At 51.8% G+C, this 60,948-nt stretch overlaps 2 protein-coding genes across 2 annotated transcripts; both read left to right on the top strand.

Annotated features, from left to right (window-relative positions):
- Window positions 1-22,006: 22,006 nt before the first annotated feature.
- PRELP (proline and arginine rich end leucine rich repeat protein) lies at window positions 22,007-44,046 on the top strand. The gene is made up of 3 exons (XM_006261224.4): window positions 22,007-22,220; window positions 33,621-34,563; window positions 37,770-44,046. The coding sequence occupies exons 2-3, from the start codon at window positions 33,636-33,638 to the stop codon at window positions 37,946-37,948; spliced, it is 1,107 nt and encodes a 368-aa protein (XP_006261286.2). The 5' UTR covers window positions 22,007-22,220; window positions 33,621-33,635; the 3' UTR covers window positions 37,949-44,046.
- A 5,354-nt stretch (window positions 44,047-49,400) lies between these two features.
- OPTC (opticin) lies at window positions 49,401-58,854 on the top strand. The gene is made up of 7 exons (XM_019491492.2): window positions 49,401-49,453; window positions 51,839-52,070; window positions 52,925-53,078; window positions 55,057-55,215; window positions 56,013-56,215; window positions 56,618-56,713; window positions 57,218-58,854. Exons 1-7 carry the CDS (start codon window positions 49,401-49,403, stop codon window positions 57,386-57,388), a joined length of 1,068 nt encoding a protein of 355 aa, XP_019347037.1. The 3' UTR covers window positions 57,389-58,854.
- The last annotated feature ends 2,094 nt before the right edge of the window (window positions 58,855-60,948 follow it).

Below are 60,948 nucleotides of genomic sequence, written 5' to 3' on the forward strand. Positions count from 1 at the left end.
TACAATACCACTTGCTTCTGCCCGGCGCATGGAAGAGATGCTATTAGGAACCATAGTGAAGGCAACCAGGGAGGGGCCTGGTCTATAGGATCAGTGACTGAGGACCCCTGGTTGCATGTTCTCCGACCTGGCCCCAACCCGCTACAATCTCGGATAGATTTGTAGGTGGGAGGAAAGGCGTCGGAGTGACGCGCAGGCCAAGTAATGATTAAAAGCAGATTGATTGCACTGTAATAGCTCTGTAATAAATTCCTGCTGCAAACAAGTCTCAAAGGGGGCAATGAAATCCCAACTGCTTCCAGTGCTCTCTTGCTCATGAAATAACACAACGCAACGCATTTTATTAAAGCCAGGGAACTATTTTTGGCTGCCCCCGTGCTTCGCTGTTACTTTAGTAACAACCGAGGATTATTAAAAACATTATATGAGAGACAATGAGCCCACAGTAGGCGTTGCTAATTATGCGGTCGTTAAATTGTAATTATTATGATAATTTGCTATTTGTATTGAGGCAGTGCTAATGCACTGTCAGGCATAGACATCCCCACCGGGACAGTCCTCACCCCTGCAGCAGGTCCTGGGCACATCCACTGACATTCAGTGCTAACGAGACCTGGCTCAGGTTATGTGCTATGGGCTGGATAGATCCAGAATAAAAGCTGGTCCTTATACAAACCAGTGTAACAGTGTCCATGATTAGCGCTTAAATGACCTGGGAATCAACATCTAAATTATTTTCTCCATTAGGATATGGGATTTAAATGCTATTATTACAGAGTAACGTCATCCTCGCTAGTCAAGCCATGACAGAGGAAAGTGCTAGGTGCTATATATGTGTAAAGCAAGAGGCAGTCTCTGCACCAAAGAGCTTAAGTCTAAGTACAAGAGACAGAAATGGGGCACAGATTAATTAAATGACTTGCCTAAAGTCTGGAAGTGGATCTGTGGCAGAACCAAAAGTTGACCCCAGGTCTCCTGAGTTACAGTCTAATGGCTGGTCTCACCATTAGTTCAGCTTCTCACAAAGCCTGTGCTTCTGCAGACAGAAAAAGCCACATGCTTTGATTTCTCCAATTTTGCAGTACCAGCTGTATTGGAAATTGTTCCAAAAATCCCACTCAACCCCACCGTGGCCCTCATATAACCAAGAAGAAAATGATCTGAACAGGGCCTGGGCATTGAATGACACCCGTTGAAGATGAGGATGGCACCGGAAGAGTTAGGACGCTTGTACACGATGTGTATGGTTTAGATACATGTTATGAAATGTGTAGAAATTGTTTCTAATCGGATACCTTCTAAGGGCTCTGCTGAGACAGAGATTCATGGTGTCAGCCCTATCCAAAAGCACCACACCTGTGTCTAGCCTTGTAAATCTCCTCTGAGAGGAAGGCTGGTGGCAGCTGAGGACTGAAATGCTCTGGTAGTGACCAAAACAGCACAAGCAGTGTCCCAGGTCAGGCTGAAGTGGGCCTGCACTGTGTTGGCTGGGGGGCTCTGGACTGGACCAGCAGGGCCTGGTGCAGACCGGAGCTGAAGTGCATCCGAGCTCTCTCGCTGGGGGATGCAGGATTGGAGCAAGGGGGGATAGATTAGGACTGAGGAGCATTTGAGGAGTGCTGCTGGAAACTCCTTCTGCTGTTCTTTCACAGTTCACCACCTGGTTCATCCAGAAAGACGCCAAACTAACCTCTCTGCAGTGGTCACGTCTGTGGGTCCTGAGTGTGGGATGCTGCCGGTCCCTCTTTAAACACTGTAGGGCCCAGCAGGGATCAAAAGGGGCGAAGAGCAGCAAGCCCCTTGCGCTGCCAGCAGCTCTGATTCTTATTTGGAGACATTCTTAGGCCCAGTGATTAAAACCTAGGCAACACTTGTTGCGTGTTTGGCGGGGTGAGCGGGGTGGGGGGTTGGGGAACAAAGGCAGCCACGTTTACACAGCTCGTGGTCTCACGATGCACTTTCTCCAAACACAAAGCAATGCCAGCAAGATGCAAAGCACAGCCAGCGGATCGGTGATTAGCAGACTGCTGCCTGGCTAGTGCTGTGAAGGGATGGGTCACAAAAAGCTGTTCTTGTCCTGAACCCTTTTTTAGTGCCCCCGGACTCAACGAAGCCAGAAACCGGAGGCTTTGAAACACAGTAAATGCCGACACGCTAATAATCCCCTTTGCATTAAGTTCTGCCTCTTCCCCCAGTAACAAAAGCTGCTTTCCCCTGGTGTCTGGCAGGACTGGAGCAGCAGCAGTGCCTGTGCAATAGTTCCGCTTGCAAGCCTGGCACTCCTTCGCCCTTCCTCCAAGCTGTTTGGAGCTGATATGGCATCAGGACAAATACATACACAAGCCGAGGGGATCAAATAGCTAAAGACCACAGTGGCAGAACCCGCACAGACTCTGAACTCCAAGCCTTTGCTCAGGGAAAGGTCAAAAGGAGGGAGCGCTGTGCCTCGGGGAGAAATACAAGCAGTGTTTTGCCCTCCTGTCCAAAACACTGCGTGTATTGAGGCCGATTAGTTCCCTCTCGAGGCTGGAGCTCAGCACTGATTGTGGAAGTGGCTGTATAAATACCTGCAAAGATATGGGGGTAATAAGAATTCACCTAATTCAGAGGGTGGGGAAACTGAGGTGCAAAGGCAAAGATGTTCTTAAAAATAGAAGCTTAAGTTTCATTAGGTACCTAAGTGAGGGGGTGGGTTTTCTAAAGTACCCGCAGGAGCAGCTAAAAGTTTAGCTCCTTGGAAAACCCAGTGGCCTCCTTAGGGGCTTCGGTTTAAGCATCTTGGCTTGAGTGATTTGACAAAAGTCATGGCCAGAGTCTGTGGCGGAGCCAGGAATGGATCCTACCTCTATTTTTGTGGTTTTAGCTATAATCCTTATGAAGAGAGAGGGAGGAAGGAAGGGATGTATCTGAAGGAGCATAAAGTGTAGGTTATTTTAGATTGTAAGGTCTTTGAGTTAGAGACCTTTTTTGTTGTTGTTCTGTGTTTGTACAGCGGCTAGCACACTGGGGTCCTGGCTTGTGAACAGTGTTCCTACATGCTACAGAGATTCAAATTATGAGAATACAGAGAATGGGCAAATGAAAAGACGAGGCAGGAAAAAGGAAGTGGGGGGTGGATAGAAAGAACAAGCGATGTGGAAAGAGGAGGACAGCATGACCTCCATTGGTACACACATGACATTACGCAGCTGCTTCAGGCTGACTCAAGATGGCTGTGACTCACTCGCCTGGCCACGCTGCTGCCTTAACCCCCTGGAGCACTGGATCCAAGTCTGTGGTTTGAGGATCACAGATGGGTTGCAGGGAGCAGACTGGGAATGGGTACAGGCTCCTTGCCCTCGCTTCCAGCTGCTAACGTGCACTCAGAGATGCTCAGAAATGTCCACATGGTCCTTTCTGGCTCTGGCTTTCCATGAGTGCCATGGCTTTGATTGCTGCAGGGGCCTCATGGAGGTGCCACGGGCGTGTGGTGTGCCATCTGTGGGACGGTGTGTGCATATATAGGGTTCCTCACTCGGAAGAAGCTCAGAGACCCGTGAATGTGGCGAGTACTCTTGACCAGGCAGTGGGAAGTTTCTCCGTTCCAGCCACATCTGGACCTCTGACTCCCTTTAACCTCCACCTCCAGTTCTGTATCCCTCTCACATGCAGCACAACACCCTCTGGCCTGGCCTCATCTCCTGTGGTGACATGCCAGGGCAGTGTCCCCCCTAAACCACCCCTGCCTTGCTGCACCCTGCAAATACTGCCCCATTGCCATCCCCCAAGCTGAAGGAAGGGACCAAGAGCAGCAGGAGACACGGGAATGGCTGAGAGAGGTTGACCATACTCAATCTTGACAAGTTCCCCACTCCAAGGGCCAGAAGCCCTCCCATCCTATGCTGTTGCCTTTGTCCTAAAGCTGAGGTCCAGTAGCAATCTTCTCTCCCTCATCCTCCATTCTGCCTTGGAGGAGTGAAATAACAGCCACGCAGTGGGTGACCCCAGAAGACCGTCAGCCCAGACACTTCCTGGCTTCGCACCCATTAGAAACTGCCCCCACCTCCCTATTTTCTGTCTCCTTAGGTGTCGGCAGTATCCTAAGGGGTTAAGACTTTTACAACCGGGATGTTTTGCTCTTTCATATGCTGTACCAGTGAATAATTAGAACCAGCTTGTCGCTGAGGTTTGCTCGTTCTCTGGAGTGCATCTGAATTGCCTTCTCCTCATTAAACCTGATTTGGAAGAAAACCCGGCCGATTGGCAGGGGTTGGAAACATCCCCTGCCTTCTTCAGCAGGGAGAAGACCCTGCCCAAGGGAAGGAAGCATCTCTGAAGCTTGAGGCTAGATGGGCGCTCGTATACATGACGAGTGTCACTGAGATCACCTGGAAAAACAGGAAAAGAAAGAGAATGAGTATTTGAGCCGAGGAGAGAAAGCCGCTGTGGGAGACTGTGTAAAGGCCTTGGCTAAACAGGCTGTACAATGATGCCAGAAAAACAATTGGAAATGAATTGGCCTGGAAACAAGTATAGGAGGGATGAGATGGAGCTCGGGGGGGTGGGGGGGGTGATAAATATATGAGGAATTTGCCCAATTTTGCTCCCATTTTTTATTTGCTAACCTGAAAATGTCATCAACATTAAAAAAAAAAAAATCTTGAAATTTCCCCCCAAATTTCAGCCCCTTTTGCTTAGATATCTGAATACGGGCTGCAGAAAGAAACCTGCCACAAAGTCTAAGTGATGGCCTGAACTATGAAAACCTATAGCGTTTCACCAAAACATGTTCCTTTCCTATTGTGTCCAGAGAGTACACCTTTCTCTAAGTAAGCCGCTTCTTCCATTTATTGTTCTTTTTAGGGAAGAAAGACAAAGCTAGGGCTGAGTGAGAACTATCTATTCTGTTACGCTGGAAAGCCCCCACTTTCAAGATCTTTTTTTTCCATTCCAAAATAGAACCAAAAAAAAAAAAAAAGAAAGAAAAAAAGATGTTTTCTGATAGCCAAAAATTCATTCAGGGTCAACAGAAATGCGTTATATCAAAATGTTTCATTCCAGTTGTGACTGTTAATACTAAGCAGTTTTAAAAATAGAAACAAAAATGTTATTTCCAAACAGAAAATCCAAACTTTGCAGTATGTTGTATAGATAAGACTTCAGTAAAGCATTTTGCTTTTGACCAGTGTGTGTGTTTTGGGCAGAAAAATGTTCTGCTGGAAAAGTTGTGACCAATTCTTGAAGTGACAGAAGCAAATGCAATCAGCATTAGGCCAAAGGTTTTCAGTTCTCAGAGTTTCTGTTCATATTCAAGGCAAAGGTTTGGGATGAGGAGAGAGGAGATGCGGCATAATATACAGGGTGATTTCATCAGGCCTGTTTACTTACTGCCCTAATGGCTCGGCCCTCCATGGTCCTTCTGCCTCACTCCTGCATGGCCCTTCTTCTAGCTTTCCAATTACCCGCTCAGTCTTAATGAACTGGTGCTAACAAGTGCTTGTACACATGACGGGGGTTTAGTCCTCAGGGTTTTATTCTATGCCCCCTAAATTGAAATGTTGAGTTTTTAATTGAAATCCACCATTTCAGTTTTTCCATCACATTATGGCAAGGGGCTTGAACTTTATTTTTATTTACTTTTTGGAGCTGGAGTCCGCCTGTCTCCCACAGCCGGGGGATGAGCTGACAGCTGCAATGCATCCTTGCAAACTAAATTACATCCGGATGTAACTTAGTTTGCAACAATGCAAACTCATCTAAAACCAACAAAAGTGGCGCACAGGTAATGTGTGACACCAGTAAGCCACATAAATTACATTTTCATCACATGTACATCATGATGACCATCACGTGTACAAGTGTCCTTCCTGCCCTGCCTTTTTCTGTCTCTGGTCCCAGAGCAATTCTGGTCTCCAGGCATAGTTTGAGTCCCTTAGCCAAATCTTCTGTACTCCAAGTTTCCCACCTGCTTAACTGTATTATTGATTTCTCCCCGCTGGGCAGCATTTCTGGTATCCTGGAATGAGAGAGGATCTAGAGACTTCATGAAACCCACAGGCGACTTCACAGGTGCTATTTTATTTTTGTGAGAAAACTGCTTGGACTGTCTGGTGATGGGTGGCCCTATGAATCCCTGGGATACGCAGGTGGATGGGTGATGAGTCCAGTTTGTTGCTAACTCCCAGCCGGATTGATTTGGAGAAGATCCCCAGCCTTAATGACAGCCCTGAGCCTATTCAAGAATGGAAGGAGAGACTTTTTCAGAGGTGAGGGTGAAGATATAGGCCTCCAAGGACGTTCCTGGAATGTTTTGGAAACACGATGCGGCCTCCAACATTTCCCTTCTCAACATCTGGCCAGCATGCAGATGTCAGGAGAGAGAGGAGTTAACTCTTTCCTTCCAGCGCCCATGTGCTGCAAAACAACGAGCTGGTTGTTCAGTCAGAGTGGATCTCCATCAGGGTGCACAATGGTTCAAGAACAAAGTGACACATGCAGCTATGTGGAAAAGGAGGTCATTGAGGAGGGAAGAAATCAGCTCCTCCATGGAGCAGAAACACCGCACATGTTCCAGAGAGATTTCTAAGCTTTGAGGACAAAATGGAGCAGGAACAGCCAGCTGTAGAAGGGAAACACAGTGCAAATTGTAGTCCATAGAGAGGGAAGAGGGTGCTTAGATAATAGCTTACATCCAGGGCTGATTAAATTTGTGTCCAGTACAGGACCCAAGGGGTGTAAAAACAGACAAGACTGGTGCCTAGAGGAGCAGAGGCGAAAGCTTTGGCATAAAGAATAAAATCGCTGGATCAGAGCAAAATGGAGCTGGAAGGGACCTCATGAGGTCATCTAGTCCAACCCATGCTCCAGGCAAGCTCACGCCTGTCATTACAGATGAACTAGAACTATAGATGAACCCCGTCAAAGTCTAAGGAAGCTCTCAACATGTAGAAAAATGAACTGAAATGAAAGAAAAGTTCTAGCAGTCCTGGATGTAATATTTGGAGCTGAATCTGGATTTCTCTAGGACTTTGACTCAGGTCCGCTTTCTACTTAAAATAGTTGCCAGGCAGCACAGGTACATTGTCCAGTAGGGTGTGCAGGGGGGAAAAATAATCACATGCCATTCTCCATATCACATCTTCATAGTCCTCTCTTCAGGGTCTCCATTTATTTTCTGCTTTTCCACAAGTCCTGAGTCCTGACCTATCGGTTCCTAATAACTTCCATGTAGCCACATCACACCAGCTCAAAGAAAGAAATAGAATAAGGGACAGAACAGAAAACTCAACTCCTTCAAGCATGTGGTGCAGAAGTGTCATCTTGTTAAAGAAAGTCCCGTTCTGGGGACTAAGAGTGAAACACCAACACTCGGATAGGAAATCAGCACAACCCGAGCCATGCCTTTGGCTGGAAACATCACATTTTGACATGGACAGGTCAAGTGATGGTATCTGTGCTTGGCATAGCTGGATGGATTCGTGCTTTTTGGTGGACAACTGGGCAGGCAAAAATGTTAGCAGAAGGACTTTACTACTGGTGAAGGTGACAGATTGTAATGGTACTAGAGCAAATCACTCTCGATCAGGGTGCTGTGGTACCCCAGGTGCCATGAGATTCGTTTAAGGGTGCTGAAGAATGCATCTCAATGCTAGCTTTGCTAGGTATGCAGATGTCTACACGATTCACAAGATAAATCCAGATCTGTCAAATCTATAGTGTTAAAAACACTCTGCCCTGCTGTGGGCTTTCTGAGTTCTTTGCAACAGAAGAATTGCTCTATTATTTTTCTGTAGTTAAAACACGCCTCGGAAAATGCCCACTCTTTGCTTTCCCTGGTTTCTTGAGTCTAATGAGGGGGCCTTGAGTTTAAAAAATGTGAGGACCACTGTGTTAGAGTTGTTAGCATCATTTTGACCCTCAACCTAGACGTTCCTCTCTGCTGCTTCACTCCTGTATAAGAAGGGACCTGTCAGTAGCTGAACTCAGTCTCCAGGGGCTCCACTATCCAGTCCTTAGCTTCTCTTCTGGGCCTGTGAGCAAGAGGATCAGGAATGGAGTTGGCTCTGTGGCCCAGTCCTTTAGGGCCTTAGCTAAATAATTTCTCAGAGGCTACCAAGCAATGTTTCCAAGAGCGTGATTCTGGCTCCTCCTGAACCAGGCTGGATTTGAACTGGTACCTTGGAATCAAAAGTGTCTGTAGCTTATTATCATGTCCCAGGCTCCGTGGGGTACTGCATTCTTTCTGAGCCATGGAAAAGATGATGGCACAGCCCTACACGACATGCCAAGTGCTTGTGCAGCCAGACGTCCGGGTCTTCATCAACAAGGCTGTGTGGGATGTTAACATCTAGCACAGGAGGGGAAACAAGAAAAAGGAAATTATGAAATTCCAAAAGCAGCTGACACCAGGCAAAGAAAACAGCTGCCTGATTCCTTTGTGAAAGGAAAAATACCGGACAAGAGGGCAAAGGAGGCAAGCCGAGGCCAAAACCATGCCCAGGGTGGGAGGACTAGACAGTTCTCCCGTGTTTGCCCAGACCGAACGGCAAAAGAGAGGGGATATGGAGTCTGTTGGCTGGAGGCATCTCTCAGAATGACTCACAGAGCAAAGATGCACAAAAAGAAAGTCCTGACCCACTGCTGAAGGCTTGGTGACCTTCAGCTTCAATCTCAAATGGACTTGAAGGAGCCTGTTGTATTACCTAGCAGTTCTCCACCCTGTTTGCTGAGGATGACCGATGTGTGTCATGCAGGAAGAATGGCCTTCAAACCTATCCTTGCAATCTGGTCCTGTGGAAGTCACCGGTGAAAGGAGTGGGATTCTCCTGCGTTGTCTGTGAGCACCACGAACGTGCTGGGCAGTGCGGGGACACCTCTGAGCTGCTTGTCCCTTGTTCAAAGTCCAGCTCATGGCAGGAGTTGGTGACTGGAAGTCAGTACCATAGCGGATGCCCGCTCCTTAGGACAACCTGGAACAAATATGGTGGGTCTCAGTTGACTCCTCAGTGAACATATTTCCAAATCACAAAACCCTAAATCAGCAGTTCCCAAACTGCATTGGCTGACATACCCCCTCCTTAACATTTTTGGTGAGGTGACTTGAACAGAATATGGTGCTCACATACCAGCAGCGGTCCAGAACCACAGTTTGGGAAGGCCTGACCCAGATACTCTTGGGCTTGTTCTTTGAAGCACAAAGCCCTTTCAAATCTTCAGGGGGGTCCTTCATTTGTCAGTCCTCGCTGTTGTTGCTCAGAACGTCCTCATTATCCAGACAATAGTCCTTTCAAATTCCCGCTAATGGCTTGGCCTCCATGGTATCTTGTGGCGATGAGTTCCACAGGGTAATTGCAAGTTGGCTAACAGAGAGTTTGCTTTTATGGGTTTCCAAGTTGCTGTCTCTTGAATTTTTCTTCAATACCCACCCTTGTTCTTGTTTTGGTCGGTGCTGGCTGCTCTTCATACCACAGATCGGACACCAAGAACTCACCGTCCTTTCCCTCTGCTGTAGAAACTGCTGTCGTGGCCAGAGGAAGAATTTCCTGCAAGTGGTACCAGCTGTGCAATGAAGCCAATACAATCAGAGATGAACATATCCGGCAAGGCACCAAGCCTTTCTTAGAGGATTGGAGCCAGGAGACAAAGGCTAACTCTTTCTGTGTATGAATGAATATCAGGAGGAGTGGAAAAGCAGCGGGGAGGGACCTTTCCCCCACTTTTTTCAAAAGCCATATGAAATCTTTCTGCTGCATGGCAAGTAGCAGCTGGAGGGTGTGTGTCAGCTGGGAGTGTGCAAGTCTCTCTACCACACAAGCCAGGGCAATACAGAGGTATAAGAGTGGTGGGGGTGGCAGGCCGGTGGGAGAAGGGCACAGAGAGAGCTCCCTCACTGCAGAGGAGAGGAGAGGTGGAAGTGAAAGGCAGCTCCTTTCACAATGCAGGCTGGATGCAGGGTGGGAAGGATTGGGAGGATGGAAGAATTTGCTTCTAGGAAGAAAGAAGAAAGGCCCCTCTTACTGAGGGCTAGCAGGGAGCTGCACTGCCAGATATTTTCCCAGGGCGTGATGAGACCACATGAGCTGGACCCTTTCCAAGGTTGATGTTGGCTCCGAGAAACAAAGCTAATCCAACTTAGGCATCGGTCCTAGTGTCACACATGATGCAGCGGACATGCATCTGACACAGGAAAGAGGCGTTTCACCTGCCTCTTGCAGCGAAACATCCCATTCCCTGCACAGGGCTCTTCCTTGGGTGCCGGGCCATGTGGTATCCTGCACAGGCCTCTCTGAAGCAGTTCCCTAGTAGAGAGAAATACCAGCTCAGCCTAGCTCCAGCCAACTTGAGGGCCTTGCTGTATGGTCTGTGGCTCAATGGCCATGTGGTATTTAGCATCCCCGGTCTTTGAAGAACATGAGGTGCCAGGACATGAGCTTACGCTCTCCTGAGGGGTGTTAACCACGGCTTGGAGAAATGCCACGTTTCACCCACGGTGAGGGTACTTCATCGCTCCTACCAGTAAGCCCTGCATCACAATCAAGGGGCTTTGCAAGGCGCCTTCCTCCATTACCATGTGTCATGTGAAAGGGGGTGGGCTGGATACAGGGGGCTGGAGGAGATCAAGGCAGGATAGAGGGGGTTTTTGCTGCAGGGGACATGGACCTCTACTTACTTTAAACACAAGAGTGCCCACCACCCTCCCTCCCTGATCTCGAGGCCGGTGAGGCATCCAGGACCCTGGGATGAAGGCAAGAGAGAGAAAATACCCACACCACGGGAAGCAGCCTTGGCTGCTGGCTGGCTCGAAGATTGCTGGGATTCCAGACGTGGCTATAAAGGATACAAGGGGCCGAACGCTCGGTGTGATCCATGCCAGATGCCTTTACGGGAGGCGCTGAGCTGAGGGTTGCTCTTCTTTTGCTACATTTTTATTCCATGTTTACCCATCCCATGGTGACGGCTTTCATTAGGGAAGTCAAATGGACTTGGTGTGCTGTGTGAGGAAGCATGCCGGCCAAATAACAGGTGGAAAATACACCTCAGCGTGAAAAAGCTACTGCCCAGAGGGAGCAAATTAATGCATGTGTGCTGTGAATGAATACGCGGACCCTGTGAGCTGGCTCTGCTCAGTTGGCCCAAGCTTGGAGGCCTACCGTAGCAGCCCTGTGGTTCAGACCCTGTTTGGCCTGGGTCATTTGTAAAGCTTGATAGGCAAAAGAGATGGTGGCTTGGGGGTGATCTCAATGTGGTGCTGCCTTCTGGACACAAACGCATCAGCCTTTGGCTGCCAGGGCCGTGTGTGTGAGATAATGGGGGAAATGAGGCCATGGACAATCTCCAAGCTTGTTCCCCTCGTGTGGGATCGCATGGAGAGCAGCCTGCAGCATCGGGAACGCTTTGTACCAACTCCCTGGGAGATTAACTTTTGGGGTCTGTCCACCGCCCTGCATGCTTCCTACCCCCAGGAGGCAAAGCCTCTCCAGTGCTCGCCTACATCCACTCTCTATATCTAGGTCTGTGAGCTGGAAGGAAGAGCTGCTGTCAGTGGAAATCAGCCTAGTGGTTAATGAGGGCCCAGGAGCCAGGGCTCTTGGGTTGTTATCCAGGTTCTGCTACTTCACATCCCAATATCCCCATTCCACGTAAGGGAAAACGGGTCTTGAAGGCAGCAGGTCATAGAAAATGGCCACCTGGCTCCACACCTTGTGGCTAGATACGGGCCAGAACTGGAAGCCTCTCAGCAAGATTAAATACATTGGGGTTTGCATCTTGGCCTTAACTCTTGACTCAAAGCCAAGCCATGAGCACCAGAGGCTCTGTAGGACCAAATCCACGTGGGCTACGCCCATCCTTCTCCACAAGCATTTTTTCCAAAGAGCCGTAGTCACTGCCTCTGCCGCTCCCATCCCTTGCACTGTAGCAGCCTTCAAAGAGACCCTCATGCTATGCAGTTTGGTTCATGATAATGCTATTGATCCCTTCCAGCTGAGCATCACCTTATGTTTCCATCCATCCTGGAGGCTAAGCGGTATCTGGGCAGCAGTAACATTGCTCCCAGTCACGTGTAGAGAAGGAAACTTTTGGCACTGTTTGCATGAACCCAATCAACAGCAGGACATGAAAATTCCTCCTTTAATAACTTCCGAGATGCTCTGCACTCAGCTTGATTTATACAGCGCGCTGCAAAACCTTTGGAAGATACTAGCTGGGTCAGTGAGAGGTCAAATAACTGAAGCTATTAAGGAGTGGGGGAGAGAGCACTTTTGCTTTCAGAGGTCTGGAGATGAGGAGCAGAGCAAAACCGCCCCTCGCACTTGGAGAGCTTGAGATTTTCTTCCTGCAGTTCTTACAGGCAGAATTGGAGCCAGGGGCCTAATGGAAACTGAGGTCGGGGATCTGGGCTGTGTCTGCCATGAATTATTTTCTCCTGCCAAGTGCCTCAGTTTCCCTGTCAGTAGAATGGGAGTTATTACACTCTCCATCCTGACACCTAGGTGTTAACAAAGACAGAATAATGAAGCCTTATAGCTATTTTGGGGTATGTGCATTAACTCCACAGGGGGACATACCGGCATGCTAAACACAAGCCACGTTACAGTTCCTGCGGGAGCCAGAACTTGGACTCTCTTCACCTTCACTGATTTAAAACCCCAGCCCTAATATTCTGTGAACACAGGGATTTTATTTCTGCACCACCTTTCTAGCACGCTCCTCAGAGCTAAATGCTATATAGGAGACTCGAGCCTTGTTTCTGTGGGAGCGGGTGCAACTGCAGGGCACTCCACAGAGAGCTTGCTCATAACTGGGAGAGCCTGGGAAAAACCCAAGTGCTAACAAGACCTCTGACAGATAGAGTGGCAGCTTGCAAAGGGTGAAATTAAGGTCCTGGTGTCCTGCACGCTTGCTCATTCACACCACTGAGGACGCATACATATTAACCAGGCCCCTTCGGGGAGGTCGCTGTGCAGTGGGTAGAAGGGCAGGGATCTGCTATTCTGCTTCCCAGCCTCGGCTGTATCCAGAGTATAGGGCAAAGGCAGGCAGTGCTGAAAGGCCGTCAGTCACTGAAACTCCTTTGCAGCTGCCAGCCAGCCAGCTTCTCATGTGTGGTGGGATTTGTGCTGTAGGGCTTTGCATCTGTCTGGGGAAGGAGAAGGAGAATCTGTTTGTGTTAGCGGGGTCTCTAGGGAAGGTCTTTTTCTGCTACCGTCCCCCTAGGGTCACCATCATATTCTTGCACCTGTTCTGCAAGCTCCACAGCTGAGGCTGTGTTGACCTAGCAGTCCAGAGACGTGCCTCGCGGCACGGACCAGCTGACCCAAGCCAGCTGTGAGCAAAGGAGTTCAGGTGATGACAGCCGGACAAGCAAGTTCAGCTGCCCTAGTTAATCCCCCTGCCCCGTGGGGTATGGAGGGTGGAGGGAGTGCACGGCCACATCTTCAGAATGGCCCACGACAGACTGACTTGTCATGTCTGCACTGCAGTCTGAGATGGGACTGCCGCCTGGCCGGACCCGAGCTGGCTTTAATCCAGTCCCCAGCATGTCTGGATTCAAGCTAGGTCGGGTACATCCAGTCCCACCTTGGACTGCTGTGTAGACATGACAAGTCAGTCTGTCATGGGGCACCGGGAATAAGGCTGGCCACTGGAGCCAGCAGGCCAGAAGTGAAAGCAGAGTGGCAGGAGGCAATGGTTTGGGACTGGAAGAAAGGGAGGGAAGTTGGAGGAGATAAAATTGAGCTGGGCTGGGTGGGAGGGGATGGCAGGACATGACTGAGAGAGGAGGAGGAGCAGGAGAGGAGCCTGGATCACTTGTGATGCGCTCCCTCGCGTCCCCCTGCCATGGGCACTCAAGACATTCCCACTCCCCATCCTAACCCAGCTGACACAATGTGCCTAGGAGAGCGGACAGCCAAGGAGAGCGGACAGCCAAGGCAGCCAGAACACAGCGCCTCGGCAATCCCCTCTTTGCAGAGCCTGGATGCACCAGGGAGACCCTTTATGTGCCCCCCCCCATCGCTCTGTGTGAGATAAATCACTGGGAAGAGAGGAGCCACGTGGCTCTGCCTCACAACGCCTGGCCAAGGCCGGCATCGCCTCTGCACGGGGCCAGCAAGGAGGCTGTTTTGAGGAGCCCCTCTCTGCCTCAGTAGTCCCACCGCAACACAGGCCACCAGCCCCGATGTATCACTTCTGTCTCGCACTTCTCTGCGCTCTGCGATGTTACTCAGGCGGCCGAATAAATAACCGTGAGCCAATGTATTCAGCAGAGTCCTTGGCCCCGGGCGGGTGCCCACTCTGCCAAGAGCTCCGAAGCCCAGCAGAAAAGGGGCTTGGATTTTCCTACTTCAGAGAAACGACAGGGATGATTTCATCCCACAGAAATGTGAAGGCTAATGGATTTCGTATCCCCTCCCTGTACTTAAAGCGACCACAAGAATAGTCCGAAGAAGGAGGCAGGAGAGGGAGAGTGTGCGTGTGGGAAAGGGGGGGACTTTGACATTCCTATCCCACCCCTCTCCCAGCAGTCAGGATCCGCCTTGGGCCAGCATGGAGTGAGCGGGATTATCTCTCGCTGTTCAGACTTCCCAGAGCTGCTCCGCAACACAAAACCAGACAAGGCTGCCTGCCTTGATCCTTCCTTCCTTCCTCCAGCAGTGTTTGTAAAGCTAACATCCGTGTGAGAGAGGGGCTAGCACCCGCCCTGGGAATCCTGATGTCCTGGGGCTGGGTGGGGCTGGTCTTCCACCCTCTATCAGCTCATTTTCTGCTGGGCTCCTTTCCGACTGTGGCTGGCCATCTACAGAGCAGCCTGGCACTCTCTCCAGAATGAGTTTGATGGGTGGGTATAAGCGGCGCTGGTGGCGGGGAGGTATTATTTGCATTGGAAAGCTGCCACCTTGCTTGGTGCTGGTTTGGCCCGTTCTCAGGAGACAGTCCAAGGACTGAATTGGTCCTGGAGGTGGAAATGGTCCCTCACCCCTCGGTATTTTTCACCGCTACTTTAAAATTGACTCCCGCCCTTCTTTTATGAATGGAAACAGCAGGTTTGCTTGGTGCTTCAGGCACTGAGCTGGCCCACAGGAGACTAGGGTTCAGCTCTAGAGTCTGCCTCTGGTGCATGAATAAGCTGCTGTGTCTCTATACGTCATTGTAGAAGGGAGCTAACACTTCTTCCTTTTCCTGCCCTTGTCTGGAGAGACCATCAGCTTTGCAGGGTCCTCCCTTCACTGCATTTGTAGTAACGTTTAGCCCAGAGGAGCTTGATCTCAGCTGGGCTTAGGTGCTCCTGCATATAACAACTACCACCCCAATGCATCTCTCTGCATGGTTTTCCTTAGCTCCCATCCTCCCAAGCCTATCATTACAAGCTAATAGGAGCCTGTCGGGAGCTGACGGGGTAGACCTTCTGCAGATGGAGCTGAACAGAAGCTAATGGAGCACCGCTGAATTTAGCCCAAGGCATTCTTGGCTCTCCAGGTCCTGTCGCGTATCTGGCAATACCGGGGCCTGAGTGGAAGGCGATTTATGACTCTGGCGGGAGAGATGCAGTGTTATTTCTCTGTTACATTCCTCCACCCATCTGGTTTTCCTCTTCTGTTTTTAGACCTGCCAAATAGGAATGCTGGAGTCAGGTGCCAGTGGGTAATAACCCAACAGGAGGGTGGGGAAGAGAGAGACGGCGAGAGCTATATACCGAGGGTGAAGTTTATGAGCCTTGCGTAACTTCTACACAGCTTTCCATTGCCTAATCATTTCCCTGATGCTGGAGGGGGTGCAGTTATTTCCCTTATTTCCATAGTCTGTTCTCCAGGGGGTGTTTGTCCACAGATTTAATGACCAAACCATCCAAGCAATGTTCAAAACATGTTGTCACTTTTTTTATTAGTATGAGTTGAAGCACCTGGCTAGGGCACAAGGGTCAAGTGGAATTTTCTCTGGCTGAATTCACTCTTTCCAGTCCACACTCCCCTCATCCTTAGCATCCTCTCCTTCAAAGCACTGACGAATGACATCATCCTGGTCCAAACGACAAAGCTTTCCAAGCTCAGATCGTCCAGGGGGAAGTACGCAGTAATGGATGGCGAGTACTAGCCAACACAATGATGGGTATTTTGGGATGAGCATGGCTGAAGCAAACAGAGCTTTGTCTACATGTGTGCTGACGTCTCCACCTCCTCCTCTGTCTGTCTGTCTCTCTTGGCCAGACTTTGGTTGGGTTTTTTTGGATGATGGAATCGGTCGCCAGTGTAAATAAAGGACAGCAACACAACAGGGTCCCTCAGCCAAGCCAGTTAACTAAATGGAGCTGTCCGGCCTATTGTGGTAACCCCAAAAGTGCTGTCACATGCTGGGCCCTGCATGGTCTTACAAGGTGTTTCAGGTGAACTGCGTGGCAGCCACTACCTTCCTGCCTGCCACCAGCCCCGGGGGACTCCCACACCCAGCCCATGAGCCACTTATGCCCCGCTCTCAAGATCTGCTCAGCCTTGAGAACATGAAGAGCCTAGACTACAGCAACCCTCACCTTTAGACAGCTGAGGAGGGGCCCATTATTAAAGTGAATGGGTAGCTCAAGTCTCGGTTTGGGTCGAGTCTCTGCCCCAGGGTTTCTTTATGTCCTGACCTCATGCTTGTGCTCCAGTTCAAAAGAATTGGGCTGCTGAGGTGCATGGCACCTGGTAAGGTGGTTTTGCAGGTAGCGTTCTGGGCTGCTTGGGGAATACTGGGCTCTTTGAACATAGAGAGAAGCACTGGAGATCCCCTATCCATTGGGATAAGCAAGCTGGGAGCCAGCATGATCCTTCCCCTCCCATCCCTTCTCTGCCTCCTGAATGTTACATGCACATAGGGAGAACTGGGGGAAGGACACATCTGGCTGCATTTCCCTGCCACAGACTGCTACAGTGGAATCCTTGTAGTGTCAAGCAGCATTTCCCCCCACCCTGATCATCTCCACTTCCAGAAGGTTGCCCTTTGCCAAGCATCCCTCTTAGATTGGGATTGGCATTGCCTTCCATTTAACAAGACAAATGTATAGCACACTGTGATGCATACTGCACATGGAGATTGCTTTATCCACCGCTGAAATGCAGCCGCCTCTGGGGTGAAGAGGTGTACACTTTGGGGTTAGGAAGGAAAGAGGAAACCTGCATCCGGTTGGAAAGCCAGGGGCATCTCAGGGAGGCAGGAAGGAATTTTCCAGGCTGGAGTTCAGCAGGTGCCAGTATCAACAGCCCAGTAGAGGCTTGAAAAACCACGAGAGCTTGAAGTCTCATTTGAAAGGCAGCACAGCACCCTCTAACGCTGGGTTCAGAGGGAAACTGGCCCATCTGAATCACCAGCAGCACGCCCTGCAGCTCCTGGGGGACCCGTAAGGCTCTGCTAGCAAAGACCCAGTGTCACCATAACAGCACACGTGTCCTTACACGCCACGCTTGCTTGCTGTAAGCAGTATTCTCAGTGCCTGGTGCATCACAGCCAGAGGCTGATTGGCAGGACAAAAGGCTTCCTCAGGCAGGCTGGTGACAGGAGCATTCACAAACAGTGTTGCCGGTGCTCGAGGTCTCCGGTGTGTTGTGCAACACCGGGACATTTCCCTTTCAAAGCCCCAGCTCTTGCAGCTGGTGTCCATAGGGCAAGCTCAGCTCTCATCTACCATAAAAACAGGGAGTGACTTAGCCCAGGGGATTGCAAAGGACAGTTTGGAAATGTGAATTAAGTGCACCTTAGAGGTTCAGATCCCAAGAGGCAAACAGTAAGGAAGCCGGGTTTTTTTACATCAACGGCGAGCGTTTTGCTGTGTGTTTGTACAGCACCAAGCACCCTGAGTTCCTGATCCAGATGACATATTAAGATAAATAACTATATTGAATGGGTTTCTTTCATCATTTTTTTGAAACTGGATGCTTATCTTGCTGGGATCCTATGACCCCAGCTGACGTCCTGCCCTTTGGGCAGGGGGCTGGACTCGATGATCTTCCAAGGTCCCTTCCAGCCCTAATGTCTATGAAATCTATGAAATCATTATTTTTTTAGCCAGCCTCACCTTTATTCAGGATCTTGAAGCATATGCCCCTGGCAGCCCTGTGCATAGGCCTGTTGGACATGGCCAACTTGCTTGAAGGAAAGCCTGGGACTGACTGATTGCACGCTTGGTATTTGAGAAGCCTGCAGCTGAGGTTGTTTCCCCCCTCCTCTCCCACCCCCAGGTGACTCCTGCAGGCACTCTAAGCAGCAAGGCAGGGAAGAGCTGGCTGTTTTATAACCTAAGAGGCAGACTCTCTTTATGGCATGGCTTGCATTGCAAAGCACCATCCCCCTCCATTACGGCACTAACTGTGTCGCCTCTATAGCCAAAACCCATCCAGGAGAGGAAAATGTGTGCATGCTATGAGTTCACACCCCCACAGCCCTGCAGCCTCTCATCTATGGGTTGCATCCTCTGACTTATTTCTCCAGCAATCTGCCAAGAGGGGAAACCTGAGAACCAACAATGGCCAAGGTTGCAGTTGGCCCAAGGCTCCTGCTTGAACATTTGGAAGATCCATGCGAGTCTGAAGCTGCATGTTTTATATTGAAACAGATATGCCTGCGTGGGCTGGTGAGACCCATGTTTTACAGCTGGAGGCCACGCTCCTCTGGAAGTCAAAGGCCAATGGTTTGCCATGAGGCTGTTCAGAGCTGCTTGATTGCAGGGGCGTGATTCAAGCTGCTTAGCAGGGATGAAACCGAGGAAACCTCAGGGAAGTGGGAAGTAGAGGTGGAAACTTGGCAGTAAGCTGAGCCTGTGCTCCAGGGAGGAGCAGGGCTGGGTTGGAGCTGGCTGGGCTAATCTACAGGATCAGAGCGCCAGGGAGCGTGGGGTGAAACAGGGCACGTGAGACTCAGGACAAGACAAACTTATTACACCCCATTAACATCTGTATCAGACAGCAATCAGTTAATGGGTGGAGTGGCCAGGACTCACTCACGCAGCATCTCCCAAGTGGCCTAATGAGGAAGTAGTTTATCCTGGATCCTATTAAAGAAGATGAGTTGCTCCCTGGAGTCAGGGCTGGGCTGAACAGGCCACAAGTTGCATAAAGCTGTGGTGTGCTGAGCGTCCTGTGGGAATGCCTTTCTTCTTCACGGAGGAAGAGATGGGCCACAGATCCCATTACTGCTGGGGCGGAGGGGAGGGGAAGCGTGTGTGAGCAAGGCAGACAGCGACACAACTGCTGCAACAACAGCACCACCAGCCAGCCCGTGTCCTCCAGCCTGCTTAGTAAGGAGCTATTTACTCTGTAAAAGTGTGCTCCGTAAGCTTTAATTCTCCTTCCCCTTTCTCTTTCTCAGTGCTTCCAGCTTTCTTTTTCTCATTCTCTCTGGTTCCTAAAGAAAAACCAAATTGCCTGACAAACATAACCACCACAACACATATGAGTTGCAGCCAACATCAGCAATCTCTGCAGCAAGGCTTGGAGGGTGGTAGGATCCCCACAGGACTGCTCGTCCTCCAAAGACCCGTCAGCATCGATGCACAACAGCTGATTTCCTTCACCCTTGGCAAAAGTGCCCCCTTGTTCCTTCACACACATGTGCAAAGCTAATGTGAGATACACCGTCTGCCTGTTGGCACTGCAGATGTGTTTGTTGTGATGACTAGTTGCTTCCTACATATAAAATCCCATTTTTTGAGAGTGGATTTGAAACTTAGGTGTCGGCATTTCTCAGCATGGGAGTGATGAAACACAACACATGGAGCCTCTGCCCAAGAGCACAGTTTATACTCACAAGATTTTCAAACCAGCTTCAGTGTTTTCAAGAGATGCGAGTTTGGGAGTGTTTTCAATGAAAGATAGTGTGGCTCAGCAGCAAGGGCGCTGGCCAGGCAGGTGCTGTCCCTGGCTCTGCCACTGACTTGCTGAAGGACCTTGAGCAAATTGCTTCTCATCCCTATTTCCCCTCTCTCACTCTTTGTCTTTGTCGTCTATATAGATAGTAAACTCTTCAGGGCATAGTCTTCGGCTCAATGTGACCACGGTCTTGAATGAGGCCTGTGGATACTATGGCAGAATGGCCCACAGATGGCATTTAAGTAGATTGAGGGTTATTAGGAAGCAAAACAGGGCACCGAATAGTTTAGCCAGCCACCCTGGCTCCTTTCTGGACCAGTGACATCTTTAAAGGGATTGGTGTAAAGCTCCAAGATGGAAAAGAATATTTTTTCCCCTATTGATTTTTGCCTCTTTCCATTTGGCAAACATCGGTTCCCCCTCCGTCCTTTGGCTTTGTGTCTAAGTGATGTGGAGAACCAGCACAGCTCTATTTTTGTTTTCTTCTCTGGCTGCAATCTCATGTCACGGGCTACCTGCTGCTTCCTAAACATCAAGTCCGGTCCCGCTGAGCTCAGCTGGGGTGCAAGTTATGTCCCTGAAATGGGCCCCAGGGTAGTCTATGCAGGACTGTACTAGGACTGCTAGTGACTACAGGAGACCACAGGGGATGGATCGCACATGCCCTAGTTCTTACACTCTTCCATTAAAGTACCTACTGCTTGTCACTGGGCTAGATGGACCTTTGGTCTGGCCTGGTATGGTGGCTATTATGGTCTGTGACCCATTGCTATTTGCCTGTGCTGCTGAAACTTAAGTGCAAGGGATTTCATGCTGGAGAAAGGCTTAGGCTTGACCTACTGGGTAGCTGCCCTTGGCTAGTTATGGACAGAAGAGCTACAGTGCAATGCTCCCCAGCCTGCTTCTGCCACTGGGCATCACCATCCCTGGGGGAAAGGATCCTCTCAAGAGGGGCACGGTTTCCATGCCCATTCAGCTCTGTGACCTCTCTGCTGAACCTGCCATCAAAGAAGGTGCCTGGGTGCCATTCATAAGGGTGGTTTCTGTTGTGGCATGGATTGTCTGTCCTCCATTATAGAGGACCATCTTCAAAGGGTAGAGGCTTTTCACTCTCAAGCATTTAAAAAGCATTCAGCATATAGCAGGCAGTGAGTACTAACTCACCACAACATGGTGGCATGTCCACTAGCACCAGGGCTGAGGCCAGGCAAGTCATTGCACATAGGATGGACCTCCCAAGTGATGCGTGACAACCATCATGACAGCCAAGGGGAAAGCAGAGGGAGAAACTGCAGTTGGCAGTGATGGCAGACCACTTTATTACTAATAGCCACCTCTCTTCATTTATAGATCCCAAAGCAGAGCAGAAATGAGTATCCTTAATCCTGACTGAAGGAGGGGGCCCTTTTTGTGGGGAATTGTTAAGAGTCCTTGTGCTCGGACTCTTTGTGGGACAGGGTCTCCCACTGGCCTTTCCATCCCAGTGTTGTCTGGGTTTTGGCAAGGAGAAGGTGGAACGACATTGCGTGCAAATCCTGGCTGCTGCCCTCCTGTTGGAGACGACGAGCACTGTGGTTTCTGCCAGCCTCCGTGTTCCTGGTATCAAACACCAACATGATTTAAGACACAGTTATAAGAACGTGGGTGGTAATAAAACTTGGGTATTTTTCCCTGCTGCATGAGCCAGAACCAGAGAGATTAGCCATCGTCCAGTGACCTTCAGCAAAGATCAGGGCAAATCTGAGGGGACTTTTCACATTGGAGTCCCTAATACAGGAATTTTTAGCTGGTCTAATAAAAGATATCAGACTTACCCAAAGAGCCTTGTCTGCCTATCTCCTTGGACCAACACGGCTACAACCAACACCCCAGTACAGGAAAGCATCCTTAGGTATGTGCTTAAGCCCCCCTATGCTTTCTGAAAGTGCCACCTGGAATAGGGACGAAACAAAGCACGTTGCTTCAATGCTCTCCTGGATCAGGCCCGTGGTGAGGAAAGCATTTATTTAAACTCTGAAGCCTCTTTCTAATTAGCTTTGTTTTTAAACACGGGCTCCGAACGGCCTCCGCAGCAGAAGGGATTGTTATTAAACGCCAGCCCTCCGGTAGGCAGGACATGTGTGCGGATTAGATCCGAGGAGCTTGGCTGCCAGATAAAGACGTTATTGTTGTCATTTTTTTCCTCTTTCCCACTCTCCCGCCTTCCCTTGCTCCCACCCACCCTCTCCAAGAGAATCTCAGAGGAGCAGAACCAGAGAAAACACACAGGCGTGCGCACACACAGAGCGTGCAGGAGGCGCGCTTGTGTCAGAGCCGAAGTGCAGTGAGGAGGAGGAGGGAGACAGCCAGAGAGACACTTTCTTGGGAATTAATAACACAGGCAGGAGAAGGGGCAGGTGCACACAGGTAAGCTCTGGGCAAGTGTTTTACCTGAGAGGCCTCTCACCTTGCCTGATGGTTCAATCAAGGGATCAGCTGCCTCCTCTCCAGGGTCTAAGACTACCCTGCGCTCCGCAGCTGCTGCTACATGGCAACCACGTTTCCTTTCCTCTCTCTTTCCTTTCTCTCGCATTCAGCAGCTGGGTCTTTCTCTCTCCAAAGGCAAAACTTTTTTTCTTAGCATGGGGGATGGTGCTGGAACCAGGGATGTTTAAGTCTCCAGAGCCAGGAGAAAAACTTGTGATACGGTTGCTGTAGGCTGTTTCCATGGAAGCATGAGCAGGGAACCCCCTTCCTCCCGGCCAGCTACCCTTCACACACCCACTCGCTCTCACATGCTCGCTCTCACACGCACACGCGTGCATCTCCAGCTTTTCAGCTGGAAATGCAAAGGTGACCCAGGCGTTTGAACGAATACGGCACAGCTCAAAACATACTCTGACCAGGAGAGATGCAAGGTTGGGAGAGGAGCGCCGAAAAGGGAGGCGTGGAGCTGGGCTCAGACAAGTTTCTTTTCAATCCAATCCAAAGTTTCCAATTCTAGCAGTCTCTCCAAGCGCTGTCGTGTTATGCTCAGCAGACGCCGGCTCATTCCTCTCCGTCTGCGCTGAACAGAAGTTGGTTGTTTTGCAAAAGATCTCAGAAAAATCTTGGGAGTTTGCGAGGTTGGGGAGTGGGGGAGGGACTCCAGAAGTCAATGCAATCTCATGGCTTACACTCCCGTCCTAGATGGGGAGATGGGGGGGAGGCAAAAAAAAATGGGCAGCATGGCAATGTTTTCTTTTTCTGTGAAGGAGCGAATTGAGTTATTTCCCAAGGGTCTGGGACCAGGGCCAGGAGATCAGACCCTGGCTGCAGTTATACCTGGATAATTCCAAGGAAACAGAACCCAGGACTGAGATGGCTCTACCCCAGGGCACCCTGCTTCTTGATCCCTCACGCGGAAAGAGCTCTGACGCTTCGGGCCTTGTGGCATCTTATGCTGTGAGCTGCACAAATGTTGATCGCTTTGGTGCTAACTTGGAGTTTGGAGCAGTCGCACCTTTAGCTTGAGCCGCGCATTTGTGGGGGGTGGCCATACCTTAGTGGAACAGCAGCTGGGTTGCGCAGATCAAGAGAAGATCCTGCCTTGGAGTGGCGTAACTTTAAGCTGCACAAGGGCTTTAAGTCACTTTATGGTATTAATGTGTGGATGGTCCAGGGGTTAAGAGCTCTAGGAGCTGCCCAAAATGATGGTGTAATAAGGCCTTAGGTTCTTAGTCTTTGCTCATTGATGGGAGCACAAAGCTTATTGATGCATCCGATCCCTAGGAAAGCGGTTCTGTGTTTAGGCAGAGACTGTTGAGCAGACATCTTCATGCACTGGCAACTAGGCGGCATTGGGACAGAGGGCTGTGTCTGTGTGGGTGTGCGATGGAGAGGGGAGGGGAAGATTCATGCTCTTTGTGGCTCCGTGCAGGGCTGTAGCATGAATGAGGGGGGGTCATAGGAACGTGAAGTCCCAGCCCCCCTTTTTGGCCGTTTGGCTGGCAGGGTCCAGCAGTGCAGCAGAAGGCCAGCGATGGATCTGGGGGAGTCGTTGTCGGCCCCACTTCTGTCAATCAGCAATGCCCCTGTTTCCTGGATGCAATCCCACTCCCTGCTCATTTTGGACAGCTGTGGGTTAATCCTGCCCTTCCCTTTGGCAGTGGATTGGATCAGCAGAGGGGTTTTGTCAGGAAAGAGATAAAAGTGCAATCATGAAGCCTTCCTTGCTGCTGGGGAAGGTCTGTCTGCAGGCTGCAGGGAGGTGGAAGAGAAGGAGAACCCAGAGGGCAAATCCCAAGAGGCAGGCAGAGGAGCTGATTTAGTGCGGCTCACAGGGAAGCAGGGGGAGGTTGAGGGGCTGCTCGGTAATTACTTTGGAAGCACCAGTCCCACGATCTCCTTGCGTCTGCGCTCTGGGTGGGCGGCAGAGAAACCCCGGGCAGCTCAGGCTGCAATCCAGAGAGGTTTTGTTGCAAGACTGAGAAGCAAGTTCAGGGCATGGGGAGAGGGGCACACCTGGCACAGGTGGCACTTCAAATGTGCCACAGGGCCTCCCTGCAGTGATTGCTGCTCATGGTACCTCCTGCTGGGGGGCTAGCAAGGTGCCGTAGGGCAGGCTGGGGAGTCTGGGATAATCGCAGTGGCTGCAGCTAAAGGAGAACTATCCCGGCCCTGTTTGCGCATCCAAGAAATGCCCAGTCGGTGCTTCCAGGGTCCGTGGCTGCGTGTTGGACCCCACGGGATCCAAGGTGCTTGGAGACAGAGCTGCAGGCCAGGAGAGGCGCTGGGGTTAAAATGCAAGCATTTTCTGTTGCAGCAGTGTGGGAATTCTGCCTCCGGCTGATCCTAGAGAGCTCGGGGGCAAGACGTAGCCCGTCCACAGGAATGAACATAAAACTTTCCCTGCAGAAAAAAGTCTGCGGTTGCTGAGTCCCCTAGTTGGATTCGCCAGCAGTGCGATGGCTCTAGCCCAACATAAATAATCTGCTGCTGAACGTCTTCCTCCTCAACCTATAGGAGAGCTGGGCCTTAGCATCGGCTCTGGTCTTAAAGGGCCACCTGAGTGAAAGCTTTCCCTGCGCTCTCCTTCCCCCCCATTGCTGCGCTTGAAAAGCACGTTGGATCCATGTTGAATGATAAAGCCTTTCTCTACCACCTCAGCTCCCCAGTCCAGCTGAATAAAGGAAACCCCAGTTTTGTGGGTACAGCCCTCATCATACTCAATGGCTGGGAAGTCTGGCAGGCCCCCCCACAAGCTATGACTCTGGTAGAGTAAAACAACTGATGGATGCAGAAGCCTTGCTGGCTTCTCTTCAGGTGGCCCTCTCTGCTTCAAAGGGGCAAGCATGTTTTCTGTCCTCATCTGTTCATCCGCAGTGCCACACACATGCGGGGAGCGGTGTCACACTGGGAGGGGAGCAAGGGGCACAGGAACTTGAGGTCTTGACAGAAGCCATGGACAGATGCAGAGGCACTGAAGGAAAGCTCTCGCAGAGAGATGAACTGGAAATGACACCGTGCTATCGGAGGGGGAAAGAGTCACATAGCATGTCTCTGCATTTTTCAAGCTCTGGGTTGAAATGAAAGACTATTTTGCAAGCCGCCCCCTTCAGATGTACTTAGTGTGACCAATGGATCCATAATAGCAATGTTAAGCCTATATCATGTGTGTATGTGTGTGTGTGTGTGTGTGTGTGCGTCCGGAGGTTAGCATGGCATATTTGGCCTTGGAGGGTCAGCATTTGCAGGAAGAGATGGAGCGAGATTTTCTTCACTATTGAATGAAATAAAAATCTCAGGGCTGCATAATCCTCCCCATCACCTTTCATGAGCTTCCTCCCTTCCTGCCCCATAGTCATGACCCACCCTTTGGAATCTGGAACCAAAACCTCTAAAGCCAGTGATTTCTAAACTCCTCAGACCCTCAGAGTCAAGCCTCAGCTGGTCTGATGCAGCCTTTTCTCCATTTGAAACCTCCAGCACCATGCTATTTACTGCAACAGAGGGAAATCCCAAAAACTCCACCTGCATGACTGTTCAAGCTCCCGGGGCCCCTTCCAGAAGTGCCCTTGGCCAGGGTTGTCTTTCTCAGGTTGTCCTTCCACCACCTGTGCGACGTTGTGTCTACCATGCAGTACGTATGCCAAGTTTGTCCAGGTGTAGTAGAGCTGGTCCAAAGATTTCAAAAAATGAAACATCCCTGGAACTTTTGGTCCAAATTTTGAATTCCAACCACAAGTGGAGGAATGGGTAGGGGGGAGGAGATGCCTTTTTCATCCATGTTATTTGCCCTATTTCCATCCAGCTGAACAACAGATGTTAGTCATTAATGCTGCTGTGGTAACAAAAGGACTGTGTGCACCAGTGCCCTCTACTGGGATGAACCAGAGCCACCAAACTGTGTGTCAGAGGCCCTGCCCTGCAGGGAGCAAATATTTCTGTTTCAGAGGGTTGGGTGCCATCTGGCCTTCTTTCCTCCTTGTTGCAATGCAAGTTTCAAGGGCCACCGCCTGCAGCTCACTGGGAACTAGAATGATTTTTTTCCTGCAAATTTAGCCTCTGTTCGACCAGCAGCTACTTAGTTTGCTATTCAACCAATGCATTTGCAACTTCTTTTGTAATAGGCACTGACAACAAGCATTCCTATTTCGAGCTGTTTTGCCTACTGGTGCCTGGAGACCAAGTTCTGCAGTTAGCGGTGGTGTTTGCTGAAGGAACGTGCCAGATGTCCTACATGAAATCACTCTCAGATTAAGTTTTTGGGAGACCTTGGGGGTGCGATTCTGAGATTCACTTCATGGCAACGTGAACGCCGGCAAGCTCAGTTGTGTAAATGCAAATTGAGACTCAACAAATAAGACAAGACTAGCCCAAGAGAGTTGCCTGAAAAGCTCAAGCATGAGTGGCAACCATAAACATTTTGAGGTGGCTTGGATTTGCTGACATGCCTCATGATTTCTTCTCTGTGGGGAAGAAGTTCTCAAGCCTGGCTTGCAAATAAACCTTGTTGTGAATGTATGTGTTGCTTTGGCCTGAAGGGTTGTCTGTAAATGGATCCTGCTTTCTATGAATGTGTCGTAAAGCAAGACTTGGCGGTGTGGTATCTTTTATTGGACCCGTCACAAAGTTGGGGGAGATGTTAGACAAGTCTTTGGGCCCAAAACGTCTTTCCTCACAACACTGCAACACTACCAAGCTTATTATTTGGAACAGATTATGTGAGAAAACTTCACCGGTTGTTATTCATCTATTTGTAATCTTTAATTAGTCACTGGGCCACTAGGTAGCAGTTGAAATAGCACGGTGATGGTAAGAGCAGAAGATCCTAGACAGATGCTACAGAGACATGCCATGAATTGTTACTGTCAGTAGAAGAAGGGCGTTTGTACCTGAAAGCTTGCAAAGAACAATTTTTCCAACTATTTGGTTGGTCGAATAAAAGAGATCACACCTACCCAAAGAACCTAGCCTGCCTGGGTCCTGAGACCAACACGGCTACAACCAAGCACCCTACTGTCAGTAGAGATGGAGAGGGCTGTAGTAGCTACCTTATATCAACAGTATTGTTTCTGTTCTCTGACGTTTTTATTCAGTTTTGACAAACAGCAACTAATATAGACCCTGCTTTCGGCTTTGAATTTCAAGGCCAAGAGCTATTTGTATTAAAATGAGGATTCCTAAACACTGTCAGACATAAATCAATAGCTCCTCTTGCACAGTAGATGTTGTGGCCTCATGAATAACAGTAGGATGAATTCACCAGGTTTTCATGGAAAAGTAGAAGATCCTCTCTCTGCGTTGTTCCACCAGCGATGGCGTATGTCTGTAGCAACAGCATCAACTCAGCTCCTCTGAGGTCACCACCTCTTGCCCATGACTTCATACTCAGTTGCCATGGAATCTGTCATGTTGTCAGCAGCTGCGCGAGCTCAGTGGGTGATGGAGTCCCAGATCTGAACATGCTTAGTCCAGACAACACCAAAAATGCATGGTCCACTTTTGCAAGTGGCTTTTCCTTCTGTATTGGACTAAACCAAACTCCTGTATCCAACTGCTGCCCATCCCCAACTCCTGTGGTTTCTGAAATCCAGATTTGAATCCTGGAGCTTGGGTGGTGTCCAGAGAAACAGCCTGAAACAAGGAGGATGTGGTTGGAAAAGGACTGCATGTACTGAAGGGGTCAGAGAGGCACTAGACAGCGGGCTGTAGACAATCCCCCTATGACAAAGTTATCGGTTCTTTGCGGTATTCTGCGTTTCCTCTCCTTCCTGCCCCTTTGTCCCTCCAAGAGAGAACTTTCTTCTGATACCACCGAACCAACACTCAGCAACTTCTGGGCCTGAATACCTCCCTTCCCCAGCCTGAGGTACCAGAGCGTTGATTGGAAACAGCAGGGACGCAAGAAGGGTTTGAGGGTTAAACAGAGCCAGATGGAAGCAGCAAGACATAAAACTGGGATTAAAAGAGAACAGAATCTCTTTATGGAGACAGTAAATTACCAAGAAACCCAGGAATGCACTGGGTTGCCTTCACTGAGGTATTTTAAATGGAGTGGAGTTGTCCATGAAACCAATGTGTCAGCAACTCTCGATGGAGACTCCCCACATACAGGGTATTTTATATGATGCTTGCCTGCAGCTCCCCTGAGCTGGGAGAAACACAAGGCTCGGCCCGGGCCTGGGGGATGGGGGCCCGGAGGGTCATCCCGGGCTGTGGCATCGATCGCTAAGGCCCTGGTCAGCGTATAAAAGGGCTGTCTGAGAAGGAATTTCCTCCCTGGCAAAAGACAGCCGAGAAGCCTGTTTACTGGCGGGTGCTTCTATTTGCCGACAAACCGTTCCACTTCTGAGCCATGTTAGACCTCGCTGTTTGCTTGTTAGCCTAACGCTGTTGACATTTCCTTGCCGCAGACCGAATGGGGACTTGCCGTCCCTGACTCAGCCCCTGTCTATGCTGCTGGCACAGAGCAGGCACCGTACGTGGCTGCCCTGTTTGCCAGTGGGCGAGTGAAACCCAAGGGGACCAGTTGTGTGCACATCCCCGACACCCGGCCTCTGAGCTGTCCCCGTGTAGGGCTCCCCTACACTTGCAGTGAAGTCTGAGTGGCACCAAGGTCTGTTAATGAGCGTGGTGGGGGATGAGGGGGCGCCCACTTCCCCATATAGTGGGGATGGTGTGCGATAGGATGGGGAGCACTGAGCTGCATAGGTTGCTTTATTCGCTCTTCATTCAAGGGCTTCTGCCTGGTGCCTTTCATCCCTGAAAACTGTCTCTCTTGCGCTGCACCGGAGGGAAGTAACAGCACCTTCCTGAGCTTGTGCCTTAGCTTGGTGACTAGGACGGGGCATGGGAAACAGCCCATCGAACCCGGTCTCCTTGAGTCTCCCAATGCACCCTGTCAGCTCAGCCAAGCTCAGGGAGACGGTTCTGCTCCGTTCTTTGCTCATGATCTTCCCCGTGCGCTCACAGCATCCCTCCTTCCCTCCTTGCCAGGCTGGGGAGCAATATGGTCAGCGCATGCCTGCTCCTCTTGCAGTCCCCGGGTTTCTCCTGCTGCTCACAGCGCAGAGCTAGATGGATGCCTGGTATGGCCCGGTGGGGAGTTCCTGTGATCTCTGTTCCCCATTTCTTCTCATTGTATTCCTTTCTCCCCCTGTCCCTCGTGTGTTCCTGAGCTCTCTTCCCTTTACCGCAATTCCTCTGGCTGCCCAGACAGCCTGTCAAGCTCAGCTGCGTTCGTGCCTGTATGACACACAAGTCTGAGCGAGCCTGACTAATAGGCTGAGGCATCTGCTGCGCACGCCGAACACCTCCTGTCGCACCTCCAAAAGATCCAGGGCAGAGGCGCAGCCCTGACCGTCGCTGCCTGGGGGCTCCTCAGCCCCTTTGCTTCCTCCAGAAACCCCCCACATACATCCCTGCTTTGCCAGGGTGAAAGCAGAGGAGATGGGTCCCATTTAACAAGCGGGGAGGAGAAAGGGAGCTAAACCTCAGGGAGAAGAAAGCTTGTGACGGTCTCCATGGAGCAGAGGTATAAGGGCACGTGTGGGCAGGCTGGTGCCGGGAAGAGGGTTGTTTTTGCAGGCAGGCCATTGACCTGGCATTCAGGAACATGAGGGTCAGTTCTCAGACCTGCCTCGGGGACTGTGGGAAAGTCACACTCTCTCTCTGCATCTCATTACCCCCTTCAGTCAGATGGAACGGGATCCTCCCCTTGCCTATTTAGAGGGCAGGCAGGTCTAGGCCTGAGCTATCTCTTACTGTGCATCTGCCCCACCCTTAGCAAAATGGGCTCCCGATCTCTGTCTAGGTGCTAACAGAATACAAACACGCTGATGGGTACCGGATTGAAATGCTTTGCTGCGGGCCAGAGAGCGAGACTACCTCAGCACTTTCCAATCACATTACACTATATAAATACACTCCATTCAATTAGCTCAATGCCCCTCCAAGGATTTGTGTGCGTATTAGCAGCTGTCGGAGTCAGGACTGCGTTACATCTAGCCCGGCAGTTCCATCATTTGTACGTTGCTGCAACGTGGCCCTGGAAGCTAGAGACAAGCATCTTCAGATTTACGAGTTGTTTTAAATCTGCTTTGCATATTTGTACACGGCACCAAATTCCCCTATGGAACCAATTAGGTTTCTACAATGAACCACAGGAACCTCTGTGCAGCAGCAGAATGAAACCCGGCTGGCCAATGCTCATTGTCAAAGTTGAGGCACGGGCAATGCAGCCTGAGCGCGTGACTGGGGGCCAAAGACCCCTGTTCTCTCTTCTTAGCCCTGGCATTGCCTTTCTGTGTGACTTTTGGTGAACTTGGCCTCTCTGTGCCTCACCTTCCCAGTCTGTAAAATGGGTCTAGTCATATGAACCTGCCTCCTGAGAGGTGTCAAGTGGGTCTGTGGGAATTGTAGGGGTTTGGCACCAGCCGGTTTCTGCTCCCACTGAACCCAACGCTAGCTTCTTTTGAAAATTGACCTTTGCTGTTTATGCAGAACTGTGCAACTAGAAATCATAATGTCACTGCTGAGGATAATGTTGTCACTGCTGAGTCTGCTCCTTACCCGTGCCGCTGATTATTTGACCTCCATCTCATCTTGTATGAACAGCTCCCAAACAGTCAGTTCCCAGCTTCTCTGTAAGGCAGAAAAACTTATAACTCAGAGATGAAGCGACTTGCCCAAGGTCATGCAGGAAGACTGCAGCACAGCAGAAGACTGAACCCCGAACTCCTCCATCACAGACCCGTCTCTTAAATACTACCAGACCATCCAGCTTTGTTAGCCGTCTACCCGCTCCTGTCTTCCTCATCTCAGCAGTCCGCCAATTTGCTCCTGAATCATTGCTGTCTGGCTCAGCTACAAAATGAAGCATTGCAGTGATGCATCCACCGTGCCTATTTCCAAAGGGGCAATCAGTCCTCTTTGCCAAGGCTGGGATGGCACCCGGGCTTCTTGACAGGACCGTAGCTTCGTAAGTTAATTACCACCCAGTCACTGTCTTCATCCTCATGAATCTGAGTGGTGCTGCAGGATTCACTGCAGTCACTTGGTGGCGCTGCAGATAAAATATCCTTAAAAATTAAAGTGAAATCATGGTTCAAAGACACTATGGGGCTTGTGTGTAGAGAAACCAAGAAAACAACCCCTGCCCTGGCATTGACAACCTCACCTCTGGGTATATTTTCCCCTTTCTCTCTCTGTTTTTCTGTCCATTATATTTTCCTTTGCTGGAGATATTACCTTGTGCTATTTGTGGCTTCGAGACCTTTGCGTAGCTTCCTTCTCGCTAGCTATTTAATAAATGAAATTACTGCAAACTCATTTTGACACATGAGGAGCCTGGGGCATTGGGAGCCCGATGGAACAGCAATTGGTTTAGGGTGGGTGTAGTTGGCTTAGGACGTCATTTGTCACGCAGAGATCTAATGATGAAAAACCACAGATCCTGTTAGGGGCTATTAGCCTGATGCTTCAAGGGAGAAACCAAGCGGGAGCTGCCTGGATTTGGGGCTAAACTTTCTGTTTGGGCAGCTTCGCCTTTAATTATGCATCATGTGAGTTATCCACCTTCCAAAAACACATCCACCGCGGCCACTAATGGAGATGGATCATCAGACGTGACTCCTACCTTGCCTTTCCTATTACATCTGTTAGCTGATTACCTTCCCTTCTTTTCTTTTCTTTGCTGCATCAGGGCCGTGGCGAATCTTCTGTTCTCTGCTATGATGGATGGTTCTTTGTAAGAGCAAAGCAGAATAGAAAAGCAATCAAGCAAAGCTGCATTGAGTTTACCATTGACCCCGCTCCATCAGACCTCTCTGGAGCAAAGTTGTTTCATGGGAGTGGGAGGAAGAGGCAAGATAGGGGGAGGCAGTAATTAGAGGTGTTTAATTAGAATTTGAAAGGCAGATCTGCAGTGGGAGTAAGCTGGAACTGCATTGCGGTCAGTGCAGGCGCTACATCAATCTCTCAGCTGAAGTTCTGGCCCAGCTTATTCTGTGGGTTGCCTTCGAATCCACTGCTTCAGGCGATGCTATCTCAGTATGTCTTTACCAGATGAGTTCAACTCTGGACTCAAAAGCACCTTTCCTTGCTTGCCAGGTCACCTGCTATATAAAATCATACTAGGTTCACTCCATCCAAATCCAAGCCTCTCCCCAAATCCAGCCCTGGTTTGGAGCTGGGCTGCACTTTCCAGAGGCTCCTGCTAATCCCAAATGAAGCCAAGTTTGTGATCCCCTGGCATCCACGTGAATACCTGTGAGGCCACGTTCCACCCCCTGCCCCTCCCGAGCTTCCCTTAGACATCCCTATAAAGGAGCATGGACAATAAGGGGAACAGTGTCTTTTCCTCCCGTGTTCCAGCATGGAGGAAAAGACCCCAGGGAAATGCATCAAAGCAAAACGCCATCATGTGAAATGGGCCCCTGGTGAGTGGAACAGATTAACGAGCACATGAGCCAACTGCAAAATGTGCGATTCCCATCCCCTGCTGTTTGGAGCACAAACACGACGGCTCGATCCATGGAGGGACCGAGCCTGCTCCTCTGCTGACGGAGGGGGCGTTTTGCATCTCATGGAGCTGTTCGCGCTCTCTCCGATGAAAAAGAAACTTGGCGCAGTTTGTCAGATGCAGCCTCTTTGGGAAAGCGAGTGGGTGGTTAGGTACCGTGCGGTGATGAGAGGGTGACATGGGGACCACAGGCAACTCCCAGGTTGGGCAGACACCCCTCATACTGCACGTTCATCTCTTCTGGGCATCTTCCCTCTGTCACACGAGGTGGGAGAGCGATGGGGAAGCTTAGGAAAACAGGTGCTCACGTGTGCGAGTGGCTATCTCGGCTTCACGAGGAGAGCTATTCAGGACCACCCCATGTTGTGTTATCTGTCTCTGTCTGTATGCTGTAGTCCTCAACTTTATTTCCCCCTTCTACTTCTCCTTCTCCTCACCTTACTGCCCTCAGCCATGATGGACACATATTTATCCATGTAGAAACACATCTGTAGGTGGGCAAGAGGGAACCCTAATACAAGGAAGCAGGAAAGCAGTGCTGGCCCACAGTGAGTGGGTTACTAGCTCTCTCGTGGATTCCCTGTAAGGGGAAAGCATGGGGGTCTCGTGGTTAAAGCACTAGTCTAGGGCCTCAACAGATTTGGGTTCAAGTTCTGTGTAGCCTTGGACAATGCCCCAATCTCTCTATCTCATCTGCAAATGGGGTTATTCATCCTTCCTGGCCTCATGTTGAGGATAAGTTTATTGATGTCACAGCGCTGGGGGATGGTTATGATCTATACGGGCCTGTTTTTGAAGCTGTTCTTCCTGTTCCCCCTCAGGTGAATACCTGGACCATGAAGGTGGCCTTCAGATTGCTTCTCCCGCTCATCCTCTTGCTGATCTTTGAGGTGAACGGGCAGCGGAAGAAGCCTCCACGGAAGCCTACTCGCCGGCCACCCGAGCCAGTTGAGCCCACAGAGTTGCCTCCACCCCTGCCACCGGGCCCCCCCTCTGTCTTCCCAGACTGCCCCAGAGAATGTTTCTGCCCCCCAGATTTCCCCTCCGCCCTTTACTGTGATAGCCGCAACCTGAGGAAGGTGCCCATCATCCCCTCCCGGATCCACTATCTCTACCTTCAGAACAACTTCATCGAGGACCTCCCGGAAGAGTCCTTCAAGAATGCCACAGAGCTGAAGTGGGTCAACCTGGACAACAACCGCATCAAGAAGGTGGACAAGCGGGTCTTGGAGAAACTGGACAATCTGGTCTTCCTTTACATGGAGAAGAACAAGCTCCGGGAGGTGCCTAACTTCCTGCCCCCCAACCTGGAGCAGCTGCGCCTGAGCAGGAACCACATCTCCAAGATCCCCTCCGGGGTCTTCAACAAGCTGCAGAACCTGGTGCTTCTTGACCTCCACAAGAACGAACTGGACGACATGGACTTCAACAAGAACACGTTCAAGGGCCTGAAGAACCTCATGCAGCTCAACCTTGCCCATAACACCCTGCGGAAGTTGCCCCCTGGGGTGCCCAGTGCCATCCACCAGCTCTTCCTAGACAGGAACTTCATTGAGGACATCCCCAGCGAGTATTTCAAGAGCTTCCCCAACCTGGCTTTCCTCAGGCTCAACTACAACAAGATTACTGACAAAGGGCTGCATAAGAATTGCTTCAACCTCACCAACCTCCTGGTGCTGCACCTGGCGTACAACAACCTCACGAGTGTCCCCTTCATCAGCTCCAAACTGGAGCACCTCTACCTAAATAACAACTCTATTGAAAGTGAGTGGGGCTGGCAAACCTTTGGGAGGTTCTGGTTGGGTGTAGAGGAGGGAGATGTACCTGGGGACTGTTTAGAGACGGCTTCTTTCAGTGTGAATGCCGCCCTTAGGGCAGTGACTCTTCTTAATGGGTAGTTGAACGACCTACACCTAGGACAGTGGGGGCCAAACTTTTTGGCAAGCATGTCACAGCTTAGGCCTGTACTCTCCAAATACTACTCCAATCTCCTTTCCCTGCCTGATTTGCTGCTCTGCTTTTTGCTTCCCATCCTATCTGCTGCTGGGCTGCCTGTCCGCTCCCCTGTCTGCCATATGCCACACACAGGCTTCCAGTGCCACTTGTGGCCCCTGTGTCACAGGTTGGTTGCCCCTGACCTAGGGGATGGATGGTCCAGCATTTAGGGCCCTAACCATGGGAGTTATGAGATCAGATTTCAGTTCCTTGCTGCATCTCACATTTTCCCATGTGACCCTGGGCAACTAAGTCTTATCCATCTGCCATATGGGGAGAATACTTCCTTACCCCCCAGAGGCACCCAGATAAATGGTGTACAAGTTGCAAGGTGCTCAGATGCTACAAGTGGGTGGTAGGCATGCAAGTGGTAGGTAGAAACAATCCAGCATACCCTTCTGCAGCAGAACCTCCCAGGGCTGGGAAGCGAAAGGAGAGCAGGGCTACAATGGTGATCTCCGCCACAAATCCATCGGGGCCAGTTTCATGCAGGTCAGGCAAAGAACAGCGATTTCACGGGACAGGTGCTAGCCCCCAAAAATGCATCCACACAGCAGGATTTTTGCTGTCTGTGTTCCAGCCACCGACTGTCCCCGTGGAAAACATCTACAGGGGAGCAAGAATGCAGAGGTCCTTCCAGGCATTGTCTGCATGCAAAGGGAGATCGCACATAAAAATCAGCCCAGCTCTTTGTATTTCTGGCTGCAGAGGGGCACCCAGAACAGGGCATTGTACAGCAGCAGTACATGAAGTTCATACCTCCGTATGTGGCAATTTATAACATGCATTCCCTCTGCAAGCCACATGGACAAAAGGTCAACAGTAGCTTGTTGATTCTAGCAATGACAGCTTTAAGCCTAAAATCCTTACTTGGACACAGCTCCCGTTGAAATGAATGGGGAGACTTTCCTGCAAAAGGAGTTTTTAGATGTAGCTATAAGCATCCAGAAGTTCCAGCACTGAAATTCAGCCACTTCCGAGGTGACACGTGGCAGCTTTAGCTGTAAAGGGAGACTCCACAACAATAGCAGCATTTACCTTATGAATGTACTTGTTTCTGACCCTGGGGTTTGAATAAAAAAAGGGAGAGAAGCAGGCTGTTTCAAGGTGGGGAGCCTCATGGAGTTAAGTTTCCTTCACCAATGGCTTCAGCATCAGGCAAAAAGTAACAAAAAAGACTGTAAGGCCAAGTCCAGGTCTTGTGGAAATAGCTGGAATTGGTCCATAGGGAAAGAAGGAGCCAGCAGCAGCCGAATGGAAAGCAAGAAGGCTAAATAAAAGGTGCATTAGGGCCAGATTTTAGCTACAGGGGAACCCAAGGCCAAGTCACAGCTTGTTCTATAACGTTGCTATTCAGCCTAGTTATGAAGCATTGGGTAATAGGATATTTTCTACCATAGGCACTTTCTGTGAAGACAGACTCCTATGCCAGTCCTCTACACTGCCAGCCCTCATGACTCCACCTTGAGTTGCTCGCTATTTGATGCTTACTTAAAGCTCCTGTTCCTGGAATCACCTTATTAAACCAGATTCTCTGGTTTGTCAGTCTTTCTAGCTTGCATGGTTATAGAGACCAGTTTGAAAATATGGTCTCAAAAAAAGCTTGAGAACCAAAAGGCAAAGGAAGAAATCCCAATATTTTCATTGCTGTTATTTACATTTTATTCTTTTTGGAGCCAATCTGAAAATTTCCAGAGCCTGGCTCATGGTTTTTAAAGTGATGCAGTTGGCAATGCTGATTTCCTGCTAAAGACCATTCTCTTTCCGTGAACAAAGCTCTGCTGGATTTCTTCTTACCCTAGCTGAACACAGATGACTCAGTGAGCTCCCCAACAAAGCTTAGTCACTTCTAGCTATAACGCCATGGATCTTATTCCTCACCTTCGCCCTGTCTCTCTCTCACCTCACTGCCTGAGGTGCTATATGACACTTTAGAAAGTGAAGATGCAATTTGAGAGCGCTCCGATCAGTCACCTTGCAATCCCAGCATAGCCATGGGAACACACCACCAGCTGTATAACCAGAGACAGAACAATAAGTGCTAGAATAACCACCCAGAGCTAATGCTATCTCAAGCTCCAGGAGTTACCTGTCTAGTAGTTTCATATGGCAGCAACAATTAGCAATGCTTCAGGCTGTTTTTATATAGGGACAGGGAGAATCACAGACCACAGCTGTCCATAAAATGACCAGGTCAAGAACATTCTCAGCTCAGTAAGGCAGGCCCCCGCTTTGGTGGTCACTGGCATTGGAGCCGTAGCACCTGCCTATTGAATTCAGCTCCTTCGGCCCAGCAATCCCAAGGCTTTTGAACAATATGAGGGCATGCTAGGAACCTACCATTCTAGATGGGTCTAATGCACAGCCTAATACTCACAGATGCCCACAGAGAGAACAGCAAGCTACTCAGCTTTCCTGCTCTCTGTCTACCTGGTATCCTGCCTGATGGTCCATGGGTACATTTCTTACCCACAAAATGAATCCTGGGTGCAAACCCACATCATTGCATCTGTGCTACCTGTTTCACCAGTGCAGGCAGGCCAGTTAGAAGCTGTGCACCCAAAATGCATCATTGGATACAATGTTACTAGTGAAAAGTGCACCCACCAGACTTCAGAACACATGTCTCATCTGTGTTGGTCCTTATGTGTATTTCTTCTCCTGTGTATGTGCTCCTTTGGCGCTTAAGCACTGCCGTGGTGCATTCCCTATCCAGAGGATAGATGTATTGCATAGCAAGCTGCTACAAGGAGATGGGTAGATATATGAAGAGTTTAAAGAAAGGGGTGTTAGAGACCTCCTTCACTTGTGCATGGAGAATTTCTCCTTTGGCTTTGGTCTATTCAATGGATGGATGGATGGGGAGGTGGGAGGCTGAATATATCAATAGACATGGACTAGATAAGCTCGATACCAGCCCCCTGGGCTCAGGTGGAGTCTGCTAACCCATGCCAATCCCTTCCCTTCCCCTGCAGAAATCAACGGGACCCAGATCTGCCCCACTGCCATGGTTACCTTCCAAGACTATCCCTCCTCTGAGATGGAAAACGTGCCCCGGCTCCGCTACCTGCGCCTAGATGGCAACCGGCTGAAGCCGCCCATCCCCCTGGACCTGATGCTGTGCTTCCGGCTCCTGCAGGCCGTCGTGGTCTAATCCCTTGGCAGCGCCACTCTCCCAGGACTTTGGCTTTGCACAGAGACTTGACTCCAGTCTACGTTAGACATTTGGAAACTATCTTGTCTCTCATTCCCGCCACCCCACTCACCCCTCAATGCCCTTCCTTCACTTCCTCCCACCTCCTTCCTCCTTCCTCAACTGCAGTGAGCCCCATGGTAAGTGTGGCCCAGGGCCACGATGTGGGAGTCGCAGGGGTCTCTTAGACGCACTTCCTATCAGATAGCCATAGCACCCACTAGATGGCAATAGGCCACAATAAGCATCCAAGGCCTGAGCATGACATTTGCCCTGCCAATCCTATTGAGTCAGAGAAGGATGCACCCTTCTTACACCCAGCAGGACGCTTCCTTTCCCTCCCAGGTTTGTATGGGGACAGCCAACTTCCAGCCTTAGGGACCATCTCCAGGTGGTCCCGATGGGACCATTGCCCTGAATCAAGGCCCACAGGTCCATGCAGGTCTAACAGCATCTTCCCCCAACTCCACGCCAGCTCATAGTTGTTCATGAGCTTGACTTTCATCCTCGCTGAGAGCACCCAGCATGAAGGCTTGGCAAGCAAGATTACTCGGGAGCTGTATGACGGGTGGGTGAGGTAGAGGTCCCAGAACTGGACAGTGATTGTGAGGCAATTATAGCAGCTTTATGAGACAAAGCCTCTGCTTTCCAAAGCAGCAACAACCAGCAGAGACCTCAAGTTGCCTTTTAAAGTGTGAACTACTGTCCAGTCCAACCAGGCACAGAGATCCAGATCTGGTGCTTCTCTTCCAAGGGCACAGAGCACCCTTCAATCAGATCAGGTTCTGCATCAGGCCAAGTCCTCTCTTGTTCTGTCCTGGCATGGCGAGCACAATGCTTGGGCATGTCCAAGGGAAGCCCCATAGGTTGACTCAATCACTTGTGCCTATGGGTTGGGTTCATCCACCTCCTTCCTGCTAGAGAGCCAGGACGCAGTCTCAGTGAGGTTCCCCAAGGAGCTGAGGATTCTGGGTGCAGCTACTCTCTAAGGTAGGGCAGGTGTGCAGAGCCTTACACACCTTCCTGCACATACAGGAGGAAAAGCAACACCAACAAGCAGGTTCCTCTGCCGCCTGCCATCTTCTTACTGCATCTACTTGCAACACAGCTGGGGGGTACACAGTGCATATCCAGATGTGCACAGTACACATCTGGAATACTGTGTTCAGTTCTGGGCCTCCCGCTACAGAAAAGATGTAGACGAATTGGAGAGAGTCCAGCAGAGGGCAACAAAAATGGTTCAGGGGCTGGGGGACATGATTTGTGAGGAAAGACTGAGGGAACTGGGCTTATTTAGTCTAGAGAAGTGAAGACTGAGAGGGGATTTAATAGCACCCTTCAACTCCCTGCACGGCGGTTGCAAAGAGGATGGAGCTGGACTGTTCACAATGGGGGCAGATGACAGAACAAGGAGCACTGGGCTCAAGTTGCAGCAAAGGAAGCTTAGGTTGGATATTAAGAAGAATTTTTTTACTAGGAGGATATTAAAATACTGGAACAGGTTACCCAGAGAGGTGGTGGAGGCTCCAACCTTTTCAAAACCCGGCTAGACAAAGCTTTGGCTGAGATGATCTAGTTGGGGCTGGTCCTGCTGGGAGAAGGGGGTTGGACTAGATGTGACCTCCTGAGGTCCTTTCCAGCCCTAACTTTCTATGATGCTATGAAAACCTAGCAGATAGGGTATCCAGCCATTCCTCACCCCCCTCCCCAATCCTGCATATCACCCAAGGGAGCACCAGGTGGTCAGGGTGGGTCATAGACATCCTGAGTAATACCTCTCTTGGGCAGACAAAGATGCTGGTCTGCCCTGGTGTCAGAATGGTAGGGGGATTCAACACAGGTGGGTTTTGCTCTGCCTTGCTGCTGGCAGCTGTGCCTTCCTTCAGGTACTTGCTTGCTTTGATTCTGCAGTGCTTTTGAGACTGTGAGCACCAAGAAACCTCAAGCCCAGGTGCCCAGAGGAGTTTGAGAGCTTGCAGGAGAGTGAGGGCCTGAATGGAGCTAGACTAGACTGGCCCATGGGAGAGGCGTATGTAACAGGGCTTTCAGGCATTGGCCCAAAATCGCTGCCAAGCTGAGGCTGGCCCAGAATTGCTGCACTCCAGCGTCTCACCCCCCCCCCCACCAGCAACAGCATCAGCTCCTGGGGCTGAGGGGTGGAGAGTGCAGAAGCTGGAATGCCTTGGATTTTGCATCAGTAGAGCTGTCAGGTGGAGGTGGGGAGAGGAGCAGGCACAAGAAGCTGGTCCACATCTGGATCTTCAAACACCGCCTTTTTGCAAGCGGACAAATACTTCCTCCCTCCCATTTCTGAAGCACGACAGTGACACCCAGTGGTCAGAGGGGCTTGGTTTGGGAGGGCGGCCTAGGTTTCCCAGAGATCCATCTTGTTCCTATTTCAATGCGGCCCCGCACCTTCATCCCATTTGTTCCCTGGGGATGGCTCTAGCTTGAGCCATTTTTCTTGCTCAGAGGCAGCGCCATGGCAGGTTAGGATGAGGCCAGGTGCATTTGTGGGTATTTCAGTGGCCTTGTCAGAAAGGTCCACCTGAATTCAGTCCCGCGGAGGCTGAGAACAGTTGGCGGGCTTGCTCCTGTCAGCTGCCCACTGCAGAGGGGAGCAGGGCACAAGGAAGGGGTCACGCCCTGGGACAGGCCGTATCCTCAGGGAAGATGTGCCTGCTCGCAAGGGCGAGGGAAAACTGCATGGAACACCTTGCCACCAGGAGACGACATGCAAGGGTTGAGGAGAAGACTGAAGCAAAGTCTCATCCTTGGGAGAAGCTGTCCCAGGCTCCTCTGAGTTTCATGAAAAGCTCTTGGCCAACTCTATCAATTCCCTGCCCGTCTCCAGGTTGGCTCACGGGCCAGCTCCCCTGCAGCGCTCACTGCAGAAGCTGTGCTGGTTGGTACTAGTGAGAATCTGGTACCAGTTCTCTCTTCCCCTTTAAGTCCCAGCCAAGTTTCCTTCCCCTCCTTGCAACCAGTCCTTCGATGCTGGGGTGCTATCCTTGATGCATGGCAGTGCCTCCAAGGCTGGGCTGTCTGGGTGGGTGCCTATCAGAGGCCTGTGCTAGGCCCTGGGTACTACTGAGGCAGCCTAGTGCCAAGCCTCACCTGCCCTGCAGCTCGGTGGATGGAGGAGGCCTCTTGTTACTCTCTCCCATGCGAGTTTGCTGTGTTGCTCTGCGCTGAGCTTATGCTTTCAATGCTTCTCCCTCCCCCTCTCCTCCCCCAGTCCCCGCCTGGATCAGCACGCTGCTGGGTGACACACGCTCGACTCATATATCATAGCCTGCTTACCCTCTCCCACAGCCCTGTTGCTTCAGGCATCTCAGCCGTGATCCGTGTTTCCACCTCTTTGTGTGCTCACCTCCGTGACTCAGAGCCCTCTGGCTCTGCTGATTTGCTGTGCCTATGGGGCAAGCATCCTCCATGCATTCGCAGATCGGTCTTCCAGCATGTGTTGCCAAGCAGGCCCGGTGCTTTTGCTGTCTCCTGTGCCAGTCGCATTGGGTACAGTCCAGTTGCATGGGGATATGAGAAGTCTTCTTGCAGAAAGCTGCCCTGAAGCCTGGCCTGTGAATCTACGGGAGATTGTAGCTGCATGGACTTCAGATGATCTGGCATATTGGTCTTTCCCAGGTCTTCATCTTCCACCTTCGTAGCAGGTTGGCTGGACTTACAGGTGCTTTTCATCTAGGCCTATGAATGACACAGGGATTTTTTTTGGGGGGGGGGGGGGATGTTAGGGTCACCCCCAAACTATAGGCCTGCTTTGATCAAAGGGAGTGGGCATTACAGATTCTGTGGTACAAGAAAAAAGGAAACAGGGATGAGAGTGAAGGTCACAGGTTGCTAATGAGGGTTATGAAGAGTGTCACCAAGCAGAGGCGCTGGCCAGTGCCACTACTTCTCGAACAAGTCCAAGGAACTAAGGGATGTTGCCTGGTGAAAATGTTGAGGTGTTTGTGGGGACGTGGCAGGAGAATGGCCTCACAGACACCCAGGTTCTCCCAGCCAAAGCCTCCTTCCTGGTCTGGTAGATGGGAAGCTTGGTCCGAGCCAGGAGGAGGTTGATCAGGAGGTCCTGGGAGTTGGTGGGGCCCCAGTTGAGGAGTGAAAAGGTCCTGGGAGAAGGGCAGCCAGAACCTCAGGAGGAGGTGCCTGAGGACACGATGGAGGGGCTGCAGCCTGGTGTGCTCCAGGTCAGTGTGTGCCAGGGTCTGCCCTGTTCACAGAAGGGGTAAAGCCTGCCGGATACACCCCCATGAACACAGCTCCATGTCAGAACTGTTCACCTAGGTCCCCGGCAGCTCGTGAGATTAGGGTGGACTATAGGCTCGTCTTGCAGAGACCCTCGCTCTCCCCGGAGGTGTCTCAACACTTGGTTTCTTGGGGGTGGGATGGTGGAGTCTGAGCGTGTAAGGCTGTCCAAAAGCAAACCAGATGGCTATCCCCCAGTCTGCTGAGGCAGTGTGGTGGGGGGTGCCGTGGCGTCTGTCAATGCAGGGGCTGCCCTTCATCCAGCAGCTAGAGGGAGCAGGGGGCTCATGTTCCCCGGGTCTCCTGAGACAGCAGCAGCATCACTGCCAGTGGGGCATGGCAATGCAGCCCCTTGCTATCAGTGTCTCTCCATCCCTGTGCATGGGCTTTCCCTCCAGCCTCAGCTTTGCAGACTGAGGTAGGACTCTTCCACTGGCACTCCCTCTGCCTCCTCCCTTCCCCCTTTCTCCATCCATCTGTTCTCCTCTGGTCTCTCTTTCTCAGCTAGTATGCCACTGTGGAGATGCACAGCACAATGCATAGACAGAACTATGTAGCCAACAGATTATGTGCCACCCCCTTTTTCATCCGAAAGACCCATCCCCTAGAATCACAGGACCATAGGAAAGCAGGGCTGGAAGGGACCTCACAAGGTTATCTGGCCCAGCCCCCTGCTCCAGGCAGGATCGATCACCCACTCCAACCCCTCTGTAGAGCTTGTTCTGAAGCCAGCAGATTCAGGTCAGGCTATAATTGACCAAATACCCTGGATCTCATGGGCACATCCTCCAATGAAGGAGGAGCCATGCTGCCCCAGGCCCAGGGCTAGGAAAGCATGCTCAGTGTTACTAATAGGAATGCAGATAGGAAAGCTAGCCCTTATCTTTATGAATATGGGGCCAAATTCAGATCTGAATGACATAGGTGTAACCCCAGAGTAACACCCCTGCTCTCTGCTGAGTTCCCGTGGAGCTGGTTTCTTGATCCCACTCTCCTTCCCATCCCTTCTCCTACCCATGTTTCCTTCTCTGTGGCTTTATAGAACTGAACACAGCTGCCTCTCTCTTCCTTTTTACGTAGCTTCTCCTGGTAGAGCATCTTTTTTTATTCTCCCCACAGATGTTACATGTAGTGCTCCCCCTTTTTTGATAAGTACCCACTGCATGCATAGGGTTTCTGGGTTTAGAGGTCGAGGGGTTGAAGCCCTAATTTCGGGTGCTCACGTGCGAGGGCAGTTGAGGTTCCTTTTTAAGGGTCAAGGGGGGAAAAATCAGGTTTAAATAAGTATTTAAAAAGCAAAACAAGCTGCCACAGCTGCAGTTACCCCCCCTTGGTGCCAATAATGGAAAGAAGCTTCTCAAAGGGAGACTTGGGATAGCACGCACGAGAGCTGGATGTTCGACTCCCATTGAAAATCGATGGGACTGATCAAGCAATGACTTCACTGCCCTGTGGTTCCTTCAAAATCTCCAGCTCCAGCAAAGAGCCACCGACAAATATGAGAAGGAAGGTTGTAATCCACTCACGTCCTCAGCTAAGTATTACCAACACTGCAGAAATGGCAAGCTTCAGGCCGCTGATCGAACGCTGCCAACAGCATTTATTAGGCTTGACAGATTTCAGCCATAAAGCCAGAAGCCCTATGTATATATTTATATATATGTGTGTGTATATATACCGGTAGACTGTACATATCTAGCTATATACATATTGTAGCTCTCAACTGATTTCAACTCAGTGGTATTTTCACTTCTCCTCTCCCACAGCAGTGAAAATAAAATGATTTTAAGAGACCTGGAGGTGTGGTCAGAGCTTGTTGTCCCGGCCCTTGCCAGCTGCTCACTAGTTAGTTATTTGTTCTGAGAAAGGTTTCTGTGGTCAGTGCTCATCACAGCGGTATCACGACTGCCTTGTGGAAACTGCTCTCTTTTCTTCTCTGCCAGAAGAAGTGTGGAGAAATTTGACGTTAAATGTGGAGTTGGGGCTTTCCCAGGGTAGGGGAGTCCCTCGAAGGATTAGAGCTGGTTTAGCCATCTTTTCTGCTTTCATCAGCCCTCAGCAAACGAGGTCGTGAGTTATCAAGCAGGCCATGAACCCAGCACCAGAGCAAAGGCCTCTGCTGTCCTGCCCCCAGGTTACAGGTGAAAGGAATTTGATGCTTTCGGCACAGCCTGTAGTGAATGCTTGCCCAGACTCGCAGTCCGTAGCTTTGACTCAGGTAACATTACTGCTACCGCGGGGACACTATAGCAGTTCATTTACTGCGATGGAAAGTAATATTTAGTATGTGTCTGCCTTCGACTATTCACTTTGCTCAGCAAGGAAGCCTCTGTGCCAGGTACCCAGAGGAGTAGCTATTGGCTGGCAGCGGTAGTTGACTGTTATCCTCTCTACACCCTAAGTGCAAGAGGCAGATATGGCCTGCACTTTAGAAGCATGTCACATTTACCAATTAAGTGTGCAGCGCAAAGGTGCTGAACATTGGGGTGAGCTGCCATCAATTTGCATACTCACAAGGAAGCAGAACAAGCTATAAGGGGGTAGTGAATGTGTGCAGGTGGTGCGTAGTCACACGTGAATCTGTGCGTGTGCACGTCCCTGAAGAGACGGAGGTTCTCTGTGCGTGTAGGTCCACGTGCTAGTGCACAAATGCCTCTGGAAGATGTACGGGATGGAGGGGCTATATCCGTACTTGCGAGAGCTGAGAAATAAGTGTGGCCCTCTGTGAAGGAGCGGCTGCGTCTGGCTTGATGCACGCGCCTGCCTGGGCTTGTGCACACGGACAGAATGGGTGTAGGCAGCAATGAATTCTCAAACTCATTGCTGCAGACGGAAATCTCATGCGGTGCTGCCGTCAAGGCATGAATCACAAATGGGTGGGCAGGGGCACGGGGGTGTGGGTGTGAACGCATGAGCCTAGGTGTAGGTTTCTGGTCACATATGCACGTTGGCAGGAGAGTGCGTGTGCGCGCACACAGCATGGGTGCAGGGAGCCACCTATTCTTTTGCCTGGTGCTATAGGATAAGCCTTAGTATTTTCCACCGTGCCTGGTGCATGAATCATAAATTCTCTCTGGGTATGCGTTAACTTGCTGCCTCTCCAGACGAGACAGCCCTGTCTCCTGCAGAATATTAACACAAGAAACACAGAGGTATTAATTTCTTCTCCCTGCAAACTGCAGCCTTTTGCAGCTCCAAAGGCAGAAAGTGGGGTGGTAGCTCCTGTGCTCCTCCACCTTTGATGTGGTTCTGTGTTAGTGGGGATCAAGGAGAATGCCAGAGATCTCCTAATTAGCTCTTGTGAGGGCTGAGGACGTGGGCATGACAGGGGCAGCAACATCAAAGAAATTCCTAGCGGGGAGGGGATGTTTGTGCATCAGTGCAGTGAGGCAAGGCAAGGCAAGGCGGGGGCTGTCATCAGATGGGGAAATGGCTGACTGTATAGAGGGGAGGTTTAATCACTACCTGTATGAAAGCACCTTACAATCCACAGTCCTGGCCATACCTGTGGAAGCACCAATGTGGATCATTCCTGCCAGCCTGTCTTGCAGGGCTGAGGTCTTCCATGCATTTTCGCTCACCACTGAAATACAGGCACCTCTGGGGTGGCGGGTGGCTGTCACCTGGACAGGTGTGTGTAGGGACTTCAGGGCGAACCTCCTTTTTCAGACAATGGTGAGTGGTCTGGCAGAGCTCTTGCAGATCTGAATTCAGCTCCACCTCCTCCTGGGCCTCTACTACATCACCACATGCCCCTACTTCTGTGGCTTTCTGCCCATGCCAGCTCTTTGTCTTGCAGTGGTCCCAACTGGCAGGCACCAGGTATTCCACTTCTTTTTTTTTTTTGCAAAAAATTATATATAACTCATTCCAACTTCTGATCAGGGCTACAGGGCAGGACACCCACCTCTGTCCCCATCATGCACTCCACAGAGCACTTCCCCAGTTCTCCCCATTCAGCCCTGGTGGGCAAGCCTCTGCCTCCAGCCTCCCTCCTGCCTGTGAGCAGAGTTTCTCTCCCCCGTCTCCAGGAACCAACTCTGCCTCATCATCACTGAGGAAGTGGGCAAAGCTCACCCGCTTGGCCCCTGGCCGGCGATCAGGTCCTTCAAAGCAGCAGATGCACTGAGTCAGCTGGAACGCTCCTCTCAGGGCTGCCACTTCGCCTCCATCACGGCCAGAGAGCCTTTTAATGAGAGACTTAAAGAGGCTTAGTGCAGGTCCATGCTCCCTGCCGTGCCTTGCAGAGACAGGGCAGTGTGCCACGGCTGCCTTAGAGGGCAGATTTTTCCAGGATTTCCACCCCCTCCTTCCCCCCTCACCTCTTTCCCTTCCTGATGGAGCTGGGTAGAAGAATTCACTCAGCAGCAATACAGTTCCTACGTGTGCCTGGGATAGCGGGGACTGGAGCCTCTACCGCAGGCAGCCTCTTCCCACCTATGTTCCTGTTTTCTTCATCCCCCTCCACCCCTATCAGAGCTGTTTCTTCCTCATGCCACTGCATCACACCAGCCTCTGCTCAGCTCAGGGATGCAACTGAGGTGCTCCCTCCCACGGGGAGGGCAGGATTAGGCAGCGTGAAGTGGCAGGGTCACCCTCTGGCTACAGGTTCGGCATGCCAGCCCCTACTGCTCCAGGGAGCATGAACCCGGTGCTGGGTGAAGGCTGCAGGGCACGGGCTCCCGGGGCTCTGCCAGGCCAGTGAGGGTGGCACTGAGGGATCGGCATGAATGGCAGGTGTGCAGGTGCTCCAGGTCATGGCACCCAGGACAGCCTTTGCACTTCATGCCTCCCCTCTCTGTGCAGCCCGTGGCACAGCCTGGCAGCGATGACAGCTGCAGCCAGCAAGAGCCTTTCATCCAGGGATGGTGTGAGTGGCATGAAAGCAAAATAAGAGTGGGACAAGGTGCGCTGGATGCCCAAGCCTTGAGCTGGGGCAGGGAGCCTGGCCTGCCTTTCAGCATGATTCCCCTGCAGTTTCCTAGCCCCTCTCATGGCCCGTCATCAAGGAGATCAGTGCCACTCTCCTCATTTCAGAGAGGGGGAAGGCACCTGGGTGGCACCAGCTGGTGCCAGGGCAGTCAGATCCCAACTCCTGAGGGCACGTTCCTCTTTCCTGCCCGGCCTCTGCCGCAGGTTCGCTTCACATGAAATATTAGGGGAAATCTCAGACTTTTCCCCAGCACAGGGTGCATCCCTTGGGCATCATCTGAAGGGAAGAGGGATGTGAGCTAACCTCTCCCACATGGGGTCATGGCTTCTCTGGTTAAGGAGAAGCCAGGAAACCTCTGTCATCTGGTGCCGATGCGGAGGTTGCCAGCGCTCAACCGACAGCCGATCCCTGCAATGTGCCCTTCACAGCCCTGGAACGGGCGAGGTCCTTTGAGGCTCCTATCCCATACAGAGGGGCACAGCTCTGATGCCAGCCCTGTTCTCCTGTTTTCTTTGCAGGGTGAGGGGGGAGGAAGGTTTGCAAAGCAGGTTTCCAAAGCAACGGAGCTGCAGAGGTGCAAGAAGCACTAAGCTCTCCGGGGAGGGGCACGGGGATGGGGGAGGTGGGGGCGGCCGCTTCCAGCTGGAGTTTTGGCTACAGAGAGGCAGTTTTGATGAGGAGTTGAATTTAAACAGCCATCTGGCTGCTGGGATGTGGGCCCGTCCTGGCCGTGAGAGCGACCAGAACAAAGCCAGCGAGCTCCCAGCTGCGGCACCCCATCAAGCAAGGCCCAGCGCTGAACATCAGGTGGTGCCCACCCAGCTAAGATCACGGGGCTGGCACCAGCCTGGCGCGGCTCCATCCAGCTGGTCCCAGACCAGGCAGATCCTGCCTCCCGAGGGCAGGCTTCCCTGCTCCCTCCCAGGTTCAATCCGCGTCAAATCCTGGATGGGGACAGTTTAAAACGCCTCCCAGCAAGGGGGAACGTCAGATGGGCATTTCCTCCTCTCTCGCTGACTGCTGCGAGGCAGCTCAGCACATCCCGGCCAAAGTTGTCTCCGTGAAGCATCTTGTTCGCCGCTTGTAGCTGCCTTCAGGTCAACCCAGTGGCTGGGAGCAAGCAGGGGGGAGCCCCAGACCCTCTATGCATAGTCTCTGTGGCCTTTAGGGTCTGAGGACCTCAGTCAGACTAAGTGATGTAGCCTTTTGGAGAGAGAAATCCTACCCCAGAGCCAGGAGTTTCACAGGCCGTGCGCACCAGGCATGCACTTTTACTTGTGAGGCTCCGCTGCTGCCCTCTTGCAGGAACATCAAATGCGGGAGGCTTCCCCATGGGGAGGCTGAAGGGGCCTTGCGCACTACACCTGTGTCTTAGCTCCAGGGGGGCCTCAACCCATGCAGCCAGGCTGCATGAAGCCCCGGGCAACTTTTCTGCAAAGGGCCAAAAAGCTGAGCCTGCAAAACTGCCGCTGGCTTAGACGGCAGGTGTGTATGGACCAACAGATTATGTGGGGCTCAGTACCGAGGACCTGGCGCTTGCCCCCTTGCCGTGATGCCCCCTTCGCCTCCCCTTGGAGGTGATGTGCAAGCTGCTGTAGAGTCTGGGCAAGGAAAGGAAAGCGGCTCTCAGCCAGGCCTCCCAGGGAAAAGCTGTAATCGGGCATGGCTGGCCCCTGCGGGGGCAAGAGAAGGGTCACCATGGGGGAGGGGAAGCGGGGCAGGTGGCCCCGGGGATAGTTATGTCCCTGATTGGTTGTGCTGGCTCTCGCCCCTCCGCCAGCCCTGCCCTCCCAGGCCCCTCATTAAAACCTCCTGAGCCCTTTCAGCTCCAGCACATCAGGAGAAGGGAGGTTCGGCCTCTCCCAGGCAGACAGGAAGGAGCAAGGGTATGTCTGCGACTTGTGCCTTTCTTTCTCTCTCCCTTGTTCATTAACAAGCTGAGCTCAGGGGCTTTCAAGAGCAGTTCAGATGAGCTGTGGGGGCGAGGGCTACCCAGGGACTGCGCTGATGCAGAATGCATGAGGTCTGCCTCTAGTGTGCGTTTCAAAGGCTTTTTATTACTCTCTTAATGCTGGGTTTGATCAGTGGGAAAGCAGCAAAGATTAAGGACTGCCACTTCAGGCTATTGTTGAATTCAGTCTGTCTTCTATAGACTGAAGAGCTGTGTGGGGCGGGGTGTGCATGCGTGCAAGGGACGCCGGGGCGAAGGTATGTATGCGTGTGCTGGAGAGCATGGGCTGGGAGTGCGTCCACGCGCTGGCGCATATGTGGGTGTGAGGCGTAGGAGTGTGTGTATGCGCGTGTGTCTGGGGATGGATGCTTTCGTAGGGGTGTGTTTGCGTGTGTGTATGCGCGTGCCCGCTGCCTTGTGTACACACACAGATGGGCCGAGTGCTTTGAATCATCCTGTGGACGTTCTCCAGGCACGAGTCGCTTCTGAATGAAATGGATTCAATTGCAAAGGGATCCCGGTGAGGCTGGATGGCATCCTTGCCCTCAGAGCGGGCAGTGAGGAGACCCGCTGCCGTAGGCGTCTTGCTGTCTCTAGAGTCTCACCAACCCTTGTGATCTTTCCCCCAAAACGGCTCCTCCAGGAGGTAGGGGGTCACTTCCCTGACCGTCTCCCCACACGGGTCCCAATCCAGAGGTCCCACGGGTCACATGTGCAAATCAGGCAGCTGAGCAGACTGATGGGCACTTGTGTGTGCAGCAATGGCAACTGTTCACCTAACTGAAAACATTGCTTCAACTATGTGCTTTCAGGGGAAGACAGACAGGCAGCATGGATTAACCCCTCGCTTTGTGCGTGGACACATCCTCTGCATACACACACATGCAAAAACATGCACATACCCCCCTGGTTGCCTGGACACAGATCTCCACTAAGGTGTAGCTCTAGAGATGTATGCACACCACAGGCTACACGATGTACCCCAGTGCACACGTGCTCTTAAACCAGTAAGGAATAAGCCAGCCTCTCTAATGGACACTGCCATGAGGAGAAGACAGCTTGAGGTCTCAGGCTGCAGAAACCCCACAGCTGGTGACTGTGGCTGTCCCTCCTAGGCTAGCCAAGGAGTAGTTTCCAGCTGAGGAAAACTCTGGTCCTGCCACGGAGCCAGGGGCAGGGGCTCAGGAGGGGCCCAGTATGACCCTCCCTAGGGATGGACTATGAGGAACTTGCACCAATCTGTGACACTGGCCACTGGAGTGGAGGGTCCCTCCCTGGACAATCTGGCCACTTCTGGGAGGGACTGGCAGGGCAGGAGAAAGTAGGGCAGGACTCCTGGGTTTCTTCCTAGCTGCAGGAGGCTGTCTTGAGAGGCTCTGGGCACGGCCCTTCTCCTGTCTGGGCTTCCTTCTCTGTGTAGTGCCACCTGTGCAACTCCAAGACTCGTGGCTAATGTACAGACTAGTACCTGCATGGTGTTATGACCATCACTGCTACCACTCGTGCTGGCGTTGTGCCCTGTTCCCATTCTGCAGTGGGGGAGTTCAGGCCAGAGCAAAAAACTCTTCGTGTCCCCAGCTCTCCTTTCTGGCATTTCTTCGTGGCTTGTGCCACCCCCTCAGCCTGCTGGCTGCATGCCCGAGTGCTCTGAGCCAGAGGGGAGGCTAGCACAGCATCTGGGGTCTCTGCCACCCAGCTGGGCACTCGCACGTGAAACAACCTGAAAAGAGAAGGACCGACCTAATCCCCTCAGGGCCAGAGGCCAAGCCCATTTATTCTCTGCGGCAGGAAAACCCTGGCTTCCTCCTACCGCTGCAGAGGCGGTCTGCTTTGAAGTGCTTCGAAGGACAAGGTCAGCAAGTCTCGGAAAGCAGCAGGAGCTGGAGGGAAGGTTTGGAGCGTGGGTGTAACCAGCTGCCAGCCAGTGGAGGCAACGTGAAGAACAGAGACATCCAATAGTGCCACCTAAGCTGGTTTTCCAGACAGCTCTGCCCCCGCAGCCAGGCCGAGGTTTGCAGGGCATTGGGTACACAGCGGGCGCTGGGCAGCTCTGAACGCCTGGTCCATTGCCATGGCAATGAGAGCTGCTGGGCCTGGGGCTCTGTGTGGGAACAGAGCCCTCCTGGAAAATGCATGCACAGAGGACTGAACACTTGCAAACCTGCCCTGGGGAAGCAGGGCTGCTTGTCCTGCCTCGATTCTTGTGGGGAGAGGGGATTTCCTAGAGTCTCATTCACAAGATATCAGGGTGTATTTAGTTATCATTCTCCAAAGCAAGACCCAGGGCCATTCCTGACATGCACCTATAATGCTGCTGGCATATTCTCAGGCCCCACTTGCACTATGCTCTCTTCCCAATAGAGCACACCTCAAATGTGACCTGCTCCCCCTTCTGCTGCACTAGTTTCCTTGTCCCTAGACCCCATCCTCAGTAGCTGTGTCAGTCCCCCGAGTCCTGGCCTGCAAACCCACTCCCTGGGATCCCCACACTATCTACCCAGGGCACCATAATCCTGCAGCCTCAGAGGCCCATGTCACCTGGCTACAGCAGGAGTCTGCGGGAGGGAGGTCGATGTGCTATGTACTGAGGACATGTGGCCTGGACCTCACAGCCCCAGCCCTGTAAATGGTGGAGCAGAGATCTGAGCTGGTCAGATTGACAGAGATGCAAATGCCTCATTGCTTCCCTTCCCCTTCCCAGGCACAGGATGCCGAGTGTGGTGTTGCTGGGGATGATCACCCTGATGCTGGCAGCTCTGGCTTTGGCTGTCCCGCTTGGAGAAGGGAAGAAGACAGAGAAGCCCAGCGCTGACCTCACCATCTATGAGAGCCTTAACTTGGACAGCTACGATCTCAGCCTGAACAACTATGGGGACATCATTGACTTGAGCAACTATGATGAGCTGTACGACTATGGTGATCTGGCCCCGAAGGTACGGCAAAGTCAGCAGAGCACCAGAGCCTGGGGTGCAGGTGCATTTCAGTGGGGGGTGCCACCAAGCCTCTGTGGGGCCTGGTTCTGCTCTCACTGGGGGGGGGCGGGTTTCATAGATTTCATAGACATTAGGGCTGGAAGGGACCTTGGAAGATCATCGAGTCCAGCACCCCGCCCGAGGGGCAGGAAGTCAGCTGGGGTCATAAGATCCCAGCAAGATAAAAGGTTAGGGTTGGCCTAATCTGATCAGTGGGGCCAAGTGCTAGTCAAATCTGGGGCATTGTGCACTATCTCCCAGGCTCCTGTTGCATATGGACTCAGCCTGGACTCAGGAAAACTCCTTTCCAAGACCTGGCTAGACATCCTGCTTTCCCAGCTATTAACAACCCAGAACCTTCTCCCAGCCCATATGCATTGCTTCTAAATTTGGCTCACGGCCTGTAAGGCAGCATGGGATCCTTAGAAAGGAAAGATGTCACATAGGTGTAACACATGATTGCTATTGCTGCTGCATCGAGGTTTGCTGTGTTACCACTGAGAGAACCCAGGAGCCCTCCAGGTCATTAAATCTGTCTATGGAGCATCTCTGGGGTCCTCAGAGGAGCCTAAAGGGATTAGGTGCTTTCCAAGGGAAGGGGGTGCATATTTCCCTCAGGTTGATGTAATAATCCCAGCTCATCCTTGAAGTGGGTTCTCTGGTAGCCCTCCAAGCTATCCACGTACCCATCCCGGCATCTCCCTTTGTGGAGACGTGCTCCGGAGAGGAAAGGGAGAAGCTGCTGGGTGGGGAAAGCTATGGCAGCTCTGCCATGTGAGCTCAGCACCACAATGACCCCTACCCTGTGTTTGCAGATTGAGGTTGGGACGTTGGCTCCTCCAGCCAAGACCCCCGAAGGCATGCCAAGCACCAGAGCTGTGCCAACTGCTGCACCAAGGAAACAGCCCCCCATGCCCACCACAGCAAAGCCTGTCGGGCCAGGGCTGCTCGGGTTCATAACTGAACAGGGTGAGTGAGACGCCAGCCCACGGCATCTTGTTGCACAGGGCACAGGGTCAACACAGGGGCTTTGGATCCCAGATATGGTGCCGGATATGTCCCCAGTGCTGGTGGGGTGGAAGGAACATAAGAACAACCATTTACTGAGTCAGACCAAATTGCCCAATCTCCTGTGTTGCACAGGGGCAGAGAGCCGATGCTGAAAGAGAGCGACCTAAGGTTTTTTTCCACTGTTTTTCTCTCTCTTGCAGTCTCCAGCATTTAGGGTCTAGGAAGTTCTGATTCAGAGGCCATGCCCTCACTACCATGCTCAATAGCTAGAGATGTCCCTTTTCTCCAAGAATTTGTGCGGTCCCTTTTTGGCTCTGGTAAAGCTGTCAGCTTCCACCACTTCTAGTGGCAATGAGTTCCACCCTTGAATTACACACTGAAAAAGGCTCCTCTCAGTTGGGAATACCAAGGGTGAGAGATGTGCAGAGAAATCATCTTCCTGTGTAAAACAGAAGAGAGATTGTGGTTTCTGTCATTGGCACTACTCGCCCCACCGGGGGAGAGGAAACTCTGGAGATCAGAGGGATGGAGATGCCCCTTTCGTAGTTCAGAGCAGGAATTTCTGAGTTACCCCTGGGCGGCCTGGGATAGAGGGAAAGTGGGATCTGAAAGAGGGGAAAGCAAGACTGTTCAATGCTCTTCTCCGCAGAAAACAGCGAGCTCCATATTAGCTCCATTCGGCAGGCTTCTCCCTCCTCAAGCAGCAGGTGGGAAGGCTTGAGAGAGGAAGCACCCGGAAACAACAAGAACTGCACCAAACGCCAGCAAAGCAGCAACGCGTTAATGAGCAGAGACATTGCACCAGTCGGACAGAGTAGCAATTAGATTAGTGACAATTAAAATCCTGTAGCGAGGGATAAATATCTTTATTCATTTTCTGTCACTCGGAACCGGGACAAATTAAGTACTAGGCAAAGGGAAATTGTTGCCTTTCTGCTTTGAACTCCCCCCTGCTAATGGATGCTGAATCTTTCCCATGCTCTGGGGGGAGACGATGGAGGGGGGGACCCAACAGAGTTTTAATTGGCGCTAGAAATCTTGTCATCCTGCTGCTCCTGCCACCACACTCGCCCGGTGCCTTCTAGTTCCAGATGGAGCGGTGTCAGATGTTTGCTTGATGCAAACTGTTTCCTTTTGTTTTATTTCTTCTAATGTCAAAGGGCTAAATAAATCCCTGGTGTAACATGCTGGTGTCTCCTTGGCAGATCTGCCACCCCCAAGGAGAGATTTGGCCTGAGTTGATTAATTTGTAAGCATCTTCTTGGGCTGGTTGTGTGTGGCCTCCCTCTTGATTAGATGTTGCTGGCTTGCTTCCTTTGAATTCAGGGCTGGAGAGAGATATAGGGCCAGCGGCCCTGGAGAATAAAGACTTCCGCGTATCTGCATAACAGGCAAAGCCAGCCCCGGTTCATTTGAAAGAGGCTTGTGCCTACCATATTCCCCAGGAGCTCATTAAATAAGAGCCCTGAGACTTGTGGAGTCTGAGCTCTAGAGAAACACTGCCCAGAGAACTGCAAAGACCTCTCCTACCCCACCCTGAGCCCAGTGTGAAGCCTGCCATGGGGTCCCTGGGGCTGGGTCTTCTCCCCATTCTCATTGGAAAGTTGGCAGGGATGTTTCCCAGGACCTCACAAGGTCAGACAAGGAGGTTTTGGTCGCCCCAATGTGCTTCCAGGCCAGCTTGATCTGAAAGGTTCATGATCAAGAGCGAGTCTTGGGAAGGTCCCACATTCTCTTGAGAAGTCCTCTTCTGCTCCTGACCCAGCACGTTGGATGCCAGACCGTGGCCTCTTCTGGTGCTAAGCAGTTCAGCCCTGTTGCCTCCCGGGCAGCTAGGCCAGTAAAGAAACAGCTACATGGGCCTGGCTGAGGATGTACTTGATTCTTCTTTCCTGCTTTCGGCTTCTGACAGATCTCCCCCCTTTCCCTGCCCCAGGCCTGTCCACCTGCCTGGTGTGTGTGTGCATCGGCACCTCCGTGTACTGCGATGACGCTGGCCTGGAGCACATCCCTGCTCTGCCACTGGAGACCATGTACCTCTATGCCCGCTTCAACAGCATCGGCCAGATCAGAGCCAGGGATTTTGCTGGGCTGAGTATGTCCAGCCCACCATGGGGGACACCATGGGGGAGGGAGGATGTGGGCCAGCGGGAACTGGACCTTACTGCTCAGGTGTCTCTGGGGAGGTTGTCACCCTAGCTCCTGTTCCAGGTTTGTTCTGAGTCACTTCCACCCTCCCTGATCAGGTTTGACTACCCCCATTAGTCTATTGGCCCTGCCATGGCAAGGAGCTCCGATCGTCTCACTGGGCATCGAATCCAATTGCTGGCATGGGCAGAGGCTGCTTCCCCTGGCCCCGGTGAAAGCCAGGCTCCCTGAAGCCAGAGCTGTCTTCAACCCTAAGCGCTGTGTGGACGAGCCCCAGTCACATCAGCCACACATCCTGCCTCCCTGTCCAGTCTGATGTTGGACCCAGCACCCTGCTTGACTTATGTTTGAGCTCTGGAGGTACTTTCCAGCCCTGCTTTTCTCATAGTCTCTGATTCTCTGCTCTCACCCAGAGTTTTAGAGGTTAGAGCCAAATGCAGCCCACTTCCACCAAGACAGACGGAACTGCTTGTCCCTGAAGGGTTGCAACAACAATGTCTCGGGTTAGTTTTCTTCCTGGTCCCCTCTAGCGATGAGATGGGTCAAGCTCTCTCGTGGCACTCTGCCCATTCACTCCCACTGAGAAGCTGGCTCCTGTTCCCTGAAATGCTATGGGCAGGCCTAGCCGCTAATTGTTGCTCATTATCCAAGATCCCGGAGCCTGGGGAGGGTTGAAGAGGTCTGCTGGGGTGGAGCTGATTGGTTCTCACTGATCCCCACCTTTCTTTCCCCCTACTCCGCTAGAGAAGCTGAAGAGAATCGACCTGACAAGTAACTACATCTCCTCGGTGGAGGAGGGCTCCTTCCGCCAGCTGACCAGCCTGCAGGAGCTCATCCTCCCTGAGAACAGGCTGACAGCGCTGCCTGACCTGCCCAGCAGTATCATCCGGCTGGACGCCCGGTTCAACAGGATCCAGAGCTCCGGGCTCAGGCCTGAAGCCTTCAGGGTGAGTTTGTGTCCAGTGGCTGCTGCAGGGGAGGTCCTGAAAGGCAGCCCTGGTTTTTGGGCCCCTGCTTTCAGACCCCAAATGAGCTGGTTTCTTGGTCAGTCCATGCCCTGTGTAGGCCTGTCTGGTTCTGGCTCCAGACCTGCTGCACAGAGGAAGAGGACAGGTGTTCTCCATGGAGTCTGGCTGCAGCTGGGGCTGGGGCTGGGGCTGGGGCTGGAGCAGCCCCATCCCTGCTGTCCTAGCAGGCTGCATGCGTGTGTGCAGTGCAGACAGGAGAGCAGGAGGCTGCATTCAGCAAAGAGGCTGGTTGTGCCCCTCTTTGCATGGAGCCTTGCTGCAGTCATGCCACGCGCTGGATGGGGCAGGCAGAGACTGAAAGACTTGTACTTGTTCCTGCAGGAGCTGAAGAAGCTGCAGTTCCTCCACTTGTCTGACAATGAGCTGGACTATATCCCAGCACCCCTGCCTGAGAGCCTGCGATCCCTGCACCTCCAGGTGAGGCAAAAACCAAGTCAGGCAAGAAGGCTTCTGCCAGTCTAGTTCCAGACAGTCACTTTTTGACCTTGCATTTACTTCCCAATCCTTGAAGCCACAGCAGGTGTGGTGCACACAGGGGTTAGGAAGACCCCCTCCATGGTATCAGTCCAGTCCTGATGTCCTGTCAGTCCAGGCTTGATCCCCTGGCACAGATCTAGTTTCTATTGTGTCCTCTCCCACGGGTTATATCCTGAGCTCCCTGCACATACCTCCTTCTGCCGGGTTCTCTTGCCCTGACCTGTGCTCCACCCTTGCTAATCCAGTGAGACCTCAGTGCTAAAGGACCCACTGTCCTGCTGGCGTGGAAGCTCCATGGATAAAGGCTGCATCCACAAGCCCCCATGAGCTCAAAGCTAGTAGGAGCCCAAACCTAATCACCTCTTCCTGGCCTGGGGCAATTAATGCATGAATGTCCTCCCCTCCCAACCACCCCACTCAGATGTGCTCTGTCTTTCTGGCTAGAATAACAACATCCAGACCATGCACCAGGACACGTTCTGTGACAGCCAGGACCTCACCCACATCCGCCGGGCGCTGGAGGACATCCGCTTGGACGGCAACCCCATCAACCTGAGCCTCTTTCCCAGTGCCTACTTCTGCCTGCCTCGCCTCCCCACGGGCCGCTTCTACTGAGCCCATTTAGCATTTCCCTTCAGCTTGAGGAACCTCTGAGCAGGCTGGCCTGGCCCCTTCGGATAACAGCTCCACCCCACAGGCACCACTGCCAGGCTGTCCTGTTAGCTCACTTACCATTTCCCTTCTCTTCCATTCCCCTTAATCCCCTGGTGTGGGCTGGCACTCGGGTGGGACATTAGCATGTGGCACTCCATTTCCCGCTACCACATCCACCCGTGCCCATGCACCTCAGTCACCATCAGCATCCTCCCCCATCCAACTCTGCTAATCCAGTCCTAGATCAAATGGATGTCAGTCTCTCCATGTGATCCTAGCAATGACTTGAAGCCTCCAGTGTTGCCAGAGTCTTCTCAAAGCCACGTTCAGCTGAGCCACGCACATGGAGGAGGATTTCAGCTAGAGAGGGGAGAAAGGAGCAAAGCTTGGGTCTGGTTCTGGGTTAGGCCTTCCTTTAATTCCAGTGTATTTAAATATGTGGTGTCATCACTAACCTTTGAAAGCTGAAGAGAGCTGGCCAGTTGTGCAGTATTTTAAATATAGCTTCTTCATCATCCGTATCTTTATACACATGCCATAAACATGCCCGCCATGAGGGATGAGACACTCATGGGGAATCCAAAACACTGAACTGAAATCCCCCAGCTCAGCCCACATCCTCCTGGTCCGCGGAGGCAAGAGAATGAGTCAGAATCTCCCAGGAAGGTCTTGCTTTTCCCATAGGGCTTCACTGCAGAAATACATTAGCCCCCATTACTGCAACCTTCCCTGTTGGCATGTCTAGAGCAGGCAATGTGCTGTTTCCTGAGGCACAGACAGAAGTATCTGAGCTTGATGCATGAGTCTGCAGCGGCTTCTTAGATTGCCTCTTATCAGATGCACACTTATCTGATGCCTGTGCAGTGATCCTAATTTGCGCCTAGAAGTGACAGGTACATAACACTGGAGCTGAATGGCAGTGTAAATCCCCCTCAGTTCTTATGATGCTGGATCCAAACTAAGGCTCTTTTGCTTTAACACGACAAGGATTTAGGTGGCTGGATAGAAGGGGAATTTGAAGAAGTAATTTGGAGGGACAGTTGTTGTCTCTCTTATTCTCTAAGATACTAGGGCTTGCTAGTGCTGCTCTTGCAATCCTTTGAAAACCTGCTTCATAGTCTTCTACCTCCCTCCTTACCTGTCGTCTTTGAGATCCATCGCCATCATCAAACCAGTGCCGTCTTTGAGGGTCTTGCGTCTGCTTTTATCGGGGTGAAAACAGTTGCCAGTTCAGCTCGGATTCAGCAAGATGGAATCCTCCGACTTCGCCTCGCTGCCTTCCTCCGCCCTTCGCTTTCATCCCACTAGAGGGCAAAATCGAACAAACCTTCCCAACCCAACCGGCTTAATCTCTGCTGCTGATCTCCCGTCTGCTGTTGTTTTATCACTTAAAAGGATTGTCTAAATAAATGAGATTCGTGAGCAGCTGTCCGTGTGCCTGGCCCTCGGTTAATAGCACTGAGCACAAGTCCCGGTGTGCCGGTTGCTGGGAAACTCTGCCACTCAGATGGAGCGTGTGGCCAGGGATGTTGGGAACGGGGACTGCGGGGGGAGAAGAGGTTGGAGGGGGGCAAACAGCTGTTTGGAGCAGCTCTGATTGTGGTAAACTTTTCCAAGCAGCTGCCAGCCTGCCCCTGCTGAGCAGGGCCCAGGGCTGGGCTCAGGGTACAGGAGACTGGCATCAGGCTCCTCGATGCAGACAGCTAGCTTTCGTCTGCACCAAAGGAGCAGGGCCTTGTCCTCTGAACACATGAGCAGAAGGGAGCAGATCTCTCAGTTTCCCTCTTGGTGCAGCCTCTAGGGACCAAAGTGGTCTATCAGGTGGGTGCTTGGGCCCTGGGCCGGTGACCTTTCTTCATGAGTGGGTGGTTTCCTGCTCAGGATCCAGCCCAGCTCCCCCAAGAGCGGCTCAGCCCCTGGGGGCTGCACTCTCATCCCCTCCATTGAGCTACCAGTGGGAAAGTGGGGCAGGGAGCCGTGCCTCTGCCCTGCTCCAGCGTGGGTTGGATGCTCTCCAGCCTCAGCAGTGTCTTCGCCCTCGTGCCTGCCTGAGCCGTGGCCCGTGGGTAGGGTGTGTTTGCAGACAGCAGAGGGCAATAAGGCATAGGCTTGTGGAGGGGAGCGGGGACATGGCCCTAAGGGTCTGCAGGCTGCTTGCATTTTCTCATGGCAAGTGGGCTGTACTTGGACTCCTCTCTTCTGACTTGGAGGCACCATGATACCTGGGGACTCTGCCCCCCACAGTGCTGTCTGGGGGAAGGATTTTGCCTGTCTCACCTGAGCTTTCGTGCAGTAAGACCTCTCCTTTGAATGGTCCTTGAGGCACAGACCTACACACTGCAGCTGCAACAAGCAGGAGCGGAGATGAGTGTGGAGGGGGCCTGAGCCACTCCCGGGTTGCCCAGCTGGGGGGCAGAGGCTCTGTGCCCCTCCTGTCCCTCTGGTCAGAGAGACTCCCACCCATCTGAGGGGGAAGGTCTGGCCATATCCCTGAGTCCTTCCAAGGGAGTCAGATTCCCCTATTCCTTTCAGGAAACCCCCAGGCACCTTGGGGGTGAAACCTTTTGGTGGGGCCTGAGACATGCCAGCCCCCATGTGGATTCAGGCTGGCTGCTGTCCCAGCTCAGCATCTCCTTCAGGATGAGACCTGGCATCTCATGGGTTCTTGCTCACCTCCTGCCCACTCAGTATATGGTTCAAGCAAACCTTGGGCTTCCCCTAGACTCCCAGCTCCAGCTGCTTACCCAGAGACCCCTGGGTCCTTGGTCTTATGTTGGCTTTGAGCCAGGCTGGTGGTAGAGCATGGACATGACCACTGAAACCACATGGATACAATACACGGGGTGTGTCTACATGAGACACTTACTGTGCATTTGTCTAATAACACTGTGCAGCAGCATGGCGGTTAAAAACTGTGCTAATAGCTTACTGAGCAGTGTTATTAGACTAATGTGCAGTAAGCGTCACAAAAACCCCCCTGTGTGCCGGCACTACTGCTCAGTAACTCTAGTTACTGCACATTTAGTTAGTACTTTATTAAGCAAGTACTCAACTAAATACACAGTATTTAAGGCGCATTAATGAATGTGTAGACGCACCCATTGACTATGCCAGCCAGTAGCACACTCAAATGGGCCGCCTCCTGAACCAGACACAGGGTGGCCCAGATAGCTTGGGGGAAGCCAGTGGGCACTGCCATGCTAATTAGCCCACCCCTAATGCTGATGAAGGAGTTAGCCTGCATGGAATTGGAGGGCATGTTTGAGCCCCTCTGGTTCAATGCGTTTATCAGGGAGACAGGCCTTCAGATGCACAGAGCCCTGCTCCAAAGGAGGCAAGCGGAGGGCTTGACTTGAAGAGAGAGATCAAAATTGCTGAATGCACTTACCTGGGCCACGTGCAAGGAGGAGGTGGCATTCCTGGGAAGGGCGTGGGGTAACTAGGAATTGGCATGAGCTGGAGCAAAGGGAACTGCAGCGCAGACCTCAGGAAACACTTGTGAACTAAGTGCAAGAGCTATC

The sequence above is a fragment of the Alligator mississippiensis genome, chromosome 14 (genome assembly GCF_030867095.1).
Source record: "Alligator mississippiensis isolate rAllMis1 chromosome 14, rAllMis1, whole genome shotgun sequence".
Classification (NCBI taxonomy): domain Eukaryota; kingdom Metazoa; phylum Chordata; order Crocodylia; family Alligatoridae; genus Alligator; species Alligator mississippiensis.

Excerpts from the sequence above, each read along its gene's own strand:
- PRELP (XM_006261224.4), top strand. The coding sequence starts at position 33,636 with ATGAAGGTGGCCTTCAGATTGCTTCTCCCGCTCATCCTCTTGCTGATC. Across the intron at positions 34,564-37,769 it reads AAATAACAACTCTATTGAAA|AAATCAACGGGACCCAGATC; the intron begins GTGAGTGGGGCT and ends CTTCCCCTGCAG.
- OPTC (XM_019491492.2), top strand. The coding sequence starts at position 49,401 with ATGCGTGTGCTGGAGAGCATGGGCTGGGAGTGCGTCCACGCGCTGGCG. Across the intron at positions 49,454-51,838 it reads GTCCACGCGCTGGCGCATAT|GCACAGGATGCCGAGTGTGG; the intron begins GTGGGTGTGAGG and ends TCCCCTTCCCAG. Across the intron at positions 56,216-56,617 it reads TCAGGCCTGAAGCCTTCAGG|GAGCTGAAGAAGCTGCAGTT; the intron begins GTGAGTTTGTGT and ends TTGTTCCTGCAG.